The 72,089-nt window shown below is 46.0% G+C and overlaps 2 protein-coding genes across 2 annotated transcripts; both read right to left on the bottom strand.

The window, feature by feature from the left end:
• Positions 1 to 4,676: 4,676 nt before the first annotated feature.
• LOC138487559 (gastrula zinc finger protein XlCGF7.1-like) lies at positions 4,677 to 5,123 on the bottom strand. The gene has a single exon (XM_069614039.1). It carries the CDS (start codon positions 5,121 to 5,123, stop codon positions 4,677 to 4,679), a length of 447 nt encoding a protein of 148 aa, XP_069470140.1.
• Positions 5,124 to 31,262: 26,139 nt separating this feature from the next.
• On the bottom strand, positions 31,263 to 68,655 carry LOC138489433 (zinc finger protein 271-like). The gene is made up of 2 exons (XM_069617149.1): positions 68,555 to 68,655; positions 31,263 to 40,181 (listed from the first exon to the last, which is right to left on the bottom strand). The coding sequence occupies exons 1-2, from the start codon at positions 68,576 to 68,578 to the stop codon at positions 39,114 to 39,116; spliced, it is 1,092 nt and encodes a 363-aa protein (XP_069473250.1). The 5' UTR covers positions 68,579 to 68,655; the 3' UTR covers positions 31,263 to 39,113.
• Positions 68,656 to 72,089: the final 3,434 nt, after the last annotated feature.

The following is a 72,089-nucleotide window of genomic DNA, read 5'->3' as shown; positions in this document are numbered from 1 at the left end:
TGCCATAACGCTGGTGTTGCATTTAAGTTTAAAAAGTGATATATCAATGTCCACAGTGTCCTAGCAGTTGAAGTCACCTGAGGCTGTAGAAAGTGTGTGTGTGTGTGACATCCCAAAAGGGTATCTACTTACTTAACTGAACTGAACTGAAGGAGTGTATTTCTGAAGTATATTTTATTGTTGTGTATTGCCCCTTCTAAAGAAAGTTTATTTTAAAACTGACTGTTAAATTAATAAATAATGATTTAATCAAGAAACCTGAGTATATGTGTTATTACCTCTCACCGTGAATCTCTATGTTGCATCTCTTCAGCTCTCATTGACCCCTCTTGAGATAAGCCTGACTGGTCAGTCACTCTACCAGCTTGTGTAGTACATGCTTATACCAAAGGTTGGGTTACCTATTGCCAAGAGGACAAGGCTGGTGCAGTCTCCCACAGGGCACTGCATACAATCTTGCCTAACAATTGTACCCAATACACATTGGCTCCATAGATGGATCTGCTTGTATAGGGTGCATCAGTCCATGGTATGTGGTTCTACGCCGTGGTGGTGTATGGTCTGTGGAACACAGTATCTGCATCAATTTTTGTGCAGCCAGGTCGATATTCTAATTGAAAGCCATAGAGAGACAATGCAGCAACCAATCAGTGCCCTGTGTTGGTGGATTTCATTACGCAAATGAATGTCCTATTGTCTGTATGAGAAGTGAATGTGGCACCTGTGAGGTAGTAATGGTCACTTTACGGCTTGGAACTCCAAGTGAAGCACTGGACGGTTCTCTTGTGATTCAGGCTTCTGCTGGTTTAGGCGACTGGTCTTGTCCTGCTGTTACTCTACAGGTAGAGCACAGCTTCAAAGCCACCAAGACTGGCAAGAAAGAACAAGATGTAGGGCAGTCTCGGGTTGGCATAATCAAGGGTATGTGCCTCAGCGTGGGTTTCGATAGGTTTGTTAAAGTCTTTTTGGCAGGCAGATTTATGTCCATCTTTCCCCACAGAGCGCTCATCTTGCAGAGAGAGGTTCTCTATTGGTTGGAATGTTGAGGGTTTACACCCTTCTTTGCTCTTGGGTTATCATTGAGGTTGACTCGAAGAGAGTTTGGACCATTTTGGGGAAGGTTGGTACAACATCCCTGTAATTAACTCCCTGGAAGCTTTGGAGTGCTCTCGGAATCTGAGTTTTTGGCCAAGTGGATGGTTCTTTTACGACAACTGCAATGCCAGCATTGGATAAGATGTGCTCAATTTACTTGATGCTGCAGCCAAACATGCTAATGTCATCCAAGCATGCCAAGACCTCCGCCAGGTTCAGGTTCTCTCCATCATATGTTAGTAGTTTGCCAGTGCATCAGAGTTCCCTTGTGTCAGGCAGGTGAACTCATCAAAGGCTAGTGGACATCTAAAGGCTGTTTCCTCGAGATCCTAGGGTAGATGGGATGCTGGTGGTGCCCACTCTACGGAACCAGGATGGTGAATCATTGGCTACCACTCAGTCCAGGGTTTCATCCACTCAAGGGGAGGTGACTGGTCTTATAGAGTGCAGCTGGTTAGCTTGCAGTAGTTGATTCACATGCGTCCATCATTGTACGCTCCTGGTCCATGTCATTGGGCAATACTTTAGTGCTCCTGGATTAATGTACGACCCGCATCTTGGAGGAGTGGCTCACCTTGATACAGTCAAACAACTTCACAATTGGCAGAAGCTCAGTGGCGCGGCCACTCCAGGAAGGGTATCTCATTGGTTACTATGATGCATCGCTGCGCCACATGAGCTTTGGAGATATCCCATTTGCAGGGGGAAACGGCATTGGCTTTCTGCACTAGGTCGGCACTCAAGTTATCTTTGTCTCTGTCAGCTACAGGCGGAGCCCCCAAAGTTTAGTTTATTCAGGATCTGCCATTGAACCATTGATGCGTGTGCCACTGTGTCTACACCCCGGTAATACATTCCAGGCCAATAGCAATCCGGATCCCTCCCTCTTACTATTCAGAAAAGAGCTGAACACATGGCTATTTCAGTCATACCTTCACATTGCCTAGGATCTGAGGGTACACACCCGTGACGGTATACTGTGCAACTCAACACAGTGCTATCAAGTTAATTGTATGTGTACACACATTACAGTGTTACAGCCTCCCCCTCAACTCTCTTCCCTGTTAATGTTAACCCAATCCTGCTGTAGATCCCTCCTCTATGTAGAAGCTAGGTTTGTACTATATGAATCTGAAATAAATACCCTAGCTTCTGCAGCCAGTTTGGCATTGTGCTCCATAGCATTGTCGATGGGAGCCTTGGTGCACTTCAGTCCCTCAGGGTTCTTTGGCCAAGTAGACCTCATGCAAGGGAACATCTTTCAGGTGTTTCCATCACTACTTGTCTCTGCCGTGGCTCTCAGTTGGAAGTCCTCGCCCGGATAGTCATTTATCAGACATTTGAGATAATGACAATCCAGACCATCCAGCAGTGGACCTCTAACTTCCAAGCCTTTGTTGAGGTTGGCTTGATGACATAGTGGCTGCATGCTCGTCAAACTGTGACCCAGTCACCTGTCTGCAGAGATGTGCCAAAGCTCAAGCCATGAATGAATTGGTTCCCAGTGCAACTGGATCCCTAGCTTATGTCTATTGATGAAGCTCTGGTGCTGGCAAACAGCATCGCCCATGCCAAGAAGATTCACACCAGCCAGGGGCTGCAGTGTCAGGGGAGTGTGGTAGGCACAATACAAGAACGCAAGAAAATAAAGACCTGCTATCCTATATAGAGCAATGCGTTGGCTACATCTTCATCGCACTGGCACGGGCACTATTGTAGAGGTCCTCCGACCCAACAGGGAGTTTTCCTTGTAGCATCTGCTCAGCATGTCTGAGGGACAGACTGACAGTTGGGTTCTGCTGGTGTTGACAGTGCAACTTAGGGTTTGCATTGTGATGCCGATGGTGGTATTGCTGACATTCAGCCCTCCAGCAGTGTTCAGTGTTGTGGTGATGACAAAATGGATTGTTTCACTGCGGCTTGTGATTCCACAGTGGAGCGTACTTTGAAGTTGCGGCTTCTACCTGCCCTAGTCCTTGCGTGTTCTTCTTGACACCATTCATGCTGTCCGGGTGAGAGCAGGAAAATGAAGTTACTCCACTCTCATGATATGTCCTCCCACCCCCAAGTGCTGGGCAACAGAACCTGCATGGTTTGAGTACTGCAAAAGACGCCGCCACCCTCGGGGTGGGGGGGGGGGTTATGAGGCTTCTGCACCTTTTGAAATTGCTGATGTTCTCTATCCCTCTTGATAGAACGTAATCGTGTCCTCTTAAAGGTGTATGCAAGGCAGTCGTTTTCACCACTGAAGTTTGTGCAATTCCTTTGCAGACCTGCATATATAGGGCCCCCTAGCCTTCATTGAACAGTCCCTCAGGCTGTGTCGCTACAGAACCTGAGAGCCTCTCAACCGCATCTCTCTCCACTGTCCTAAGCTCTTTCATCAGTTCGTTTAGCGTTGAGCCTTATCAGTTCTAGTCTTCAATTTTAGTTGTCACAGCATCATTGGGGGTGTTTTAGCTCCACTTGGGATGTGCTTCAGGTGATATAAGTCCCCTCTACCACATTCTGGGTCTGGGTTCTCGAAATAGGGACTTACTGGGTCATTCCAACCTTGGAGGACCCGGTAAGTGCCCATTCCGAGAACCATTCCCCATTTCCTTTTCGAGCCCCCATAGGGCTCAATGGGAATGGGGATGGAGCTAATGACGGGCATGCTAATAGCGGGCCCATTATTTGCTCCCTGGTCCCTTAGCGGCTCCCGCTAAGGGCGCCTGGTAAAACCAGGCACCCATAGTGGGACCCGCTAAGGGACCTCGGAATACGGAGGTAAGGGGTTACCGGCACCCTTACCTGTGCCAGTAACCCCTTACCTCCTACCTCGTAATGAGGACCAATGTCTTTGACAGCAACTACCTTCTTCTGATGCACTCATTTCAGCAGCTGGGTGATGTGGCTAGCAACTGTAGACAGTGTCTCCTATTGAAGAAAGCAATGAAACATGTGCATTCATAGGGCTTCTTACCCATATATGTTCTCTGGTGGCAGCTCAGAGATCAGGAGTGATTGACGATTTCCTTGCACTCCGTGCATTCATAGGGGTTCTTACTGGTAGAAATCCTCTGATGGCTTGTCAGAGATCAGGAGTGGCTGAAGCTTTTCATGCACTCTGTGCATTCATAGGGGTTCTTACCAGTAGAAATCCTCTGATGGCTTGTCAGAGATCAGGAGTGGCTGAAGCTTTTCATGCACTCTGTGCATTCATAGGGGTTCTTACCAGTAGAAATCCTCTGATGGCTTGTCAAAGATCAGGAGTGGCTGAAGCTTTTCATGCACTCTGTGCATTCATAGGGGTTCTTACCAGTAGAAATCCTCTGATGGCTTGTCAGAGATCAGGAGTGGCTGAAGCTTTTCATGCGCGCTGCACACTGGTAGGGTTGTTCTCCAATGTGGGATCTCTGATGAGATGTCAGGCGGGATGCCAAACTAAAGTGCTTACCACATTCTGTGCACCCTCAGGGCTTCTGCCTAGTTGTGTCCTTCAATGCTTGCTCAGGGCTGCGTGGTCGCTGAAGATTTTCCTTCCTTCGATGCTTGCACAGGGCTGCGCGATCACTGAATATTTTCTTTCATTCGGTGCATTAATGGAGCTCCTCTCCTGCATGAATCATCTGGTGTATGTACAGATTGCAGCTCCGACTGAAGCTTTTCTCCCACTCTGTACACTGGTACGGTCGCTCCCCAGTATGAATCTTCTGATGCTGGTACAGATCTGACTTTTTAATAAAGCTTTTCTCACACTCTGTACACTGGTACAGTCGCTCCCCAGTATGAATCTTCTGATGCTGGTACAGATCTGACTTTTTAATAAAGCTTTTCTCACACTCTGTACACTGGTATGGTCGCTCCTCGGTGTGGATCTTCTGATGCTGGTACAGATTTGAGCTCCTACTGAAGCTTTTCTCCCACTCTGTACACTGGTATGGTTTCTCTCTGGTGTGGGGACTCTGCTCTGACCTCAAGTGTGATGCTTGAACAAGCGCACGGTTGAAGACCCTCAATTCTGTCCATTTAAAAGCGCATTCCATTTGTGAATTTGCAATGGGGGGGGGATATGAATGATGCTGTTTGGGAAGTGGGCTCCTCCTTTTCTTGACACAATTGAGAAGATGTGCTGGCGTATCTTATCATTTGCACCCAAAAGGCTTTGAGCATCTGCCCCTTTTATTTAACCTGTGGGCAAGGGTCCTGACATGTGGTCTAGTTGTCAATCCTCCCAGGATCCCGCTGCTAAATGGCTAAGCGCTAGACTCAGCACTATAGACTGTGCACTGAAGAAGGACGCAGATATTTGCCATCACACAAGCCACTGTGTCGTTTTCCTCTTCCTCGTTGGTTGCATATATAACATCAGGCAGGCATATTATCCCCTTTCTTGGGCACTGACCTGCTTCTGGGGTCATGGTTGACATCATCATTCAGGGAACTTTGTCTCACAATCGCCATGTAGAAGGGATAGGCCCTGGACTTAGATTTGGGTAAAACACAACCTTTGTTTCCCATTATTCTGTAGTTATTTCATTTCAGAAACTGTCTCTCTTTCTTGCTGTATTTATTACCACTATTTCTTATCTCAGCCCATAACACATCACCTGCTGCAAAGAAGAAACCAGAATCTGTCATGTGCTTCCTTTTGGCATTGCACGGGTTTGTGTAACATGGCAATATCCCTGGGTGGTGTGAAATAGCGTGCTATATTAAAATCTGAAACGTATTGCTTTGATAAAAGTATCATTTCTATGTTTGTATCCGAAGGATCAATTCCGAAAAGCAAAGAGAAAGAATAGAGCAAATGCCACGTGCAGGACTTTCAGTCTCTTGGGCCTGGTGTCCTGGGCGGAGCCGCCACTGCAGTGAAGATCTGCACTCCTCCTGTTCTGCTCGAGCAGCAGCCGGGGCGGCCCGAGGTGCCCCCCAGGTATGGTTTCCACATCATCTGTCCATCCAGCAACTTGACCATCCTCTTGGGCTCTTGGGGGTTGTCCTCTTGGCTCGGATAGTGATCTTTATTCTTTTTACAAACAAAATATTGTTAGGGTTTTCTTTTTTGTTATGATTACAGTTACAGCGGAAGTAACCAATCTACACAAGTCCCTAAAAATTACATAACTGACACCTGCACACAGCTAATTCCATTGGCCGCATGCGCTTGATATTTCTGCATTTGGTGGGTGTCCTAACATTCTACTGACTTCCAATCCATCCCCTCCCCCCCCCATTATCTCTTGCTTTGCTGGATAACATCTATTTTTATAATGTATCTGCTTTCGCCTCCGATGGAACCTCTGGCACTTCCTGTTTCTTTGCAATGTACCTCGTGGCTGTTACCAAGGCCATCGCAGTGAACACTCTGGGCCTCATCACGACTTGGGCAGTAACGCCAGCGCTAATAGCGCGGCGCTATCTGCCCTACCGCCGAACTCCCGGCGCTAATAGTGCCGGATCACGAGTTTGGCGGTAATGTTAATCCCCATTCCCCATTGAGCCCATTCGGGAATGCCCCATTCCCCATTGGGCTCAATGGGGAAATTTCGTGCTAATACCGCCGGTGGATTTCCCGCCGGCAGTATGAGCGTGAATTTTCGGCGGATTTCCCCCCAGCTCAGAGCTGGGGCGAAATCCGCCTAAGTCCTGATTTTGCGGACCCTTAAATCTGGTGGTAATAGCGCTACCGCCAGATTTAAGGGTTACCACCAAAGTCGTGATGAGGCCCTCTGTCCTAATACGAGCAAGCCAGGTCCCACCAAAGTCACAGCAGAATCAATTTGAGTTTGAAAACTAACTGCACCCCTTTATCTCCTCAAACCGTTCATGCGAGGGACACTGAATGAGTAGGCAACCCAGAGCATGTGAAGGTAGGAACCTAATGCAGTCCCATCCCAGGGCTCAGTGAACTCACCCTACACAGCATCTCAGGCATGTACTATATTCTATGGAGTATCTTAAACTGTACTAGACATTTACTTGAGCTTATGGCCACTTCCCTAAAAGGGTTCAAAATTGATCGAAGCTGTTTAGCTCTTCGTTATAGCCTAGAACAACCGGGCTAGTCAGTTGCCAACAGTTACCAGGAACTACTTTTGGCTCTCCAGGCCAACCCATGGCACATAAATATACCTACCTGACATTGTTGCTATGTTTGTGGGAATTTGTATACATGTGCTTTAGGAAAGCTCCCGAAGAGATTTAAAACATGACTGGTCATATGCACTGGTATTAAATTGAAATTAGAATTCTGCAGTCTATTGCCTCCTTCTGCAGGAGAGAGACAGTGATGTGGCAACAGGGACAGATGCTGTGGCAGTAAAGAGATAGCAACAGAGAGTGATGTAGTAACAGAAACAGAGATATAGTGACAGAGGCATGGGAGTAGTGGCAAAGATTGGCAATTACTAAATGAGAGGTTGTAGCAAGAGAAAAGTGACAGAAAATAAATGCAAAGAGGAAGTGAAATGGAAATAAATGAGCATCAGAAACACTGCAACAAAGCACAAGACAGCAACACAGCAATAAAAAGAGGGGCATAGCAATAAAAAAGAGAGCATAGAAATAGAAAGAGGGGCATAGCAATAGAAAGAGGGCATAGAAATAGAAAGAGGGGCATAGCAATAGAAAGAGGAGCATAGCAATAGAAAGGGGCTTATGATTTATCTCTCAGGCACTTACAGAGTAGCTATTCTGACATGCTCTTTTCTCAATGTTAAAACACAAAAGTTTAATTTCTTTCAATCTCTACGTTTCTTCATGTGCTGCTCTTTTTTTACTTGGCCATTAAACATGTGCTGCCCGTTCATGAGACTGAACTTTTAATAACCCCCTGGGGCTCCAAAGGTAATTCTGGGAAAGGAGAAGATCCTGACACCCAGGACCAAATTCTCCCCCTGTACCCTTCCCCTTGTCCGTCAATCTTCTAACTTCCTATGAAGTCTGGGTCTCTGGGAGTGCCTCATTGTTCCAGAATTGGGGCTGCTTAGGAGACATAATTGTTCCTTCCAAAGCATTCAGTTACTTCTCCCAATGTGTGAACCACCAGGATAATGGCTGGCGAAGAGCATGGAGACAGTGACTGCCAGAAAGACAATAGTATGGGTAATACTCCACCTTCCCATCCATTACCAGGCAAATTGCTAGGTCTTGTGATCAGCATGTATTCACTTGTCACCCACAACCAGGTATGGAGCCCGATAATATCATGTAGATCCACACCCTCATCCCAAACAGATCTACATACAGTCTCCACGTCTACTCTGGAAGTCTTACTTTGCCACAGCAGTCGACGCACCACCCTCCCCAGCCCCCATCCATTCTGGAAAAGTCCAAACTGGGGAACATGTGTGTGCAGAATATTAAGGAATTTGTGTCATCATATTTCAAAGATTCCTGGCTTCCTGATCAACGTACATGGCAGAGAATCCCAAAGTGACACTTCAACAGGGTCCATCAACGTAGCCATCTCTTTGACCCTTTGATATGATATAATATGATATGGCATTTGTAATGCACCTATACGCAAGTGTTTCAAGGCGATGAAGTAAGCAAGGGGGAACATCGGGAGGACAGAGACAGTGATTTTACTAGGCCAAGTGACATTGAGATCAGGCAACTGCAGGGGAGCGAGGAGGGGAAAAGTGCCAGGGGAAAGGGGAGGGGGCAGTGCTGTCCATGGGATCAAAACAATAATAAAAAGTGCGGCCAGCAGGTGGCAGGTGCAAGAGTAAGTGCAGACAGCAGGTGTCCAAAAGTGCAGGTATGGGGACTGTAGGGTTACAAATACAGACCCAAGTGCAAGGGTTTCCAGGAGGCAGTACATGTGTGCAACTGGGCAGGCAGGAACCTGGGCATTAAATCAGAGTGTAGCCAAGTGACCAGTTCAGTATCAGACAGAAAATCAGCAGGGGAGAGGAAGAGGGAAGGAAGAAGCAAAGAGGAAGGTCTTGAGGTGCTTCTGGAACTGGAGATGATTCTCCTCAAGTTTCAGAGAAGCAGGGGGGATGTTCCAGGGGGAGGCCCCAGCCGAAGAAAAAGATCTACCACCAACTTGTTGCTTGGAGAAGCGACTGACCCTGAGGGAGTTGGAGGTGGAGGAGTAAAGAGCCTGAGTAGGAAGGTATTTACGAAGAGAGAGTTGGAGGTATTGAGGACCTAGGCCCCAGAACACCTTGTGGACAATGCAGAGGGTGTTGAACTTAAGTCTTGCAGTCATTTTCTGGATGAGTTGCAGAGGGCAGCGAATAGAAGCAGGCAGATTTAGAAAGAGGTTGCAGTAGTCCAGCCTAGAGAGCACAAGAGCTCTAGAAACTGTGATTTTATGGAGGAAGGAGAGGAAAGGAAGAATACCTCTGAGGAGGTGCAGTTGGTAGTTTGACTTTGTATAGACGTCAGAGACGTGAGGAGAAAAGGAGACTGTGGAGTCAAAGATGACCCAATGTTTCTTAGCCTCACAGGTTGGAGCAGGAAGACAGACAAGAGAGGCCGGCCAGAGAGTGCCAGGAAAGGTGGGTGCAGGTGTGCTGATGAGGAGAATCTCCGTCTTACTGGCATTAAGGCAGACATTGTTGGCGGCACACCACTCTTGGATAGCAGACAGACAGTCAGAGATGAGAGAAGGAGAAGAGGTGGCCGAGGGGTGCCTGAAACCGAGTGGAGTGTCATCCGCATAGCACTGAAAGCTGGAGCAGAGATTGGCAATGCAGTGGGTGAGAGGTGCCAGGTATTGGTTTAACAGCCAGGGAGAGAGGTTAGACCCCTGGGGAACAGCACAGGTAGAGAGTGAGATAGAGGAAAAGTCTTAGGCAAATGAGCGATGCGGCTCCGGTCGTCGGCGGTGCGGCATCAATCGGTCCACTCTTCTGGGCAACACAGCTTCGACGGGCCTCCCGCGGTTACAGCAAACTTGCAAACCCTGGTTGACGACGGTGGACGGAATGTCTCCTCGGCGGTCCCAGTCTCTGGTTGGCAGCCGGTCAAGGGTCTGACTTCCAGGGCACTTCGGCGAAGGTTAGCAGTGCTCGATGGTCCCTCGGAGCACAGGATCAGGGTGGCTAACCAGGTCCTCTCTTAGATTAGTCTCGACGGCTTTCGGATTTCGGCTAAGGGAGACAGCAGTCAACCTTCTTCTTCAGGCTTGGCTTCGAGATTAAGCGTCAGTTTCAACTTCAGCTTCTGAACGAATTCTAGCAGTGAGAGGCCCCCAGATATACTAGTTGATCTCTCATTCATTCTGCTGGGTCACTCAGGCAACCAATCACTCAGAAAGGCATTCAGCAGTCAGTCAGCCAATCAAGCATACAGTGCATTCAGCCATATTCCTCCGCCTCAGACACTCACAACAAGGAATGTGTATTGGGACAAGTACCCAGCCATTCAACACTACACACTGCATTCATACCAGTTTTGGGCAGGGCTGTCTCAGTCATTGTGTCAGACACCAGAAACCAGACATCCACAACAAGAGGTGCATATTGGTCACACACTCCATTCACCCAGGACCCACCCACAGGCTGTATCCACAACATACAGTCACTGGAAAGGCTCCAGCCAGTCTGGCCTGGACTTCACAACAACACCATATATGGAACTTCCACCCAACAGCCAGTCAGGGGAAGGGACAGAGTCAGGGCTTCCCAGGCAGGAAAACAAGGTAACAGGCAATAGAAAGCAAGAGGCTACATGGGTCATTTTGTTTCCTATCAGGAAGCAACTGATTCAATGGCAGGGCCTGGGTATCCCAAAACGGAGGATACACAGAGCACCTGTCAAATGCAGCATGGAGTTGCCACCAGCCCATACCCTGCTCCGTGGGCAACACACAGCTGGTCAAAAACATACACTAGTGGAACATGGTAGTATCCCCACCCATGGGTTCCATAAGGGTACCCCATGGGTCTGTACACAAAAGCAAAAACAGGAAGCGCTGCACTGCCAGGAGTCCCACATGGACTCCTGGGCAGAAAACAATACAGAACACAAATGAAAAAGGACTACAGGACAAGGACAGGGAGGCCCTGTCCCTCCAATGCATTTCCAGCATCACAGTTGGGCTGTCGACCGAGTCCACATTTACATTAAAATAGTAAATTGTGGTTTCTTTTAGGTCAGTAGAAACATTGCTATGGAGAGAATCACATTGCCACACTGCCACCTGCCAGGGTGATCAGCAGTGAATAGTTATCTGATACCATATGAGGGGTGGACAGGTGTGGGTATTTGTATGTGTGTGTGTGTATTTGTGTGTGCACACAATTGTGGGAGAAATGAGTAGTTCACCCTGGACATGGTCTAGAGGATCCTAAGTTAAAAAAATAACCCTCAGCTTCTGTGAATAAGTTGCAACAGGTATCTGTCAGCCTGAGTGAGTGAGTGCATGAAGCTTAGTGGGGGTCAGAACAGTCCTTTTAGTGACACAGATTTCATTCCTAATGTCCTGGACATCTCCCCCACATCAATGTCAAATACACATCCACCCCAACAATCATATCTCTTACCTCAGTAATCAAATCATCATAATCTGGGGCCTGGGGGAGCATCGATATTTGCTATCAGCAGAATCTCATTACCCAATGACCCCGGCTCCAACCTTGACCTTGTTTTCACCCGAGGGAAGGACTATTTCATAGTTATCGCTGCTCCTCGAGTTCTCACTGTGAACCCTACATGTGCCACACTGCAGTATTGTATCCTGACCAGGAATCTGCAGAGATTGTAGATGGGTGTCCAGGAGCGACACTACTTCTAGGTTATGCTGCTTAATCTATTGAAGCCCTGCCCCTTTTGACCTGTTTCGAAGGCCATTCACATTCCAAGACAAACAAGTATGTTTGGCATCATCTATCCAAATTCGCGCTCTGAAACACTTGTGTACGAGCGCAATAGAAATAAAATATCAATATCAAAAATTGTCACTGATATATAATAGAATTTCACCGCAGGAGTCACTATCCAACCCCACACCCTCATTTGTGTGCTTGGTTTCATAAAAAAACAGCACCTTCACCAGTCCCCTGGACTCCGACTGCCCCACGCTTCCAGCCCCTATTAATATTGTCACCCTAACATCTTTGAGCTCCAGGGGAATATTCCATTTAACAGCACTGTGGTATATGACCAGCCAAATACACAAGAGCCACAAGTACAGTTCAACACCTTAATTCATAAGTAATAGGATGCACGTGGATAAACTCCCATATGGTGTAGGGTTTCCCAACTGAAACACAAGAAGGATAACTATACTAATGGTGTAACTGTACTAATGGTGTCAACGGGGGTTTGCTGAAAAGGGAATCGGGGTGCATTTTAGGGACCACCAGCTAATTCAGGAGTCCCCAACGCACAGTCCCAGGGTCATGGATAGAGAGCTCTTTTTCCTTCTCCACTCAAACAAAGACTCATGGTATGCATGTATGCATGTATGCAGGCATGTATAGGCTCTAGAAAGCTCAAGTCTACAGTGGAAGCAACGGGGTGCTCTGCATAGGGGATACACCGTGAGGGTCACACGTAGGAGTGCATGGATATCAGAAGAGCTGGGATAAATAGTGGAGCAGGGAAGAGAGTTAACTCTCCCAGGGGGAGGATTAGGGTTGTGTGGAGTGATCAATAATTTACAATATGTTCTTTGAAGAGCAGGGTCTTCAGCCCCTATTATTATTGGTAATATTGGTTTCAGGAAGCAATGGAGTGCTGCACAGGTCCTTCCTGAAGTGTAGGATGGGTGGCCGGTTTTATCTGCATTTGCAACTTGTCTCAGAGGCAGGATGCATAGCAGAACAATAGCTATTTCCTGATTTTTCCTCTTGCAATTCTTTGTTTCCAACCTGGAGGTGTTGTGGCTTCTGGTGGTGTGCTGGCGTGGTGTGCTGGTGCTCAGAGATTATGCATTTCTTTGCCAGGTGGAGCCTTGTTTTGGTTGCTTTCTATGCAATTCAAGCTTTCATGAGCTTGATGCATGCTTGAAGGGTAGCCAGTGAAACTCTTTGTGGGCTTCGGGTGCGGGGGCGGTGATGTGTTCACGTTTTGTTAGCCCTGTGATGAGGCATGCTCCTGCTGCTTCTGCTGGATCTGTTTACTGCCAGTGTCTGAGATATAGGCCTGAACAGTCTCTTCCCTTTCTCAGAGTCTGGTCTCTGACAGTGATTGAGATATAGCCCTGAGCAGGCTTTCAGATTATTCTCACCTTCTGGATCTGTTCTCAACCAGTGTCTCATATATTGCCCTCAGCAGGCTTTCGGCTCCTTTCGGCTCCTTCACCTTCACTGGGTCTGGTCTCAACCAGGATCTGGAATATTTATTTATGTGTACTGTATTTGGTTGATATTCGTCAACTTTTACAATCAACAGAGCAATAAAACATGTTCCTAGCTAATTAAAACATTTCTAAAATGTTAAAATAATATTTCACACATAATTTCATAAAATCAAAAATTCAATTTTACTAAAATCATATCCAATAGATACAAAATGAGTGATTTCATACAACATTACACAAGTGTAATCAATGCTGAACATTCAACAATGACATTTCTCAATGTTTCGACAAAGCTGGAATCCTTGCAAAACCTACAGTAAGTGTAAAATCAGCTTCCAACACAAAAGAGTAGACCTCGTTTTAACAATGTCCAACCTGAAATGCATACAATGATAACGTGAGTCAGTGTCTGGGAAGATAAAAAAGATACAGGGCAATGGTACCCAATCACTTATGCTCCCTATTTAAATGTTTCAGCACGGGTACCTATACATACTCTCCAGGTTTATAATCCGATCTTGTTTGTATAGTGTAGTTTTGACCCCAGTTGGATTGTCAACTAAATATTTTGACTTTTGACTTTGACTTACAACCCATCTCTAATAACCATAGTTCATGCATTTCAACAAACTTAGTTGTCCAATGATCACCACCACCTTCAAATGCATCCCGCATCATCTCAGAGTAAATTCGGCGGTGGTTGCAATATTTTCAAGTATGTAGAAAAGCACAACCAACCATTCCAAACTGTCAGTGACTTGAGGGCAAGTTCATACCTTACGGCCATGGTACACATAGTGGTACACATAGTGGCAAGCTGAGCACTTCATGCCATGTTAGGGATTCACAATCATTTAAGATATAAGTCACATCAACCTGCATGACATCAGTCCCATACAAAACCTTAGGTACTACTTTCCCTCATAACACTTAATTAGAGGACGCATAGAGAAATTACCATACTTGGCTTTCAGTTTAGTCATGTGATCGGCTAAAAGGACAGCTTTTTGTATTAAATATTTTTTAGCTACTTCTTTTAGTAGGTCTGGCCCAATGGGGAATCCCAAGTAGGTCAGTCAGCTGCCACCCTCCTTACCGGAGAATCCATAAGAACTGATATGACTATTGATATGACAAATGAAGAAGCGATTAACAAAATCTGGAGAAGCATGCCGTTACGATTGCTACACATTTGGAAGACAATGACATAGACGCATGTGCCATTTCAGAAACATGGGCCCTCTCTCAACTTGGCTATCCCCCCAGGATATGGGATGATTAGATGTGATAGGAAGGAGGGCAGGGGTGGGGGGGGTTGCTTTTCTTTTAATATATGTGAGACTAAGGGACATATCATGGAAGGCGTTGATTCCCTCTGTGTTAAAATTGGCTTAAATACCAAAAGTACACTGAATGTACTTCTGTTATACAAACCCCCTACCCTAACCAGAAACGTTTTCGCAAATATTTCCAGCTTCCTCCTCTCTTGTCCTAAAACTAATTTGAGTTATCTGATTATGGGAGATTTTAATCTATGTCCTAATCATAAGGAAGATCCTGAAGCAAGTGAGCTACAAAGTGTTTTGGAGGAACATGGATTTGTGCAATTTATTCACGAACCTACCCACATTTTAGGACACACATTGGACTGGGTAGTGGGGCACAACACTAGATCAAGAGAAGTATCGGTCCTACATTGCCCCTGGTCTGACCACTTCTTTGTACAGTTTGCAATTGTAGCAGACTTTCCAATATAACTAAAACGCATAAAAAGGTACAGAAATTTTAACACGCAATCTGCAAAACATTAGTGTGGATAAAATTGAACCTTTATTACTAACTTTATTGAATCCCTCTAAAGCAGAAACTCCCAAGGAGCTATCAAGAGTTATTTCAGCCAACCTGGAAATAACTGCCAACGTATTAGCCCTGTTAAAGAAGAAAATACCTAAGGCAGAGACTAAGCGTAATGCATGGTTCACCCCTGAATTGCAATGTTTGAAATCACTGACCCTCAAAACTTTTTATGCCTGGTAAAATAATAAGACACAAGAGCATCTCGGCACATACAAGTCTGCCGCTAGTAATTCTAAAGAGTACGGAAACTATGAGTTCAGAATGGGTTTTTGAGAGATCTTCGCTCATACTAATCTTTAACTTCATGCCAATCTCGGTTGAAGAATTGGAAACATTAATCAAACAACTCAAGACTACCAAGTGTAAAAATGATGTTCATACAACAATGAACATCAAAACCTGCTCCCCTACTTTACTAATATCTATTTGTAAATGTATTAATGCCTCCCTAAAGATGGGAACGGTTCCTCAAGATCTTAAGAAGGCCTGGGTTATGCTCACTTTGAAGAAGCGTGGTCTGTCAGTTGATCTTCCCAAAAACTACAGGCCAATCATAAATACTGCCTTCCTATTAAAATTCTTAGACCGTGTGGCTTACCAACAAATTACGGAACACTTAAAAATGTACCTTGTACTAAGTGACCATCAGTCTGGGTTTCGTGTTGGCTTTGGAACTGAGATGGCCCTCCTGGAGCTTAAATCTAAGCTACTGGCTCACATGGATCAGAACAAAGCTTCCCTACTCATGTTGCTTGACCTATCTGCAGCATTTGACCTGGTGGACCACTCCATCATGTCCACCATGCTCAATGAGGTCGCTATTATTTCCCCACTGGCTAACCAATGGGTCTCTTTGTTCCTTCGCAATCGCGATAGTCTGGTCTTTTGTGGAGAAGCTGAATCCCTGCCTATCACTATCACGTGTGGCATCCCTCAAGGGACTTGCACCTCTCTGTGCTTTTAGAATATCCTCACTGCCCCCCTGTTTGCCATGCTGGATCATGAGGATGTGATATTTACCAACTACGCAGATGACATGCAATGTGTCATCTCGCCGTCTGCTTCGCATGACATGGATGAGGCAGCCATTAATAAAGTCTTTGCTATCACTGAAACCAGAATGGTTTATAATAAACTAGAGCTCAATAAATCTAATACTGAGCTTCTAGTGATTGGATCACTCCATATGTTGCAAAAACTTGGCCCAATCTATGAAAGCTTCCATTTAGGGGGTGAACAAATTACTCCCCTGAAGAAAGTGAAAACGCTAGGCGTGATACTCGATCAGCAACTCTCCATGAAGCAACATGTAAGCAGCTTAGTCTTATCCTGTGCTTATTATATAAATCTGTCAGCACACTGAAGACCCTTTATTTCACAAAACAATGGCGAAACTATTGCAAGAGCAATCATAGGGGCAAAAATCGATTATTGCTCCAGCCTGTTAATTGGTGTGGACCAAGTTGATCGAAACAAACTCCAAGTTTGTCAAAATGGAGCCAAAAGAGTGGTTACGAGGTCGGAGTGCAGAGAGCACATTACGGCAGCTAGACACACTCTTCATTGGATTCATGTGGAATCCAGAATCTTATTCCGAACCCTGACCATAATACAGAAATGAGAAATGCAGAGAAGGCCATATGCCCACATACCTACAGCATCTAGTATCTGTAAGAACTTGTAGCAGAGTCTTGAGATCAAACTACCAACACCTCTTACTCGTTCCAAAATGTAGAACTGTGAAGGTTTCCAATACAGCTTTTTTTCATTGGACCCAAAGGGCCTCATTACGACCCTGGCGGTAAGGGGTTAACGCCAGCGTTAGCTGCGCCGACCCCTTACCGCCAACTACGAGGTCCCTTAGCGCCATGGCGCTTTTAACACCTGCTTTTAGCAGGTGTTAAAATCCATGGCGCTAAGGGACCATGGAGTTAATTACGCCACCGTAATTTACGGTGGCGTAATTAACGCCTTCCCCACTCCCATTATGCCCTATGGGGCAAAAATGGGAATGCGGAAGGGTAAATGGGGATTGGGGACTTACCGCCCCACCAAGGTCGGAATGGGGCGGTAAGTCCGCCAACCACCATGGCGTAAACGTAGTTTACGCCATGGTGGTAAAGTCACGGCCCAGGCGGTAACTTACCGCCTGGGTCGTAATGAGGCCCAAAGTCTGGAATTCTCTCCCCCCAGAGCTGAGAGGGATTGAATCCCTTGAGATTTTTAAAAAGAAACTGAAGATCAATCTTTTTAATTAGATTACCGCTTCTCCTTATCGTTCGGGAATTCTCTAACTGGATTGTGAGCTCAGCATTTAATTCTTGATTGTTTATGTCTCAAGCCTCAGGGTCCATGGCCACGCTTATATAAATAATGTAAAGTAAAGTAAAGTAAAAGCTCTCTCCAAAGTGTTCCCCTTAAGGGTAAGTTGCATTCTCTGATTCCCACCCAGCTTGCCCGCTTGAAAGTGCAAAGTATTTGATTTAGCTGGATTCATCTGCAGACCCTTTTCTTCGCGAGGTTTGAAAAGGAATGCGACAATCTTTGCAGACCGACTTCTGTAGCATCTATCAATAAGAAGTCATCCACATAAGCCACATATATTAATTCTAAATCTGCTAGCTTACGGGCAATAAAAGAAGATTTAACCAAATATTCCTCCAAGTCAGACGCAGATAAATTAAAAAGACAGGGGGCCCAAACTACATCCCCGTCTTAGCCCAGAAACGGTCTTAATAATTTTTGGCAATGTACCATGAGCATCTTGTCTGACTTGGATTTTTGTGTTCACATATATTTTAATAATAAGAGAGAGCAACTCACCCAGGAATTGCCCATTTTGCCAGTTTAGACCATAACCTGCAACTGTCCTCCATGGAAAAGGCCATAGACAAATCAATCGAAGCTATATTTATGGACTTATATTTTATTCCCTGTGTCATTTCAAATAGGCACTTCAAAACAAACCATTGAGAGTCGTTCCCAGACATTTCCGAAAGCCAATCTGAAAGATGGTTTGTCGACCTATACTTTTCGCCCATGTAGTTAGATGGCTCAAAATGGTAACTGCAAATATCTTACTATCCCCGTCCATCACCGCAATGGGGCAGTAGTTATTAGGTTCAGAACGTAACCCCTTTTTAAAGATCGGGACTATGTAAGAAGTCTCCCATGATTTTGGAAAGACCCCTGATTTTAAGATGTCATTGAAAAACAGGGTAAAAATGGTGGCCCAAGTCTCAGGTGATGATTTGCAAACACTATTCACCAACCTGTTGGGACCTGTTGCGCGAGAGTTGCTTGTTTTCTGTTTTCATAATGATTTCTCTAATTTGTTCCCATGCAGTAACATATGGGTGGAAATTGTTGATAAACTCCTTGTCTATATCCCAACCTGACATTACACTCACTTCTTTTGTGAATATAATTTACAAAAGTGAGTGTGCCACCTATTTTCTGATCTGGGAATTGCTTGAATTGAGCCTTCACCCTACCCTGAAAACCGGGCCACATAGCATACTATCAGACCTAGGTGAGTTTTCCTCCGTTGTTTAATTTGCATTGAGAGAATATTTAAAATTGCATTGTGAAACCTAGGCCTTTTTCCCCACTATACAGGACTCTCAGACTTAGGTGTGTTTTCCTCTGTTGTTTAATTTGCATGGGTGAGAGTATTTAAAATTACTTTCTGAAACCTAGGCCTTTTTTTCCCCACTATACTGGACAATCAGATTTAGGTGTATTTTCCTCTGTTATTTAAATTGCATTGTGAAGTAGTGCCGATCTGTGGTTTGGCCGCCTAGCAAAGCATTCATGTAGCAGCCTTTTCTACCATTATCTAAGCTTCCGTTGTCCAATTTCTACTATTGTCTTGTCTCTCTCTGTTCTCGTCTGCCTGCGCCCCTCCCTGTGTCCTTCCCTAGTTTTCTCCCCTCCCCCTCTGCTACCCTCTCCCATACCCGTCCTGTTCTCTCATCTCCCTACCTACTCTATGGTGCTCTCTGTCTCGCCTATCTTTTCTAACTGCTTCTCTATCGACTATCCTGCTCTCCTCAGTAAATATGGTAGGAAGAAGTTTAAAAAGGACATCCTGGTCTCCAACCCAGGCCTCCCTATCGCCGATACCTATATCAGTGCTTCCTCACCATACCCTCACCGACATCCTCTTTGTTGTTCCCTCACTAGACTTATGGCCTCTGCATATGGTCTTTGTGCTCTCTCCTTTCTCTTCTTCTCCCATTAATGGTGGCACCCGGTGGGAGGCCCTCCTGTCCTCCTTCCACTTCTCTAAGGACATCATTAATGTGTACTTGAATGGTACCGTCTTGGTCCAGGGCCCTCAAGCCAACCTTCACCTCTTTGATAGATGCTTCCCGCACCTCAGCAATTTCCTTTCTTCTCTTGCTGTCCCGTGTCTCCCCTCCATGGCTTCCTTGCCTCCCCCTGCTGACTCTTCCTTGGCTACCTTGCCCTCTCCTCCATCCTCTTCTGCACCCCCTCAGGCTTTTTATATACCTCCGCAGGGCATACCTCTGATTTGTACCCCTCCCCGGAAGTCTTTCAAGGACAGCAACATTCTCCATATTGCCACTCTAAACACTCGCTCTGTTGTCAAACACTCCCTGACATCTGCCGCCTCCTGGAGGAACTTGACCTCGATGTCCTCGGTCTCACGGAAACATGGTCCACAGCCAACTCTGTCATGAGCTTAGACAGTCTCCTCCCCAATGGCTATAAGATCCTCTCCATGCCCAGATCCAACCGTTCCGGAGGGGGTGTAGCGCTGTTCTTCCCTGAGTGGATTCCTCCCTCTGTCATTCCTACGCAGGCCTACTCATCTTTCAAATGCCTTATCTGCAGGCTCTCACTCTCTTCTGGCGATTCCTCTCTTTGGCTACCATCTATCGGCCACCTGGTCAGATCTCCTCCTTCCTCTCTGAGTGGGCAGCCTCTCCTCTTCCCTCCTGGTCTCAACCACTCAACTCCTCCTTCTTGGAGACTTTAACATCCACCTGGATGCTTCCTGTCCTTCCTCTGGACTCTTTTGCAACTTCTCTCACTCTCTATTCTCCCCTCTGGCCCGACTCACTCTGCAGGGCACACTCTGGACATACTGATCTCCCCAGACCTTCCCCTTATGATCCTTGTGTATCAGCGTGTTATAAATGCCATCTCATATTGTATCGTATCATATCATATGGTCCTTATAAAAAGCCTATTGGCTGTATTATAATAAAAACCAAAATCACAGCATTTGATTACCCCAAAGGGACTAAAATCTACATAAAACGACATTCCTACACCCTAATGTATTCTCCCTACTTACTGAAGAGGGACTAAGATGGTTGTTACAGGCCTAGTGAAACAACATTTCTTTAAAGTCTTTAAAGAATACTCTAGTGAAGAAAACGGGTATCTTTATTACGCAATCTTAAGCAGTTAGTTAAGAATTACTAGAATGGCTAACCCACATGTTGATGTTCCTATACTTGCACATGGCTGCCAAGCAGTAACTAGATGGTTTCATGATCGAGATGCTAGAGATGTCAGTGGTTGTGCCTGGAGGATTGCAAGGGGGAGGTATCACTACATATTATCCCCACCGAAAATATCGCTGTATATATGGTCATCTGGAACGGGCATAGGCGATATTTTTTGGGGTGATAGTTTTTGGGGGTTTTGGGAGCAGCGGTTGCAGGGGAGTCCCCCGCTCCTTTAAAAATAATGCATGGGTTGTGGGGGTGTCCCCCGCAAGTTCCAAGCCTTAATATTGCAATATATTTTTGGAGCAATATTTTTGGATGGCAATATTTTTGCAGAGATATTAACACATGGAACCAAGGGGAGACCCTTTCTACATACGTGAAGACACCTGGTGCTAAGCCAGGGGTTAGGTTCAATATCCCACATAATAGAAGGGACATAGACCAGATACAATATGCACCTTATAGGTATCCCAAGTTAGCTTTGCAGTAGGTAGACCACCATAATTAGTTTCAAGGGGGGTTGGCATATCCGACTGTCAGGGCTAGGTACAGTCCTTTTGCTAGGAAAGGGTTAACCTTAGAACACATCCTTAGGTACCACCAAAATAGGAAGGCAAATTATCGCTACACCAGGGAACACTATGACATTATCAGGAGGCCATTTGACACTATTAATGCCAAGACTAGTTTAAATCTCTAATGCTGCACTAGCAGCGCCTATACCTGTGTTAGCAGGGGAGGAAGTGGCACTTCCATTCCAGACCCTCAAGGCTTTGTTTGGCACCTGTCCCAATAAGCATGAGGAGATCCCTAAATGGTATTCCACTACGGCCTCATTACACGGAAGGCGGTAAGGGTTAACGGTCACCGGTAATGGTACCAGTGACCGTTAACCCTTACCGCCTTTCTACGAGGTCCCTTTGCGAGTAGGTACTTTAACGCCTGTTGTTTAGCAGGCGTTAAAAACCAACCCGCAAAGGGACCAGGGTGCTAATTACGGTACCGCAATTTGCGGTACCGTAATCAGCACCTTCCCATTCCCATTATGCCCTATGGGGAAAAAATGGGAATGGGGAAGGGCAATGGGGGAAGGGGGAATTACTGCCCCGCCAACCTTGGAATAGGGCGGTAATTCCCCTTTCCACCAAGGCGGTGCTGGTATTTTACCGGCATGGACCAATGTGCTAATAGCACCTTGGTCCTCCGCCTACCGTGTAATGAGGCCAATTGAGTCAGTTTGAGAATGCATACCCCCAGGTTACTCCTCGGCAGAGGCAGAGGGCTATAGCCACCATAATGCCCGCAGTTTATATTCCACCCATAGAACTGCGACAGCTGGGATTCAGTGTATATTTGGCCATAGCTTCATCTGATAGAGACCCTTAACTACAGCATTAACTTCTCTTCTGGGAGAGCTATTGGCTACACAGGGAGCAGAAGCAGCAATGAGTTTAGGATTAGCCATAGCTGGGGGCAATTATACCACTTATTAAAGAGGAAACAGAGAGACTAGAAGACTTTCAATGCCTTGCCATGTTGCCCAGTGAACAAGAAAAGAAAATCCAATTTGGTCAAATTATGAGAGCTACCAATAGGTCCCTAGATAACGATCACCTGGGTAGAAGCCCGGGGAGGGGGCAACATAGCTGGCAAGAGTAAGCATACTAGAAAGGCGCCACCTGCTGGTAGGTCTGGCACAGGTAAACCAGGTAAACCAGACACAAGCACCTTCTCAGGTAGACGTAGAAAGGGAAGGGTTGGTGCTTCCAGCCTGCCCCACATAGGGGATGAAGTGAGACCTTTCTTTTTTTTAAATGTTTTAATTATTTATCTTTGGTTTGTAAACAAACCTTTACAAAATTTTAAACTCAAATGTCATTTCCATTTTCATAACATTAAAATTACATGATTTAAAACTGTGTAAGAAATATTATCTTTTATAGATATGAAGTAAGTGTACAAAGAAGAAAAGGAATTAAAGTGTGCAGGCCCATAAGATTACTTTTACATTGTACCATCAACAATTCAATTCTTACTCCACCCTCTCTACTTCATAAACCCATTCCATTTTTACCCAAATTAATTTTTTTGTTACAAAAATGTAGCCATGGCTACTCTTGAGGGTTTATCCTCAATCAAACTGTCCTCATCAGTATTTACTTTTGCCAGATCCATTTTTAAGACACCACATACTGAAGACAGAAAATGAACCACAGCCATTTTAAGAGGCACAGATGTTCAGTGAATCATGTCCCTCCACACGCGATCAATATCAACCCATTCTAGAATGCTGACAAAAAGCTTAAAGGTATTAATACATTCTGACAATAATGCCTCACATACTAGAAGAAGCTGTCTTAGCGTCTCCTTTTCTGTTGGTTGGTAACAAATTCTGCGTGGGAAAGCGTGGAGCGATATCTTTTGTGATGTTCTAATTGCTCTTATGTCCAGAATCTCTGCCGTAGGACACACATTGAAGCGGAATCTCATAAAGTGATTCCGCCATCTCCTGCTTGGAAATCTAATTAAGTATGTTTCTTTTTATCCCAGATGCTTCTGATGTGTAACCATTTGAGCGAATAGCTAATTGGAAACCACTCTGTTCATAGTAGCTGCCCAGTCTGCAAATTGGAGATTTTTTTTTTTAGCCAGAGTGGGTTGTCAATAAGTACAGTGACAGATAAGCCCACATTTTCCAATGTTATCAGGCATGTTCCCTCTATTTGTAACAGAATTTCAATCTTTGAGATACCCTGTTTAAGGCCAGTGCCCAATATTCTATACAGGATATCCCCCGTATCATACATCAGTCTTCTGTACTTGGATAATTTTCGCCAAAGAACCCAACAACCCCCCCGAAAGCAAACCCAACTCATAACGGATCGCCTTAATTGGAACTGATTTTGGAAGATTTCCAAACCTTTGCCTCAAGTTTAGAGAGTACCGTAATTAGTGCACCTGGAAAGATTTCTAAGCCATATATCATTTTGGGCAAAACTTTCAAAGTACAACATCGCAGTAGGGGAGTCATTGAACATTTTACAAACTTGTTTTCTACCTTTCTCTTTTGGAGAATTTGCAGACCTGTTTTTTGTTTTAGATAATCCCAATATTGATATTTCTTAAATTTTTCAAAAATAGAAAAGCCCAAGTATCTCATAGAGTTTTTTAGTTGTCGTTTTTCCCAGTCAATAAACAAAGTGTGCCCCTTTCGTGTTGCACAACTGGCAAACTTCATAATAGATGTCTTGTTGGTGTTAATGCACAGTTATGATATGATATGATAGGTTATTTATAACGCGCTTAATACCCAGAGGTTTCTAAGCGCAGACCCAGGGTTCGAACCTGTGTTGCTCCGGGTCCTTTTTCTTTTAAGGCGAGCACGTTGCCGCTGAGCTATCCTCCCGAAGATGGTTTACTACTGTATAGACCGAAAAGGCCGAGATCATATGCTGTAGGCCCTTCGGTGACTGATCAATCAACAAAAAACATCAGCGTACGTGCACCAAGCAACAGGCCTCCCTTCTATTTTTAGAGGTATAAACAATGCCTCATCCAAACAAACCCCAGCGTCTGAAACATAAAGATTAAAGACAGTGGGGGAAAATATGCACCCTTGCCTCAGACCATTTGCTATTTTAATCGGGAGTGAAAGTCGGCCGTCCATATTTAAGCAGACCTGGACATGTGAATCCTCATGAAGATGTATGAGGATCGCAAGAATGTTACCCGGCATTCCAAGTGCTTTTAGTTTACCCCATAATATATCCCTATCCACTAGTTCAAATGCCATGGATAGGTCGATGGCTGCAAGATAAATTGGGGTTGCACCTACCTTCCACGCTCTTTGTTGTATTATTGTTAATAGGAGCCCATGTACGTCTGTCCCCGTTGCCTTCCTAAAATCATACTGCTGTGGTGAAAGAATAGAGTACTGTTGTATCCAGTCAGTTATTTGGTTTAGTATAAGGCCTGCAAACATTTTGGAGTCTGCAATTAGAATGGCTATTGGGCGACAATTTTTGGGAAGTTTTCTGTCCCCTTTTTTCTAGACAGGAATTATATATGAGAAATGCCAGGATGTTGTTATAGTTTTAGCTCTAGTGTACTCAAATATAAAAAACAAGGCCTTTGCCCATAACCCCGGGTCACCTTTAAGAAGAGCGTTTGATAGATTGTTCGGGCCTGCAGCTCGGGATAAACTAGCCCGTTTAATTTGAGTGTCTATGGGCCTCATTACACGGAAGGTGGTAAGGGTTAACGGTCACCGGTAATGGTACCGGTGACCGTTAACCCTTACCACCTTACTACGAGGTCCCTTTGCGGGTTGGTACTTTAACGCCTGCTTTTTAGCAGGCGTTAAAAACCAACCCGCAAAGGGACCAGGGTGCTAATTACGGTACCGCAATTTGCGGTACCGTAATTAGCACCTTCTCCATTCCCATTATGCCCTATGGGGCAAAAATGGGGAAGGGTAATGGTGGAAGGGGGAATTACCGCCCAGCCAACCTTGGAATAGGGCGGTAATTCCCCTTTCCACCAAGGCGGTGCCTGTAATTTACCGGCATGGACCAAGGTCCACCGTCTACCGTGTAATGAGGCACTATGTCTTCGACAGAAACATTCAGATCCCAAGAAATATTTTGAATGTTGTTCCAGCTTTTTGCATCCACTTTTGCCACATATATTACTCCAAAGTGGCCAGGTCTGTTCTTTAATTGGGTTCAGTTGGACCGAGCTTTGACTCGATTCAAGCCTATTTATAAGCAGCCAGAAGTTTCTGCTGGAGCCATCTTTTATTGTCTCCAGCATAGCTTCGTTTTCTGATTGATTGAGGAATTTTTTCGATTTTTAGTTTCTTTATGCCTACCTTAATGGCTTCCTGATCTAGATCGGAATTCTTTAGGCGCCTTATCTCTTTATTAACTCATTTTTCTTTAGCCTCACCCAATTGTCGTACACATGTTTGTGTGGAAACCCCTTTGAGACCCTTGTTTCCCTTTTATCTACCATCGATTTAAACATTTTTCATAAGTGGTGCACAAAAGAGCCATGGCTATACAGGGTACGTTTTTCTTGTACAGTTCTTTCTTTATTTTCCTTAAAAAACAATGGGCCTCAACACGACTTGGGTGTTACCGCCGGCGGTATTAGCCCTATCACCGAACTCCCCGGCGTTAATAGCGCCGGATCACGAGTTCGGCGGTAATGTTAATCCTCATTCCCCATTGAGCCCATTCGGGAATGCCCCATTCCCCATTGGGCTCAATGGGGAATTGTCACGCTCTTACCGCCGGCGGATTTCCCGCCGGTGGTAATAACGCACATTTTCGGCGGATTTCTCAGAGCTGGGGTGAAATCCGCTGAAGCCCTGATTTGGCAGACCCTTGAATCCGGCGGTAATAGCGTGACCGCCAGATTTAAGGGTTACCGCCAAAGTCGTGATGAAGCCCTATAATGTATTTGCCTTCAGTACATTGCCTGCATGCCATTTATTGATCTACCAACAAAGTATCTGTGTACCGAGTTCGAGTTTGTATTTTGTTCCCTAAAGCCCAGATTACTTCCAACATGCTATGATCACTGAATTTTGTTTGAATTATTTTGAAAGAGACGGCTACCTCGAATAGATATTGTGACATATAGATATAATCAATTGCAGACGTTTTGGTGCCATCCGTCCAAGTCGGTGCAACCCGGTTTCCGTCATCAAGCTCTTTCCCAGAGGACAGGCCCCAGTTTCCCAAAGAAAGTGGACCACTGTCTACCTTGCACCGATGTTCTGCCTCCTTTGTTGTCACCCTCTAAATGTAAACCTTGCCGCCTGCCCAACACACCAGGATTACAATAATTTACCTTATAGTACAGGTTCACTGAATGCAAATCTTGTGCAATGTTAACATTTAGATCGCCCATAACAACAACCTGCGAGCCTACATATTTAATGATCAGGGCTGAAATGAACTTGTTCGTTTTCTCTAATGTGTCTTGCCGCATTTGATTTCCAATAAAAGTGACAGAACTCCTAAAGCAACCACAGTACAGCGACTAAAAGATCTCCCGTCGGGCATACCAAAACACCCTCTGTAGCAAATTCATTATAACACTCATATCCAGCCAAAGCACACGGGCAGGTCATCCAGGTCCCTTGTAGGCATATAATGGAGTGCTGTGTAAATTGTGCACAAACGTTCACAGGGTTCACAAAATGGGCATGTCCCCTAGTGTTCCAAGAAATAATCGAGATATTCTCATTATAAAAAATTGGCCTTCAGCTCTTTCAGATGGTGTATTGAGTCTCTTAAGGTCATTGCTAACCACCGCCAGCTTGTTTCATCATCCCCAACGTTGTTAACATTACTCTGAACCTGATTCATCCCACAAACTGGTTTAGCCAGAGTTCTTTCTTGGGCACTGTTATCTTTCTCTGAAAAGCCTGGAGAAAAGGAGGGGACATCATAGCCCATTTTGTTAAAGGAATCTACTTGTAGCAAAATATCGTTCGTAGACAGACCTGGAGTGCAATACCAAGCGGACGTGATCGAGCGCTCAGTGTGGATAAAGTCGACAAGTTTAATGGCTGCAGAGGACAGCACTCTCAAAGCTGGAATTTCATTCATAAGGGCCAAGATTCACCCTCTCGTTAGCGATTCCGGGCCCCCATCGTCAAACAAGTAGCAGAATAATATACTCGGATGAATCGGGTGACAAGGGTTTCTCCATTGCACCCAATTTAGATCACTTTGTTGTTCTGTTTTGGGAGAAACGGGCCGCGGTACCGCTACATGGCTCATAGGTTTTTTGGGAGAATGATTTTTATCATTTGGATATTGCGAGTCATAATAGTAAGCATTTCCCATGTTTTCCTTCCGACAGGGATTTATGACTTTGTTGTCGGATTTTGAACCAATAGGATCCCTCTCCCTTTCTCTTTGTGCACTTGATGGCGGTATGTCGGCACGGTTTACCACATTACAGATTTTTGTCCTTATAGGATCTGGGGATCACACATTTTCCCCGGGACGCAGGTAATTTTGTACGTTTGAGTGACCATCCATCATTTGTTTCACTACTCACCTGACGATCCGTTCAAGGACTAAGTCCTTACCCCTTTCTTCCTCTGAGTGTTTTACGGCTGAAGGCTGCTCGTTCTCATCCTCTAACTGGGCTCTGCCTCCAGACATCACAGTTCCACCCTGGATATTAGGGCATAGTGCCAACCTCCCAGGTTTCTGAACCCCTATTTCTCCAAAGTGTGGTTTAGCTCTGTCCCCAAAAATCCAGGCATAAGAGACAAGCAATAGACTTCTGAAGTCTACTTGTTTTGTGGGAGGAATAATCGTAATAGCTCCCGTTTCAGGAATCATTGTCTTCTCCATCACGGTAACCGTAGGTGCTTTTTCTAATAACTTGTGTACGAGCGTGATAGAAATAAAATATCAATATCAATAATACAGTGCTTAATATCTAATTTCATACTTTTGTATTTTCGGCGACCGGAGCTGCCGCAGAGCTAGTAGAGTTGCTTGTTAGTTCAATCACACAATTAAACAAACTACCTTTAGACTGGTTTTAACTTTGTTCTGGTATCCCCCCACTCTGGTTTTCCCCTTTTGATTTTTAGTTTTTCCCTTTTTCTTCTTGGTTTCAGTAATCGTGCCTGTAGCAAGTGTGCCCCCATCCCGCTTACACAAAACCTCTTTATGCCCTGAAGTAGCCAAATTGGTTATTTCAGTCCCCACCTTATCTTCTTTAATGAGATTGCGCCAGTTTTTCCTAGATGCTTTGTTTTGGCCCTTTCCTTGCCTCTGTTTTTTATTTTTGTTATTCTTTAATTGCCTATTCTTAGATTCTGGTGAAGAAAAACGTTTTGGTTCCGCATTATTAATGTCCTGTTGTGTTTTAGTGTCAAAGCCATTTTTTGTTTTTGCGTTACTTTTTAGGTTATGTTGCAGTGGAAGAGGTGGAAAGTCACCAAAATCAGCAGGATAGGTCTCCCCAGACCATTAGTGTGCTCTGTATTGGTCTCTCTTGAATCACATCTTATTTTCTCTATAATCTTGTGATTGCTTATTTTCGTATCTACAGCCATATTTAGAGTTTTAATTAATGAGGAATGTAGCTGAGGTTCAGCCAGAATCTGTGCGTTTTTCAACCTAGGTGGACCGCCCCCCATCCCCTTTCCAACTACCCCCTGGTTCTCGTCTATCCTTCTGGGCAGAAGTTATTTGCCACTCAGACTCTTGACTCAGAGGGTATTAAGATAAAGCCAAAAGGGAGTTTTCCCGTGTACCTAGTTGAGGACAGGTATTTAGAAAGGATTCACTCCTCCTACCTTCCATGTCAATACCCCTTTGAGGAGTACATGGAAGAACATTTTCTAATGGCTATGGGCTATCTATGCTCTCATCGGATTCGATCAGCAGCATCGAAGCCTCACCCTCCGAGAGATTCAGCATCACCAAATCCATAGAAGTCAGGGGAGAGGGAGGAGCAGTCATTCTAAGGCTAGCTTCATTGTCCCTCTGACCGGAGTGAAGACGAGGGGCGCGGAGTGTATATCATCATACATCTGCGCCCCCGTCCTGGTTTCTTTCCTTGTTTTAGGTCCCATATGATTGTAAGTGTATTTTGCATTTTTCATATCTGCCCTCACAAAACTAAACACACATATGTAGCCAAATCAATCCTTACCAAAGTACACAAGTAGAGAATGAAAAGAAATTGTGAGCCACTGCCCGTTCGCCCGCAAAGCCAGAGAACAGGAAAACAGGCTCCTTGCTGGCACTTATGTAGGCACTTCGGGGGCGCGCACGCAGGGGCGCGTGTCCGTGCCTTTTATTGTAAGTGTGTCATGAAATAGGGGCAGGCCACAACAAATTGTTGTGATAAACAGTCAAGCACACGGCAACAAACAATCCACACAGTCCGTAACAGCAGTAACGCTCCTTGCTGGCACTTGCGTAGGCGCTTCCAGAGACCTTTCATGACAGATCAATTTCTGTAGAGGGGGAACAGTACCAGCCACGCTAGTTCCTACGAGCACAGGAGTGGTGTGAGAAGCACCTATCACTTCAGGGAGAGAGCACATATTACGGAACCACATAAGTACAGCGATGAAGACTATCCTTCTTCTCCCTCACAGAAAGAGAAGAAACTGGGCTCAGCACCCAAGAGCAGAAGCATGTGAAAAGATGGACGATGGCAAAGGCACTACCACCAGTCTCAAGGATAATACCAGTGACTAAAAATCCAGTAGATTGGCACACAGGTCTCTATATTCAGAGAAAAACACAAGGAGCTTTTAAGTTACATTAAACATCATCATCAATTAGAAGTTACTACTCCCAATGGGAAGGGGTTTAGAACAACAAAGTGTTCTTGCTGCCAATACAGCTTGAGGGAGAACATCCAAAAGAAATAGAGGCACTATTTTGGTCTGAGTTGCACGAAACACAAGATGGTCTTTTAGCAGGAAATGACTGGCCCGGCGTTATGTTAAGGAAGCCCTAGGAGAAGAGGACATTAAGCCAGCCTTTTCAGAAGAGGTTGAGAAACACTTGGTGAACACCTATACAGCAACATGGGCTGTTGTAGGTGCAGTGTAAGTATTGAAAATTCATCTAGGTCATAACATTAATTTCCCACCATATAAAATGCCAGTGCTGGCAACACCAATACCTAATAAACAGTATCCAATTAAAGCAAAGGCTATCCCACATTTATAATAGTGGATCAATTATTAGACCAAGGGGCTCTAGTAAAAGCAAGTGTGCACAATGCAGCATTTCTTCCTGTGTCCACGCCAGACGGGTCACACCGGCTGGTAAGGGACTTTAGATAACTCAATGCCAACACACGCACAGAGGCTGTCCAGGACATGCACAGTTCAGGCCTTTTGAGTAACATATACAGATGTAAGCATAAGACAGTGTTGGATCTGGGTAATGGATCTTTTGCACAGCCTCTAGACCCAGAGAGCTATAAGTACACAGCTACTACATTGAGAGGGAAACGGCTTTGACGGCTTTGTTTCACAAGACACCCACAAGGGTACAGAAATAGCCCAGGGATTTGGTCAAGCAGAATACAAACCCTCTTGGAAGGCGTCCAGAATTTCAGGACATATGTAGTTGACATATACTGTACAGATGATTTAAGTGAAAACTTCGAAAAGGTGAATTTAATCTTAAGGACGCTAGCATCTAAAGGTTACATGTTCTACTTTAAAAAGTCTAAGATAACCCATAGAGAAGTCATATTTCTGGGGTTCTCATTATTTGATGAGGGGACTTGCCCCTCAATTCTTTGAGAAATGTGTACACTTGCAAAGTCCACGCACACTGCAAAAGTAACAGGCCTTGCTTGGTATTTTTAATTCATAGTACAGGCAATGCGCTTGCTGATCAGCCTGCAAGATAGCAGATGACAAAAATGGCAGTGACAGCATTGACACACTATGCTACACCCATAGATGAGGAGGACATAACACCATGCTTAGAAGCAGATAGTCATAACCCACAAAGGTTCCACACCCTATCCCAAGGTACTACCAAATAAGCTGGACAGGTTGACGAAACTAGTTTCTGCAGCACATTAATTTATTTTATCACACTTCAGGCAAATGGCCTTTGGTGCAGACAAGTTAAAAATCAAGTATACAAAAATCAATATTCATAACAATTCAATAAAAAAACACACAGAATAAAAAAGTCAGAAGGAAACAAGAACAACAGAAAATCAGTCAAAAGGGCCAATGAGTCAGTGACATTTCAGAGAACTTCGTTGCAGCCCTGAAGGTGGTAGGATCTCAAATTATTTTAAAAAACAAAACCTTTCCCCTCTGTTCATTGGTCCTCTGTAGATACTGTGGCAAAATGGTTTGCCCACACAGATAATAATGCAATCTGGTGATGGATTCCATTCCGGGATGACTCGTTTGAACTGCTCCAGGATTAGTTTATGGATTCAACCATGCCAGAACGTTGTTACGAAGGGCTTCCCATGGCTCATACTTTATTAATCTGTGAACATTACTGATAATGATACTTCTTTCATCCTTTATTTGTGGCAGGAGTTTCTCACCCCTGATTTCTGGCATGTTCTGCTTCCATATTATAATGATATCCACATTTGGGACCGGGCTACTATCCGAGTTGAACACCTGGGGCTCTCTTTTTCAGTTTAGGACATCTTTGGGATGGTTGCGGATAATCGTTAACCCTTTTACTGTATGTTTTTTGGGAATAGTGATGTTTGGATACAGCAGACTGGTATAGGCCTGTGGCCTGTGATTATACCAGTTTGAATTCCCTTCACAGAACTCTCTCATTTCATCGTTGCAGTATTAACATTGATCAATTCACTGACTATCCTGGGTAGACAGAGATTAGGGGAGGTGTTGCGCTGACCAAAATTACATTGACCTTCCCCTTGAGCTCTATGTTAACTTTATTTGATATGGCTACTAATTCACTTATAGGCTGCCCAATTGCATCTTTTTGTTCTGCCACCAGAGACCCTAAATCAGAACATGTAGGATAGAGTGGCACAGCCACGTGTGAGAGGGTAATACATTTATTTTTGTCACTAGGGATATCTTGTGTTAGAGACCAGTCATTTGCATGAAAACTATAATGTTGGATTTTTGCTTCCTTATTATAAGGATTTGTCGGACTGGAACTCTGATACTCACAATAGGCATTTCAAGTATGCCAAATTATCCCCAAGCAGGGCTTGCAAAATCTACTAGCCCACTAGCATTGGCAAGTCATTTTTTTATGAAGGGCGAGCACCATTTGCAAGATACTCGACCTTGCTGACGAGTATGAGGATGTAAGAAACATATTTTACATTTACTGCAAACACACTTTGCTTGCAGAAACTGGCAAATGCAAGTTGCACTGTGCATGCTTGGCAGCATTGCACAAAATATGAAGTGTGCTTATGGTGACATGCACCATTTTACAAAAAGCACTGGTAAATATTTTGTCACCATTCACCCTGGGGTGAGTGCATTTCTCTTAGCTCGAATATGTAAACTAAGGAACTTGACCTGCAGGTCTAGTGGGAATTTTCTTTTTTTTTTTGTTTTTAATAGTTAATTACAAACTTTTAAAAGACAAACAAAAAATAAAAAGTACGCCCCTTCGGCATCATTAGTCTAGAAGTTGTTCACCCACCCTTACACAAGATTTCACATTTTGTCCATATATCCTTATTTAGTTTCAATTTTTCCCCAACTTATCAACAATAGTAGTGATGTCTAAGGCAAAGGATGTTTCCCCAGTACCATCTTTTGGCACTACTCAGTCCATTTGCTGTGTAAAGGCTCCCGTTCGGACTGCATCCTGTAGTATTTCCACCAATTTTTCCAGGAAGTGGATCAGGGCGAAAGTCAGTTTGTTATTCGAACCCTTGAAAATGACAGACCACCAATCTTCACTTCACCAAGTAGGTTTTTTCTCTATCTCTGAGCCAAGTGAGGACGTCCGCAAATCTTGTAGGGCTGGACAAAATAACACCAAGTGCTTTAGGTTTTCTTCATAGTTTTTGCAGCGTCTGCATATGGTATTGTTTTAGTCAATTTTGTTTCTTAGTTTTAAGATTTCTTTTGTTTCAAGTTGGTTAAACCTGAATCTCAAGAAAATGTCACAGAATCTTTTGTTAGGAAATTTGATCAAATATTTTGCAAGATTATTTTACGCTTTTGTTTCAGGAGGTACCAACTGCATACATTTGTGCCGACTTCTCTGCTGTAATGTTTCCAGCCAATCCCATTGCCAGAGTTTTTTCTTTACCTCGTTTGGGTTGGCCCATAACATTTCTTTTGTTGTATTCAGTGTACGGATTACATCTAGGCACTTCGTCTCCCACATGCCTTGTGTTGTTCGCTCCTCGTTGACATGGCCTATTTTGAGTATTTGGAATTGCGGTGTATTATCCATGCCATATACTTTTCTGTACAAGGCAAGCGAGTTCCACATGATTTTAGCTGTTATTGACGTCAATCTCAGCTCGAACCTGATACATGCACTCGGCTTTCCATTTGGTAGGTGTAGAATCTTCTTCCAGAACATGTATTCACATCCCTCCCACACTTTGTATGAGCAAGCGAATGAGACCTCAGCACCATGAATCAGCCCCGGAACAACTTTGGCCTTGTAGAAGTCAAGGACTGATTTTAAGCTGAATTTCCCGCACTTATTATTTATCTTCAAACCTTGAGAAGTAAGTTGTTTACTTTTTGATTTGATGGCTCTTGTCATGGGTTCGTCGTTTATGCTTGAGCTTATCACGGTGCCAAGATATATTGTATGACTTACTCTTCTTAGTTTCTCCCTGCCAATTTTCCATTGAATTAACTTTTTTGACCCTGCAGGTTCTTCAATACCAGTATTTCTGTTTTTTCAGTCTTTATTTCAAGGCCATTTTTATCAATGTAGTCTTGTAGGGCAATCAGTTTTCTTTGTGGGCCTAGTTGGGTTAAATCTAAGATAACTATATCATCGGCGTATAGCATCCACTCAATCAGATGTCCATTCATTTTTTCGGAGGGAATGAAATCACCTCTTTCCACACGTTACGTCTGATATAAAGAAGTTAAACAAGATCGCACCAAGGGGGCAACCTTGTTTTACGCCTCGTTCTGTGATTAAAGATTCGGACAAGGTGCCATTGCAATCAAGGCAGATTTTGATGCTGGTGTTCGAGTATATTTCTCTTATTGCACAGATGAGGCCTTCAGGGCAGTTTCGCTCCTTTAACTTCTTCCACAGCAGGTTCCGATCGACTGCGTCAAAGGTGTGGGCTAAGTCGACGAATCCTAAGTAGATGGATTTGTTTGCTTCCATTTTAAGTATGTTAATCACCATTAAGTTCAGACTTCATCCTCCGCCTCTTATAAACCCTGTTTGTCTGACGTCGAGGGTGCCTGTTTCCTTGATCCACGCTGTCAGTTGAATTTGCAGCTGGGTAGCAAAGATCTTACCAACAACATCCAATAGCGCGATTGGCCTGTAGTTCATAGGGTCACAACGTGTTCCTTTTTTAAAAATTGGAACTATTACTGCGCTTTGCCAGGATGTCGGTATTCTCTTTTCACCAATCACGATGGTAAACAACGCCTCACAAAAGGCAATTCACTCGTCAGGGTTCTGTTTTAGTATACAATTCGTCAGGCTGTCAGGGCCCGGGGCTCTCGACAAATTTAGTCTTTTGATGTTCTCCACAATGTCGTGTCTGGTTATGATGATGTTCCAAGGGAGATCATCGTCAAAGTTTACTTGAGCATGTACACCTTGTTTGTTGAATAATTCGCTGTACTGCTGAATCCACTGATCTTCATTGACCATAACGCTAGTTAAGGCCTGTTGTTGTGCCTCAGTATTATTAAGTGGGATTTTAGTCGGATTTTTAATATTTGCAAGGCCTGCTAAATAAGCATCCTTAATCCAACAAATGGGATAAATTAGGTGAATGGTTAGCAATCCTAGAAAAGTTAGGGCACCGAGGAAAGGTAGGACAAAAGAGTTGAAACCTGCCAATTCCTCATACACCTGAAAGGAAGCAGTATTAGAAATCCAACGCATGGCAGATCATTCAATAGACTACAACTTTATTGTACTGCAACAAGGAGTCTTCAGTCTAAGAGATGTGGTAGTTGACATGGTGCACATAATTCAAAAGGACTTGAAAACCCACAAGCTGCTGTCACACTTCTGAAAGTCACAGATTTCTTTGGCACTCTGTCTACAGGAGCTCCAGATCTGACTACCTTAACATGGCCAGTGCAGCTGATGGAAATGAACTTGTCCAAAAAAGGTTTGGCGATGCCATTTCAGGGTCAACATATACTCGGTTGGGGGTCTTCAAAAAGACCTATGTATTATCAGCATGGAGGAAAAGACTTCATGTCATGGACCACACAAGGTCCTTTAAACATTCCAGTGACAACAAGACCAGCATTAATGTGTGAAATGTTCCAGTCTTGGGGTACTCTGCATTAAGTGGAAGATTACTGGAAAATCATCTAGAAGGTACCTACACCCATGCTTGCGTAATGCATGTAGACCCTACTGTTTACTAGTATGCCTTGAAAGACTGTGTTGGAACATTCCATGTAAGATGCCAGCAAATCTCAAGAGTCCAACCACGGGAGCAGTATTCAAATCCTGCAATTTGCAAATTGAGTGCCATGCAAATGGAAACCTTCAACAGTAAAGACTTGCTACTACCTAATGGTGCCCACATTGTGCAGCTTAATTCTTCCTGCTGTGTCACGGTTGGCAGCCTGATCACTGCCCCCGAGATGGTAATATGCTGTGAAATCATCCTTCATCCACCAGTGACATTTGAACCTGTGCTATTGAACTGGTCAGCAGTTAAGCAAGGCCTATTAGTTCCTGCAGTTGTCATTGAAGCAGGAATACCTGCTGTACATGTGGATCACCATCACATGCACCAGAGAAACGTTTGCAGAAGCATTAAATAGAGCAATGCACTTGGCCAAAGCCCTGCTGGAGAAAGCATCCGATTAGTCAAAAGGACTAAAAATCCTACTGGAAAGTTTCTCCCCATCAAATGGGATTTCTATCCTAGGAACTATTACAGACTGCATAATGGAATTTATTGGGAAAATAGGCACAGGAATAGCGCCAATCTTCTATATCATCACAGCTGGATGCATCCTGATCATTTTTCAGTTTTGTTGCAAATAGCAAAAGAAGATCTAGGCACCAGCGCTCTGAACCTGAATAACAAAAGAGAACGGCTGAGGCAATACGTCTACCCATCTCGGTCAACATTTAAGAAATCAATGATCATATTCATTTGTTTTGCAGTGACTCCGTCAGTGAATAGACTTGCATCATCAACTAGAAGCAGTATACATCCTAGCGTCAGTCTACAATCTTACATTTGCCAGAGCCAGCTCTTCTCATTAGTAAAGGTGTTTGATTTGATTATGTTTTAGGTACCAGTGCAGAATGTCAGCAACTGGTCAATGTTGAATATGTTTATTGTTTTGCCACTTCACTTTTATTTTCATAATTTCTTAGGCATCCTTTGTGGCTTGTTCTGCTGCTCATGGGGGTGTCATGTGGCTGAGCTGAGCAGAAAGACGACACATTCATGAGATATGAACATTACTCGCAAACCGTGTAATCCAGTTATATATTGGTTCTGTTATATAGTTAGGGCACACACGGGTTCCTACATAGGTAGGCATATATATTGCAAACAACATGTCAGTAAATAGTTGCCTTTGAATCGCATTTGTGTACTGTGCACAAATTAAGGATTACAAATGACTCTTCTGCTGTCTTCCGTGCAAGTCCGGGCTTCGTGCCAGGTTATCACTTGTTTACAGCACAGGAGAGAACACTGTAAACATAGGTTCTGGTGTGGGATCAAGTGGCTCTTTTGTTTATGTAAATAGTCCCCAATGCTCTAATAAACAATGTTCTGATTTACTGCAAGCCACCGGATGCACTCTGAATATGACACCTAAGGTATGCTAGGTGAATGTTCTATACTAAATGTTGGAACAAATCAGCTTCTGTTATGTGGTTATTTTCAAATGCGTTGGTTCGCGCTAAGGGGTGGACATCTTGGTGTTGAAATTCCAGACTCAAAATGATCCTCAAGATCAAAGTTCCATCCTATCGAACTCAAATGTTTGATAGAAAAAGATGTCTCTGAAGAGAGCAACTAAAAGTAAGGCAGTCATCAATTAGGCATAAGTGAACAAGTAAGGAGTTCCATGTATAAAATGCCTACATGCAACGGGTCTACCTCCCCAGCGGGCCAGACACAATTCTGGGACCCATAGCAAGGCTCTGAGAGAAGACCTATGTGACCTGGCCAGTAGATAGAGGGTGGGTATGTTAGTTAGGAGCCCTGGGGACCAGGATTTAAGTGCTTTGTGTGTGAAGCAAAGGGACTTGACCAGGACTCTCTACTTGACCCGGAGGCAATGTAAACTATAAAGAACTATTGGCACATGATCTGTGCAGACGCCTGCAGGAAAGGAAGGCTTGCACTAACTGAACCTTGTGGGAGAAAAATAATTCCAAAATCTTTGTAAAGATCAAAGATGAAAAATGATTTTGTAGACACCTGCTTGATGTGCTGTGAGAAAGACAGTAAGGATTTAAAAAGAGTGCCTAAACTCTGAGCCTGAGTTGTGGGGGCAGAACATTGACCCAATAATGTCGGCCACAAATTGGTGACCCAGGTATTCAAGCTCAGTCTGAGGGGGACAGGGTGCAAAGGTTTACAACGCAATATGTTTATTTGTGAGAGATTGCATTTTAGGAAGATTCGTATTCATCCAAATTCCTACATTCTACATACATATTGAAAACCTCTCAGGGAACGCCTAGAATCATCATCAAAATGAACAAATAATCGAGGTTGCCATCTGCATACAAACAGGCTAGGCCATGCGATTGAATTAGTTCAGCTAGCAGTGGGAGCAGATCTGTAGGGTGTAAGGGCTATATTATGTGTGCGTATCGAGAGGTTTGTAGCTAAAGTCATCTCCCTGATGCCATATCAGTAGCGACAGAAAAGAAGAGTAGGGTGGTCTACAGTGATGAAGGCTGCTGGCAGATCTAACAGAGTCGGCCCTCCACCATCTACTACTCCCCTGGGTAGCCACAGGCAGGCTCTTACCACTGATTCCGTATTTCTGCCCTGTCGAAAATCTGCTTGTCCAACATCCAACATCAAGGAGATCAGTATTTTCCACTAAGGAAGACAAATGAGATGGGGCAAGAAAGTGGTGGAATCAGACTACTCAAGAGACAGCTTTTTCAGCAAAGGTCCCTCTGATCTTTTTGTAGGTTTATTGTGTTACTTATTTTAGTTTTGCTGTTTGTTTCCCAATATTTTGTATTTTTCTCCTGGGATTAGTATCTGAAGTCTGGTGCACGTTCCCATATATTTGACAATGAGAAGGAATCTAAAACCAGGATCTGGTAGTTCAATGTTCTGCACTGGAAGCTGGAAGACATCCATCTCTTGTAACCTTCCTGCAGTCTATGCAGTATCCAAGCCTGCACCTTTTTTGTAAAGTTTGTATTTGCGAGCTGCTGTGCGACATTGACCACTGTTTACAGAAGAATAACACCAGAGCAGGAAAACTGTTGATCAATTATGAGTCATCACTGCTGCAACCACCATGGTTGAAACACATTCATTGTGAGATCTGATGTTGCCTCAGTGATATCAGATTGAAGTTCATACCACATTCCGTGCAGCTGTAGAGTGCCTCCCTGGATGGTCCTCCCATGGTTATAATGTGTAGAGCTGTAAATCAAGATTGAGACACTCCAAACAATTGGACTGTCTTTACTGAATGTGTGCTCAATGGTGTGCTCTCAGCTAAATTAAAGTGCACACAGACGACATCTCCCCAGCATGGCTGCTCAATATGGTTCCTGATATGGTTCCAATCTGGTGTGGATTCTCTGATGCACCCTCAGGCTTGATGCCCGAGTAAAGTGCTTACCACATTCTGAGCACTCATAGGGCTTCTCCCCAATATGTATTCTTTCATGAGTCCTCAGGGCTGATGCTTGACTGAAACTTCTCTTACATTCTGTACACTCATAAGGCTTCTCCCCAGTATGGGCCCTTTGATGGGTCCTCAGAAATGTGGAACGACTGAAGCCTTTCTTACATTCCGTGCACTCATAGAACTTCTCCCCTGTATGGATCATTTGATGGGTTCTCAGATTTGATGCCTGACTGAAGCTTTTCTTGCACTCTGTGCACACATAGGGCTTCTCCCCAGTATGGACCCTTTGGTGGGTCCTCAGATCTGATGCTTGGCTGAATCCTTTCTTGCACTCTGTGCACTCATAGGGCTTCTCCCCTGTGTGGATTTTTTGATGAGTCCTCAAAGATGATGTGTGACTGAAGCTTTTCGTACACTCTGTGCATTCATAGGGCTTCTCCCCAGTATGGATTCTTTGATGGGCACTTAGAGCTGAGGTGCGAATGAATCTTTTATTACACTCTGTGCACCCATAGGGTTTTTCCCCAGTGTGGATTCTTTGATGGGTCCTTAGAGCTGAGGTGCGAATGAAGCTTTTCCAGCACTCTGTGCATTGATGGGGCTTCTCACCTGTATGGACCCTCTGATGGATATAAAGAGCTGATCTTTTAGGGTAGCTTTTTTCACACTCCGTACACTGATATGGTTTCTCCCTAATATGGATCGTCTGATGATCATACAGGCTTACCCTTTCGGTGTAGCTTTTTTCAGACTCCAAACACATGTACGGTCGCGCCACTGTATGGCTCTTTTGATGCTTATACAAATTTGAGCTCTGAGTGAATCTTTTGCTGCACAACAAGCACTTGAATGGTCTTTCCTCTGTGTGGGATATCTGATGTCTTCTCAGGTGTGATGCCCACTTAAAGTGCTTAGGGCATTCAGTGCACTCGTAGGACTTCACCCCAGCATGGGCCTTTTGATTGCTGTTCACATTCTGTTGAAAGAAGCAGAGGTTCCATGTATTATTTTCGGTCATTGTACAACTAAATCTCAGTAGACTTAGTGCAGAGCTGGTCATTCTGGTTTTGCTCTGCACTCAAACTCACTGCTTATCTTTCAGAGATGGCGTTTCTGTCTTGCCTCAGATCAATTTTAGGAATGAAAAGCAGGAGCTTGAAACCTCAGTGCAGTCAAATCCGTAAATAAATATAAAAAATATAAACCCTTTTGAGCATTAACCAATCAGGAGTGGCAAATGGACAAAATACACTTGCTTGAGGAATACTACACGGATTTGCACCTACAGCAGTGAGCACAAATCCAGCAGAATGTTCCCACCCCCACCAATAAGACATATAGAATTATAGATGGGCAGCTAGCAACTGCAGGGGTATATCCCACCCAGAATTCCAAGTGAACCTGCTACATCCTGCGATGATGATGCGAGGGAGTCACGTGGCTGGGTGATGCGGAGGGGGATGTTCCATAAGAGCCAACTGCTTCCCAGGAACCGGATGTCATGGTGTGACCTCTGGGTGTTCTTCCTAGTACCTTATTCAGGACCTGCAACTGAACCTGTGCCCTCACAACTGGAATACAGAGACTTAGAACAAGTGCTTAAGGCTCCTGAGTTATTTATGCACAATCAGGCTGCTAGAGAATTCTTAGGTAGAATATACCCCGAGATGAAATACACCATGAGTTGGAACATACCATGAAGGTGAAGGCTGCCCATCTAGAATTGTATGTCGATTATGTCCCCCCCCATCCCTGAGAAGGCATGAGGAAACTATATATAACATGAACAATAAAGTTAACCCCCCCCTTCTTCCCCATGAAGAAACGTGCATCTTCCTTCCTGCCACATAACCCACCTCTCCGTCACCACTGTCACGACCTCTCTCCTGGCATGACTGCCTGACAGTGCAGGAGACGCGAGCGTGACAACATGTAAGAGCTCCGGCTCCTGAGCTGAGTGGCAGTCACCCAATCATGCAGGAAGACGGGTCCCTGGTGACTCTGGAGTTTTGGGGTCACCACCTGCTGTAGGATGTTGGAACCAGAGCTGTTATGCAGGGGGTACTCCAGGGCCGCCCTTCACCGCCAACATTATGGCCACTATCACCAGCAGAGGATCTCAAATGAATTATGGAGCAACATTTTCCCCTTTTCAACACCCTCTCCCTTGGAGAGCGCAGTTGGAGACCAGAAACGGACTTCAATATTGGATCACAGATACAACAGCAATGTCTGTGACTGAGGTTATGAGGGGGCACCTCATTCGGAGCATGGACTCATTTTATGCACCAAGATCCGCAGAGGTGCTGTCCATGAAGTGCCTTCACTGAACTCACCCGCAATGACTGTGGGAAACATGCGGTCAGAGCAAGCGCACCGGGGGCAGGGGGGCTGGCAACAACAGAGCGGCTCATCAGGAAAGACATGTTTCACCATGTTGGAGTCGAGTGGTCAGGGCAGCCCGACTTCAAAATGGCAGGAGACCTTTTATGGTCTCGGGACAGACAGCCATTGCCCTGCATGGATTCCGAGTAACCACACCGATGGAATTTGTAGCTGATAAAATAGGCCATAAAAAGATAGGGAGTGAGAGTCAGGCGTCTTAACAGTGGATGTGAGGAAGTGAGTGCAGATTAGAGTGCTGTAGAGCAACAACGAAGACATGTTGTGGCATAGGGAAGCAGTGATAAAGAGGAGAGAACACCTGGAGGAGAGGGATAGAGAGGTGGAAAAAGAGCAAAGAGGAGGAGAAAGAATGTGTGGAGGACAAAGGAAAACAATAGAAGAGCTATCCAAGGAAAGAGCTGCAAAAGGTGGCAGCAAGCAGAGAGGGTTAGGAAGCTTACGGCAGACCGTGCCCACTTAAATGCAGCATTTAGGGACAGTTGATTGACTCAGACTACTGGGTAAACAATAAAGAGGGGGCCCAGATAGTGCCCTGAGGTTCACCTACAGTTGAAGAGTCTGATGCTGACCCTGATACATTGACCCACGACACCAGGTGTGGCGGTATGAAGTAGTGGCAACTCCGAGAGGCTAAACCACAGCATCCATACAGAGCCAAGAAGACATGTTGATGACAGCTGCCAAGAAAGAAGTGTTAGGGAAACACTTTAGACATGCACAGAACAGAGAAGGACTGTTTGCCACCCTGTGGTCATTGTATGAGATTATGCTTTTTTGGTGTTCTGACATCATGATGATGTCATGGCCCGCGGCACAATCTCTCATTGACCAATGCTTTCAAACCTTTGAATCACACCCATTTAAAATGATAATTCTGCATCGCATCCATGCATAGATGCATGCACCTTGGTGCATATTTCCTGCATATATTTAAATCCTGCAGAGGATAAACTACACCTCACCATGCAGCGAATCCGGCTCAATGCGTCAGATGGCAAAAGCAAAGCGCACTTCAATTGGTCATGGTGAAATGTTTGTGTAAATCAGAGTAAAGATGTACAGAGTGTGTGCACATCTCACACAGTACATGCCCTGTGGGGTAACAGCATTCTATCTGAGGTCCTTGGACTCTTAGCTCAGTAGATTCAATGTTTGGCTTCAGTGCGCTAAGGGAAATCGAAACGTCAATCTTTCAGTTTCCAATGTAGGTGAAAGGTTAGAAAGCAAGCCCAAGCAACTCTAGAAGAAGCATTCCACCCAGTGTGTACCACTGCATTTTGCTGCATTTAGAGAAGGGGTTACATACATTTCTCTGTCTATACATTTATACTTTGAGTGTGTTTTTTCCACTAACAAATTTACTTTTAAAGACAGCATTAGCGTTTATAAAACATGTTTAAATTAGGAACTCTGAAATCATAATTCATTCCCTGTCATTCAAGACAAGTTTTCTTGATAGACCAAAAAATAGGAAGAATGAAATGTGCATTCATGATTCCTGGTGCATCCCCAGATGTGGAGATCGCAGGCCCAAATCGCAGTCCTATTGGTTCGCATTCATATGAACTATGGGGTGGATAGGAAGCGCTTCAGAAGTGTGACGAATCCAAGGAGATCGTCACCTCTCGCCAAGTGGGAGCCGCCTCCGCCCCCTTTGTGACTAGGGCGGTGAGCCTGCTATTCTCAACACCCTATAGGGGAAAGGGTAAGTGGGCTACATCTGGAGGGGACGCCCCCCCGTCCCATAAGAGATGCGTATAAATCACCATCCCCCCACAGCCACTAACACCTTTATGGGGTATGCAGACGCTATGGAGTATGAAACTACTATAAACCCTTGAATATTGACTGACTTGGCTTCCGACCCATGCTCTGCCCAGGAGACTAGGAGAAAGGTGTGGTCGGACAAACCAACATTACCACCTTACAAAAGAGGAAGGAAAGGATCCAGAAAATGACCCAACCAATGAGAGAGCCACAGCAGATGGGGTTGCACCTCACTGGCAAATTGCTTACAGAGGTAAGAGAACTTGGGGCAGTCACATGTTGGACAGCCCAATTATGATTTTAGAGGCAGAAACAAATGAGAAGTCCAAATAAATATGCAATAGATCAAGTGCAGTGGCACCGGCAAAGTCAAGTATGAGGAGCTGCAACTCTACCTCTCTGCCCTGAACTCTCCCAAGTCCACTCCTAATAGAGCAAAAGGGGAATTCTACCTAACCCTCATTGACTCTCACTCCAACATACTCGTCCGCTACCGGGGGGCACCCTAAACTCACTCCTCCTAAGTCTATGACTATCAACTCCACTCTCACAGCTAATGACATGGCTGACTACTTCGCTGCAAGCATTTCCAAAATTAAAGACTCTCACCTGACCTTCCTCGCACTCCCGCCTCCTGCATTTTACACTCCGCCTACTCTACCCTCATCCTCTTCCTTCATTTCCCATTTTAGTTACACTAGTCACACTAATACTGACAAAGTGCTATCTCTACTGATGAAGGCTAACCCCTCATATGCCACATCAGACCATCTTGTACCTCAGCTTGTTAAGCCTATTGCCCCTTAAGTGTCCTCTCCCTTCGCTGAACTCTTGAACCTGTCCTTCGACTCCACTTGCTTTCCCTCTGTTTCCAAAACAACCATGGTAATCCCTCTGCAAATAAAAACAAGCGGCTGACCTGAACCTACCAGCTAACATTCGCCCTGTGTCTCTCCTTCCACACTACTCTAACATGCTCAAAAGGGTTGTGTTCAAGCATCTTACCGATTTCTTAGACATCCACCAACTTTGAGTTCTCCTACAAGCAGGTTTCTGCTCCTGTCACTCCATGTAAAATGCTCTCATGAAGGCGCCCAACTTCATCGCCAACCTATTCTCTATCCCAATTCTCCTTGACCGGTTTGCTGCCCTTGACACTGTTGATCACTCTGGACTCTGTAATACTCTCTTCTTGTGATCAAGCCCTTGCCTGGATTGAATCCTACCTTATTCCTCGCCAATTCTCTATCTCCTGCAGTCACAACACCTCTCAAATCACTCCTCTAACTGTTGGTGTTCCACAACGACCTGTTTTGGGTCCACTCCTCTTTACACTCTACACCTCTGCTCTTGGGGTACTAATCTCCTTTGGGTTCTCGAGCCAACTCTTTCCGGACGACACCCAAATCATCATCTTTTTTTCCTCAACTCTCATCTGATCTCTATCAAAATTCCAACTGTCTCTCTGACATTAAATATAGGATGGCTTAGCACTCTCTGATGTTAAACTCTAAAAAGCACTCATCTCTTCTTCTCCCTATCCAGTTCCCACCTGACACTCTCATTTATGACCCTTCTCTATTTTCATCTCCAAAACCAGAACAGCAGCCCGTCTCAACCACATAAATATTTGGAAAATCAGGCACCGCCTTCCTTTCAACACCGCCAAGCATCTTTTAACCACTCTGGTCTTATCTAAACTGGTCTACTGTGCCAGCATCCTCTTTGGCTTTGCCATCTAAGCTTTCTGTCCTCTTGACAAGATCATTAACTTCACTACATGGACTTTCTTAGAACTCCCTCCTTTCACATCTACTCCCTCGTACCATCACCAGGCTGGATGGCTGTCGATGCAAAACAGGGACAGATTTCTTCTCCAGGTTCACAAATCTATCCACGGTAAGGCACAACTGCATCTATCCTCCTCTATCAAACTCTGCAAGTCTTCTCGTAATCTCTGCTCTGCCTCCTCAACTACCTTTGTGGCTCCTCGCCCTGCTTGTGCTTCTGCTCTTTCTCTCGTCATGCTCCACTTGCATGGAATTCTTTTCCACCGGACATCCGAGAAACAGTCCACACAGATTTGTTCAATACCAAACAAAAAACTACTTCCTCACCTCTGAGTTACCCTCTTGATCTACTTCTCATCTCCCTGCTTGCTAGAATTTTTCCCGTCGGCTCCAACATCCCTCTGCCCCTTACTTCCTCTGCCTTAACTCTAGCACTTCACCCATCATGGTCACAAACTGAGCACAGCTGGCTGCACTTAAAAATGTTCATGTTCATTCTCCTTAATCTATGTATGTCCACCTATGTATTGTCCCCGATGACTGTTCCATGTACTCACCGCTTCCCATCAAGTCTGATTTCTTATCTGTTGTACGTTCTGTTGTGATCAAAAGAGCATTGTTCATCTTGTAAATAAATTAAGTAGATTAAGAGCAGGAGCACTGGCAAAGTCAAGTTGTTCAAGCGCCAAAGGCACTTGCAACGTCAAGTAGATCAAGTCCAGCGTTACTGGCAAAATCAAGTAGATCAAGTGCAGAAGCGCCAGAAAAGTAAAGTAGATCACGTACACAGGTGCAGGAAAAGTCAAGTAGATCAAGTGCAGCTGCGTCAGAAAAGTCAAGTAGATCAATTGCCGAGGTGTCGGCAAAGTCCAGAAGATCAAGTGCAGCAGTGCCGGCAAAGTCAAGTCGATCAACCACTGGAAAAGTTATGTGAATCTGTCTGATAAAGCCAAGTGACCCAACCACAGAGACGCTGGCAGAGCTGAGTTTGCCAAGCACAGAGGTGCTCGAGTGAACAGAGAAGAATGGCTTTGTGGGAATTGCAGTTCAGAGACACCAACAGCATCATTATAAGTTTGTCACTATTAGTAAAAACAGACGGTTACACTGTTATCACAGGTTTTACCACTCTGCCAGATTATGGGTTTTAGAACTCCTAACCAAAGAAATTGACTTGTGAGTGGAGGCAGGAAACAGTGCTGGTGGTATTTACCCGTTCAGAAATACTCCCACTCCCCCAATGATATCCTGTGGGAGCACTAACACATGTAACCTGAGTGTGAATTACCATCGCCAATGGCAGTAACATTTGTTCATTTTGGTAGGATTAGTGCTGCTAATAATATTGCCAAACTTGAAATGAGGTCCCCAGATTGAGCACTGAGTCACTGATGAAGAGAGGTGGATCAGAACAGAACATTTCTGCAAAGATACTCATATTTTTCTAGCTCAGTGCATGAGCACTGATAAAGAAAGAGTGGAAGAACTGCATCTTGGGAGTTGTGGTTTGAGAAGTCCAATAACCCAAGTGCTTATTGAGACAGTGGTGCAGACGCACAGTTGATGAAGCCAAGAGGCTCTGATACGAAACATGTTGCATTCAGAAGAGACACACATAGAGACTGTGCGATCTTCCATTGCATCTCTGATCTCCAGGAATGTCGCAGGCCGCCCTTCAGCCACGATACAGTTAAACACGGATAGAAGCATATCTCACACCACACTAGTAATTGTAGGCCCAGTGTAGTGGGGCCTGGACCCCAAAGGAAGATAACTGCTACCCTATGCTCTCTTGGCACTTTACAGTGATGGACGTATCCATTGATTTTCAATGTGATGCCGAAGCTGTCAACACTATGAGAATATATAATTAATTAATATATCACATTTTGTTTCTGGTTTGGGTTTATTTCAGGGCTTTCCAATGTAACTGCATATTTCCTGTGTTCAATCGAGGACACACTTTTGTAAAGATCATTTAAACAACTCTCCCTTGTAGTTAAATTGTCCGGGCTGGGAATGGGTGCCCTGGTCACCAGCCATCACTGTTGGATGCTATCCCACACCCAGGACAAGAAAGACAGCATGTGGCTTCTTCACAGCCAGGGAGGAACTATCCAGAGCTTCGACTGGGAACCGCTCAGTCAACTCATGGTCCACGATGGTGATAATATGTCTTATATTCAGGGGGTGGGGCTTCCTTGGAAGAGCCAGATTGGCTGGGACAGGTTCAGTCCATAAAGAGATCCAGCCCTACAGGCCCTTCAGAAGCAGCAGAGGGTCACCTATAGCAATGAGTCTGCATTGCCTAGAAAACGTGAACTGGAAAGATGTATTATACGGTTGACCAAGAGACAGCAAACAACTAGAATGTTGCATCCTGTCTCCATGCAAGAAGAGGCAACGCCAAGCAGTTCTACCCAATGCATGCGACATGTATTGTATGTATGTATGTATGTATACAGCGGTTAACAATAACTTGTCTTCAATATATAGAAGAGGTTACTATTGACCAATGGGACTGAATGGCTTTGAAACCATAGACATGTGTGGATGTGGGTAGTTTAGCACTTTGTACAGAATTAGAAATTAAGCCCACATCCAAAATCATTTTAAAATTGTTCGTTGGGTGTGGGGGGGTCAGTGGGGGGTGTTGTGGGACACTTGCATTTAGATGAACAGCTGAAAGAAACATGAATTACAAATGATCACTCTGAAAATGACTGCCACAAAAGACAAAGGGCCTCATTACACGGTAGGCGGTAAGGGTTTACCGGTACCGGTAAGGGCACCGGTACCGGTTAACCCTTACTGCCTTACTACGAGTTCCCTTTGCGGCACCCTACTTTAACAGCTGGTTTTACCAGCCGTTAAAGTAGGGTGCCGCAAAGGGACCTTGGTGCTAACTACGGTACCGCAATTAGCGGTACCGTAATTAGCGCCTTCCCCATTCCCATTATGCCCAATGGGGGCAAAAATGGGAATGGGGAAGGGCTTTGGTGAATGGGGAATTACCGGCCCCGCTCACCTTGGAGTAGGCCGGTAATTCCGCCATCCACCAAGGCGGACACCTTAAAATACCGGCGGCAACCATGGCGCTAATAGCGCCATGGTTACCGCACAACGTGTAATGAGGCCCAAAGAATGTTGATGACTGCTTTAAAATATGGCTTTAGAAAATGCATCATATGTCTGCTTTATTGAAAAATAGTAATGATTTGAACACTTTTAGCGATTACTTTACAATGGGCCTCATTACAAGGTTGCCGGTCCGGAAACCACGGTACCAGTAAGCTTGCCGGTACCGTTGTTTCTGGACCGGCAAACTACAGGTTCTGCTTGCGGGTGCCTTTCAGCCCGCCAGGCTATAATGTCCCGGTAATTGGCCATTACCGGGCGCCGGAAAATTCATGACTCTAATGGCAGCCGTGCCAGTATTTACCAGCACGGCTACCGCCAAAGTCGTAATGAGGCCCAATGTATCTACAAACTAAGAGCAGAACTGGAGGCCACTGAGCAGCTGGAGAGGGGTGTAAACTTTGCTTGAACCTAAGATCTGCGCTGCACTCCCTGTGCCATGCCCCATGTGACCTCCTCATTTTTTAAGGCTTTGATATGTACTTGTATTAATTCATTTTGTCATTAGTATAGCGCCCTTCACAATAATTATGCTCCTAACGGGCTGTTGGTTGAATGTAGAGGGACCAAAGTCCAAAATATGGGACAATTGGGAGGTGCTACTATGCGTGTGTGCATTTCAGCCATTAAAGTTATGAGAGGGTGGCCAAGACCCTGCTAGTCACCCATGTCTGAATGGCATGTGAATGGGGGAAGGAAGGAAGATATACTATGAACTAAGCAAGAGGGTTTGTGTTTAAGTGGATAGAAAATGATGTGAGTAGCTACAGTTCACATTTTCTGTCGTGAAATGTAGCTTCACTCTTATGGCAGAGGTATTGTACAATAGTGTCTGTGTTATATGCGAGTGCCGAGCTGTGTGGGAGTGGGGCTGTGGCTTCGGCTAAGTTTTATAGGTGCGCAGTGCAAGAGGAAAAAATTGATTAGCCGCACAAACAACAAGGTCTATCCCCTGGATTCAATCCATGTGCAAAGAGCAGAGCTTAGTCTCACATTAATAAATAGTCCCTCTCCGAGAGGATCTTAGAGTGATGCGTTTCCATCCCCAGGTCCATCAAGTGCAAATAACTCCCACCGTTCATGGCTAGCTGCGGTGGCAATGCTTACCCTCATATGCATTGGAGTTACATTCAGTGCCGACTACAAATGAAGATTCAAATGTAACAAATTATCCTCCTCCATATTGATCCAATTGCTTCACCCAAGGTGTGTTTAAGTGCGATGCATTGCCTACCCCTAGCCCCCATCTGAGTGCTATACCCGGTCCACTTTCAGAATTCTTATCACGTACAAGTTACTGGATACCTTCAGGAGTCCTCCGTACACGGTTGCCGTGATGGGGTATTGCGGCACAGGGATGGGCGGGTTCAGGAAGCGGGAGGGAACAGCCAAGTTTTGAGGACTTTTCTAACAGCCAGGTGATCCTCTATGAGATGGAGAGCAAGTGGGAGGGAGTTCCAGAAGGTGGGTGCCAGGACAGAGAAGCAACCTCCTCCTAGTCTGGAGAACTTGAAAGGCGGGCTACCAGGAGGTGTGCAGAACCTGATCTGAGGATGTGGGTGGGGTGGTAGTGTGTGAGGTTGTTTTGGAGGAACAAAAGGCCTTTCTTATGAAAGGCACAGTGGGTAATGCACATGGAGAGAAATGCTGGCAACTTGGATCTGTATCAGGCCGTCTTTAAGAAAGGAGTCGGAGCAGGACTAAACAACTTCTCTGTCTCCCTTCTAGACACTCCAGTAAGGGATCTGAAGTGTGCTTTGTATCTTGCTTTTCTGGACATAAGTAAAGCTGTTGACTGCGTCAATCGTGCAGTTGTATGGAAGGAATTGTTTAATTGTTGATGCCCAGCCCCTTTAATTGGTGTTCTTGTGGCCCTTCATAGGGACATAGGCTTATGTGGAAGGTTGGATTCTTTGGGGAATTGGTCACAGTGGATTGAGAAATCAGGGACTACTTCAAGGATGTGTCCTGGCTCCTCTTTTGTTTAATTTTTAAATTCAAAAAGATGGGGTTTTGCTGGGACAAAGTACACACTAATTCCCCACACCTGGGTAACATCAAGGTCCAACACTTGAACTATGCAGACATTATTATATTTGATACAACCCGGAGTGGCTTGCAGCACGCCTTGCAAGGAATAAACCAATTTTTGATGATACTTGAATTGAACTTAAATATCCCCAAGTCAAAGATTTGAATTTAAAATGTGGCTCAATCGAAATGAAAACATTTGAAATTGCACATTGCAGACCAGTGGAGGTTGTCTCACGTTTTAAGTACCTGGGTAGCTTTATCTACTCTGGTATTGTAAAATCCACATTATATAACGAAACAAGTGTAATTTTTGTCGTCCGCTTCACAGTTAATTCAATTAGACCACAGATATGGCCGATTTTCGGACATTCCAATGATTAGGTTCTATAAGTTCAGGATTTTTGGTGCTGAGCATGCCACAGTGGAGACACCATGGTCTAAATCGGAGAGCGGGGGTGGGCACCTCATGCAGCCCTTTCGTAGGAGCCGCAGGGAGGCCTGCATGATGTGCCCCCTCCACCCATTTGGGGTCAGGGGGGAGAGGGCCACCACAAAATGTCGGACAGGCCCCACAATGGGTGGGGCAGTAGGTTTTGGGCACCCTGGGGGCAGATTGGCACACCAATGTGCCCATCTGCACCAAGGGCAGTTGGGTAAACAAAGGAAAAAAGTGAACATGGTAGACAGCATTTTAGGGGGGCTCTGGGGCACCCCAAACATGCCGGGGAATTTTCTAATGGGAAGGGGGTGGTGGCCCCCTCCCTCCCACCCACAATGGAGTGGGGGCCATGTCATGCATCCCTCCCTGGGGGAAGATATCTGGTCCTAGGAAGGGACACCTGACCCCAGGGAGGAGTGCATGACAGCCCCCCCATTTATCTGCCCCCAGGGAGGGCCACATGAGAAGGCCCGCCCCTCCATTTCGGTGGGGGGTGGAGAGGTGCACCCCCCTTCACATTACAAAATTCCCCAGCGGTTTAGGATGTCCCTCAGCCCCCCCTAAAGTGCATCCTGCCATTTTCAATTTCTTTCTTTGTTTACCAAACTTCCCGTGGCGCAGATGGGCACATTGGTGTGCCAATCTGTCCCCAGGGTGCCCAAACCCTGCTGCCCCATCCACTGGGGGGCTGGTCGACGTTTTGGGGTGGGCCTCTCCCTCCCCCACCCCAAATGGAGTGTGGGGGGCACCTCAGCAGCCCTTCCTGGGGCAAATGTTTTTTACTGGGGGGGGGGGTGAGGTTCAGTAGACCACAATGGATGGCTTGCAAGGGGGGGAATGATTGGAAAGTAGGAGTGTAGATTTGTTTTTGCTGGGGTGACCGTAGGTAACAAATGTTTTTTGTTTTGTTTACACCTTTTTCTACGCAAGCAGTTGCAACGTTATGTGAGTACTGTTTTTTATTATTCTATGGTTAGGGCCCACTCTCAGTGGGGTGGGTGAGACTGGGGCTGGATTGTTGGTGGTGTGGGTGGGAATGGGCTGTCTCGGCAGATATTTTGATGGGCTGGTACACAATTGCAGGGGCAGGCCAAAAATTGCCCCCCATGCCAGCAGAACACTGGTGTTTCCCTGGGAGCGGATGTCTCTCATGTGGGTTGTCTGTCTGCAAGCCCAGGCTGCACTTCTGGCTGTGCTACGTTACAGATGTCACCTCAGGGGAGGAATGGGGATCCTGCCGGGGCACCCTGGAGCTGCCGATGTGTTTAGGGAACGGTACACCCACATGGTACATGGATGTCCAAGGTCGGGGACATCACCTCCAACCGTCCTGGAGTTGTGGCTGGGCTGCATTACAGCTTTTCCCTTTCGGGGAGGTATTGGCCCACTACCAGGACTCCCTGGTGGGGAGAAGCTGTAACGCAGGCCAGCCAGAGCTCCAGCAAAGTCTGTGATAATGTCACTGGCCTGGTCTAGACACCCTTCTCCCATGTGGGTCTTTGGCAGGGCTTGTGGGTAATACATTCTGGGGAGATTGGCGCAGGTCAGACATCTTTGGATTACCACGGGTGCCTTCTTTTCAGAAATGCATGGGGTTCCCTGTTGTCCTTGGTGGCTTCGACACCCTAGGCCCATATCTGTATGGTGTGCGCTTCAGAAAGATTCCTTAAATTCAGCTGTACGAAAAGACGTGGGGTTAGCCGTGTTTTAGGCTTTCCCCTTTGCACCCATGTAGGTACACCAACACATGTGAGGTACCGTTTTCATCAGGACAGCTGTGGGAACGTGGGAAGGTAGGCCATGTGTTGTTGGCGGTGGGTGAACCGAGTGAAATGTGCAGAAACTGTGTTTCTTTCGCCACATTTCAGACTTTGCCGGGGTTTCTGTCTAATACATTCTGGGCCGATTTGCGCAAGTCGGACCTCTGCCGATTCCCACGGGTGTCTTCTTTTCGGAAATGCATGGGGTTCGCTGTTTTTCTTGGTGGCTTGGACACCCTAGGCCCATATCTGTATGGTGTGCGCTTGAACAGAATTCCACAAATTCTGTTGTCCGGAAAGACTTGGGATTGGCCGCGTTTTCAGCTTTCCCCTTGGCGCCCAAGTAGCTGCACCCACGCATGTGAGGTACCGTTTTCGTCGGGACACCTGTGGGAACGTGGGAAGGTATGACATTTGTTGTGTTTGCGTGGTTTTCATAACGTTTCGACCCATTTGCTGGTGCCCTTTGCCACCTTAAAATCCAATCAGACCTGAAAAAGAAGAAAGAAAATTCCTAAACAACACCGCATTGGATAATGCCAAGGAGAAACTTAAGGAAATTAACAAAATTATGGACCAATTCCTGTCAGATACACTGTAGAAAAAATATAGAAAATTAGCAAAAGATATGGGCATGTTCAAAATTGAAATGTTCTATCCATACCTAGTACCTGAATTCAAGGAGAACAAGGAAAAAGAGAGAGCACTGCAGAAGCAGCAAGACAGAAAAAAAGATGGGTAACTTTTTCTGATACTTCAAGCTCTGACTCTGGGTCAGGAGACCAGAACCAACAATTTGGACCATACTCACAGCAGAGGCCATTTTCTCAACATCAACCACCTTTTTTAGGCTGAGGGGGTCCCAGATACAAGTTCTGGGGCCCCCCGCCGATGCAAATTTACCCAGAATGGCACCCACCAGCAGGACGCCGCCGCAATCAATGATGATAACAAATACAGGAGAACAGCCCATCTTTAATCTCTCAGACCACAACCTTACTGATGAAGAAACGGCAGTTTTAGGAAAAGGCCTTTCCTACGTCCCTACCAATCCCACTAACTGGTTCACATTAGAAAATGAACTCCAGAGTTTCTTCCAAAAAATTCCGATTAAAAACATTCTTTCAAGACATCGAGCCACCCCCCGCCCAATTGAAGAAAATACAGGTTTCAAACCCAAGTCCATCTTCTGCCCAAATGACAACAATACCAAACCAGCGCTTATCACATTTGAAAAATGTGTAAAACAGGAAATCAGGAATCTGCAGAAAAAACAAAAGCCCCTTAGGCACAACCTTACCAACGGAGAACGACAGGGACTCAGACAATTATCATCCAATAACAATATTGTGATCAAGACAGCAGACAAAGGTGGGGGCATAGTGATACAAAGTACCACCCAATACAAGATGATGGTTATGACATTACTGGATGATGGTAACAACTATAGAAAATGAAGTCAAGATCCCACCCAGACCATCAAACGGGAAATTGCAGAAAGTACCAGATATGCTCTGGAACAAGAGTGGATTACGGATGATGAAGAAACATTTTTGGACACTCCTGAGGGAAGAACACCAGCATTCTATGCACTCCCTAAGGTACACAAGGATGCCAGAAATCCACAGGGCAGACCTATTATCTCAGGATGTGGATCCATCCTGGAGCCCTCATGTAAATGTATTGATTTCTTCCTTAAACCACTTTGTCAACGCACCCCAACATACTTGAATGATACCATGTCGACTATCAATATCTATGAAAACCTTCCCTTTGACAACACTCAGGATACTTTAGCCACAACGGACATCAAGGCACTGTATACCAGTATTCCCCAGACAGCAGCCCTGGAGTGTATACGCAACCACCTTACTCACCACATGGAACAAAGAAGAGTGCCCATCAACTTCATCATCGAGCTCTTAGAAATTGCACTGACCAAGAATTTCTTCACCTTCAATGAGACGTTCTACCTGCAAACTAGTGGTACCACCATGGGGGCAGCCTTTGCCCCAGTTTAGCAATTATATACATGGCGGAGTATGAAGCCTCCTTTGTTCTCAACACACACAACCCTTTTCTGACCAAAATAAACCACTGGTACAGATACATAGACGACATCCTGTTTATGTGGAAAGGAACACTACCTGGACTGTCTATCTTCCATACCTGGCTCAACACACAATCAGCTGAAATTCAATTCACCTTATGCAGCAGTCAACTATCCACCAACTTTCTGGACTTGACGATCACCGCAGAGGGGAACAGGCTCCAATGCACTCTATATGGTAAAGTAACCGACAGAAACACACTACTTCATTTCAAAAGTAGTCATCCACAGAGCTTAAGAATCAATGTACTGTTCGTCCAATTTTTAAGAGTACACAGAAATTGCTTGGAAACATAGCAATATCGACCTCATGCTGAACATCTAGAATCCAAACTCACTGCCCAAGTTTATCCAAGAAAATTACTCAAAAATACACAGAAAAGAGTACTATGTATACCAAGAGAAACCCTACTGCAGCCCAGGATCAGAGACACAACTAACAACCGCATTACTTCCATCACCGCCTTCGGGCCAGACACAAACAGAATCAAGAAAATTATCAAACAATTCTGGCACCTTGTGCACCAAAATCTACCTGACGAACCGATACCGAGGATGGTACTCAAAAGATCAAAAAATCTCAGTGAATGGCTAACACATGCCCGACTCCCCAAGAAAACCATCAGAACGGGGCTTTGGAACTTGAGAACAATGACAGGCCATCACCCATGTGGAAATTGCTCAGTCTGCAAATACACCAGCAAAATAAAAACATTCAAAATTGCAGGCAAAGATTGGACTCTACGGCAATTCACGAATTGCAAGACTCCCAATGTGATTTATGCCATTGAGTGCCCTGTGGCCTTCGATATGTAGGACAGACTGCAAGACCCGTGCACAAACGCATTGGTGAACATCGCTCAAAAATAAGATGCCGCTCTGCCACAGCACCCTTGGTTGCCCACTACCTCGAATTCCAACATACACAAGACCAGATGCAATGGTGGGTCTTGGACAAAATTCAAAACACCTCTAACATCAAAAATGCTCTGAACTATAAAGAGGCGTGGTGGATTTTTAAATTACGCACAATTGAATGTGGCCTTAATGAAGTCTCTCCCTCTGAAAATTACCTTCATAATTGATTCAGCTCATTTTCCACCTCCTGGGCCACTGTAATGACACAGTTAGCTTGTCCTGTTAGGGATACCCAAGCATTGCATTGCAGAAGTTAACACACTTGGGTACTGCCCACCCAAGTCCTTTGCCTGCCTTAGAGGCACATGCTTATATCCCTCTCTAGCTACATCCCTTGGCGGCCTTATTTTTCATGCACAATAACTTAGAAAGGCCTCTCCAAGTTACACCAACCTCACTTTTGACATGGATGCATCACATTAATACTTGCGCCTGCATGACTACTGAGGCTGGCATTACCAAGTTTCAGCCACCTCACTTTCAGACACGGTTTCACCACACCCAAGTGCATGACATGACTATTCCAGCACGCCAGGCTTACTTCCCTCTCCTCAGCCCTGTCCCATGTAGTGCCTCTCGCCACAGCTCGGAGAGCCAGGACACTCCTATGGATCATGTAAACTACATTGTTTCCACTAAACCTGTTCCCGAAAGCCAGGAACTTGGGGAATTCAGAACAGCAAACCATTTGTTCCTAGCTCTTACAAGGAAAAAACCACAGGCTTCTTTGTACATCATTTTTGCGCCCTTTTTTGTTATTTTCTCTCACCCCCCTACAGCAACCTAGGATTCCTGGGTAGCGTTACGACCGCCTACATGTGGGAAAAAAAGGGGCAAAATTTGGCCAAGATATCTGATGTAACAAAAAAGTTACAAGGCATTGAATGGCGGCATACCGAAATCAACAAAAAAGGCCTTGGCGCTGGGGGGCGGGGGAGGAACCCATGGCAGTTAGAGGGTTAAAACCATGGATCGAGGCCCGCCTGGCCTTCCACGTTAAAGTCTCTTTCACTGACTTCCAAAATACTGTTTCAACCAAAACGTTCACAAAGATCCCCCTCTACCGGGCTCAGACCTTTCACCACACAGTTCTTGTAGGTTCCCCTCTGTCGGGCTCTGACCTCTCATGATAAAGTTCAACACAAAGTTGCGAGGGGGCTCCCTTCCACATGCTTATACTGCAGATCTCCCTCAGTTGGGCTCGGACCACTTTCAGATGTCGAAGTCTTGTGCATGGATTTCTTTATAGACCACCGCAGGACCACTTAGACTCAACGTTCACCATTTCAGTTCCACTCTGCCCTTCCCTTCCGTAGGAATTGATCTTCTTTATTTCACTTTTGCGGTTTGTTCGCCTTTTAGCTTCAAAAAATGTACCTTTCACAGAGACTTTCAAATGGGCTACTTCCTTTCACCGGACCACTCCGTTACTTAGTATCGCTGATCTCACAGCTACATTTTGTTTTAAAGTTCATTCACAGGTCTGCCGTTCATCCACACTCGTGCAGCCTATAATGTTGCTACTTCATTCGCTTTAACACATACCGGTCTGTCAGGTCACTTGTCAACTCACCGGCTTTGTGCGCTTCTTTTCTTGGTTTGCGATTTCCAAATTACTAGTCAAGGTTAATACCACTGGCTTGGCCATGCCTCCCCAACTCTGCCATTCACCCCGGAGGATCGCTTGCGTCCTTGAAACACAATGCAATCTTCGCTTGTGGGATCTGGCCTTCTCCATGTGTCTTTCGCGGTCTGCCTGAGGCAACGACCTTCAGTAGGGAATCCTTGAGGTTTTCGGCTTGCTGCTCTTGTCGCTTGGTCCGTTGCTCTGCTCCAGTAGTTGTGCCTTTGTCCTAGAAGTTGTGCTCATACTCTTGTTCCGCCTTGCTCGGAGTGTGTCTTTAGGTGTTGCCTAACTTGTAATATGTGTTTGCACTTAGTGCCTGACTTTGCCTGACCCGTTTAACGGGACATGTCCAGTACAAAGTGAAAGAGTTATTCTGGTTACGCTCAGTCACCCTCCTCTTCTGCCCAGTGTTTGTGTAAAAAGAGGGGGGGGGGGTGCGAGGTGGGACTTCGGAAAATCCTTAAAAAAATAGGATGGGGTAAATGAACAAAAAAGGAGGAGAATACCGCATCTCACCATCGGATATCCAAAGGCGATGGCTGTGCCCTGGCCACCTGAGAGAGCGATCCCCGGGAATTAGCGGGTGAGACACCATCTGGTTTCTCACATTCCAGAGAGCGAGACCCGTATAAAGGCACAGGCGCAGATCAGGCTCTGCAGCGGCGGCGGGATGGAAGGAAGGTGCGCCAGTCACTGAGGAGGTATGTGTGTGAGGGCACCAGTGGGCAGCACGCAGTGAGGGCTGGAGCATGCAAGGACCCCCTGGCCGGGCACCCTCCATGGGCAGAGATGCCCCTTCTCCTCCCCTCCCTCCAGTGCATAAAGTAAATTAGGAAAGGCTGGCACAGTACTGAAAGCAGCACTCTCCACCTGCTTCCTCTATCCACCACCCACAGCGCCCATAATGTCTGCTTTAGTGCCCACCCTGCAGAATAAAAGGAGAGAACAACATGCTCTGAGCACACTAGGCGGGGAACACCATTTCGCTAAGGGGGCTTCAACTTTTACTTGACGGAGCAGGGATTGATTTGGAAAGACTGGGAAATACTTTTAAAAAATGTTTCTTTGTTATTAGCAATGTCTATTATAATATGTAAATGTTTAAGTAATTGGAGTTCTGATGGAACATTTTCGACTGAAACTCGTGCACAGCTACAGTTAGCTTCCAAATGTATTATTAGGTAATAAAAGCAAGCAATCATAAAACTCCTCTTCTAAAGCTTAGTTACAGCTTGAAACCCTTGTGTATAGGCACGTTATAAATGCCATATCATATCCTATGATCTATTTGTAAGCACTATGCATGTCCTTCAATGAAGTCCTGTTAAAACAAGCATTGGCAAAGCCAACAGTTTGGCTTTTTATGCAAATATTGACACATTTTTAGTAGTAAATTACTATTCGTCTCAGGCCAAAAACTTAGGCCAACTATTTGGTATTCCACCGAATAGTAAACCCCTACCTCTCAGTTACTCTAGGGAGCTCTATTTATTAGATGCACAGGCACCCCCTTGCAAACTGCACAGTTTTCTCTGAACAACTCAGCAGGATTTTCAGCACTTAGCTTATTTGGAAACACTTTTCCTCAATAAAGCACCAGGCCTTTTAGCATGAAGATTTAGAAAATTTCAGTTCAGTATCATCTGACTGGCTAGTTCCGTTTTTGGAAACAAGCTGATCAATTTCTTGACAGACCCATATAGGCCACTGGGCGGACAGATGGTATAAAGGCCCAAAAGAATTAAGCAGAAAAGATACAACATCTCTCCAGCATGGCAATCATTGAGACATAGATAGCCCATGACCCTGCCGCCCTAACAGCTCTGCACACAGACCCTACCACCCTAGCAGCTCTCCACACATACCCTGCCACACTAGCAGCTCTCCAAACATACCCTGCCACACTAGCAGCTCTCCGCACAGACCCTGCCACACTAGCAGCTCTGCACACAGACCCTGCCACACCTGCAGCTCTGCACACAGACCCTGCCGCACTAGCAGCTCTAAACATTGACCCTGCTGCACTAGCAGCTCTCCACACAGACCCTGCCACACTGGCAGCTCTCCAAACAGACCCTGCCACACTGGCAGCTCTCCAAACAGACCCTGCCACACTAGCAGCACTTCACACAGACCCTGTTACACTGGCAGCTCTCCAAACAGACCCTGCCACGCTAGCAGCTCTCCGCACAGACCCTGCCGCACTAGCAGCTCTCCGCACAGACCCTGCCGCACTAGCAGCTCTGCACACAGACCCTGCCACACCTGCAGCTCTGCACACAGACCCTGCCGCACTAGCAGCTCTAAACATTGACCCTGCTGCACTAGCAACTCTCCACACAGACCCTGCCACACTAGCAGCTCACCACACTGACCCTGCCACACTAGCAGCTCTACACATTGACCCGCTCATGCTAGCAGATCTACATATTGATGTTGCCAAACTAGCGATTCTACACATTGACCACCCGACACCATCCACACAGACCCTGCCGCATTAGCAGCTCTCCACACAGAACCTGCCGCAATAGCAGCTCGCCACAGACCCTGCCACACTAGCAGATTGTATGTTGGCACCGGACAGCGAAGGTAGGGCTCCTCAAGTTTGGAGGGTGACGACCACGGTGCGGTAGCAGAGAATTATAGATAGAGGGACGGTTTGAATATTCCCTGTGAGGAACAGCGATGGTAGCAAAGTGAATCTAGAAGAGTACCTGAAAAAATGTACTGAGCATTAAGCTGGTTATGTCCAAGAAGACTGTCCCAGGATGCGGAGGTGGAACATGTTCAGAGACTGAGACTGGTTTTCAGCTCTTTATACATGTCAGTGTTCCTGTTGAGTGTTCAGAGGCACGGTGCAATATCGGGGGAACCCAGACTTCTTCTTGATGACCTGCGTTCATTTTTATGTGCAAGCGTCCACGCTGCCACTTCAGTGAATTCACAGCGGGGCTAAAAATCATCCCATCTTCGGGCTTCTGCCCCCCAAAAGATCCGCCCAGCACAGCATTTTGCCCTGAACCCACGCAGCGGATCAGCCAAGGGCGCCAAGTACAGAATCGCCTTCCAGTTACTTAATTTGCTGCCAGGCTTCTCCACCTCTGCGCCATTGGAAGACGCCCTTTACCCCATTCTACCCAGGGAGACCCAGTCCAGGCCCTTGAAGAAGGCTTTTTATGCCGAAACGTCGCGGGACACTTCATCGTCTGGGCAATCTATCCCCTTCCCAATACACCATCTGATCTACATCTAGACGTAGACCAAAGACTTGGTTACCTCCCAATATCCAGCACACCTTGGAAACAACAACTAGGATGTACCTGTGAAGATTAGCTTCAGTTCACTGTTTATAAATTCACTCTTCAAGTGCTAATTAGGATGTACTTGTGAAGACTAGTCTCAGCTCTATGTTTATAAATTCACTTTGATTTAGATGTGATTTGTATAGAGGCTACCCCCATCAGCATTCATTGCGGAATGACCGCCCTGCATCTATGTCTATGCATTGGCATCTCTATGTTCACTTATGAGCAATTTGGATTGATTTTTATGTTTGTTTTTCTGTTTTCCAATATGTCTGCCAAATATTAGGCAGGTGTTGTCCCCCAAAAAAACAAAAAATTGCAAAAGATTATGGGACACCAAACCCATGTTCATTTTACATCAGCTAAATAAATAGGCTAATGGTCAATATGTATTTTTTTTGCTTACATCTTCATTTAGCATAAGTATATAGTTTCCTCGATACTTGGCATGTTAAATGGTACAATCTTTGCAGCAAATGTGAATGCAGAGTAATATTTATATGAATTTGTGTGGCAGGACACCACCCTTATGTTTCAACGGTTTGTAGCTCTGAAGTCCTTCCACACTCCTTGAGCAGTCCCTTTTGTTATTCAACAGTAGCAGCTCGCCACACAGACCCTGCCACACTAGCAGCTCGCCACACGGACCCTGCCACACAAGCAGCTCTACACACAGACCATGTCCCACTAGCAGCTCTTCACATAGACCCTGCCGCACTAGCAGCTCTCTACACTGACTCTGTCGCACTTGCAGCTCTCTACACTGACCCTGTCACACTAGCAGCTCTCTACACTGACGCTGTCGCACTAGCAGCTGTACACACAGACCCAGCCACATTATCTGCTCTCCGCACAGACCCTGTCACACTAGGAGCTCGCCACACAGACCATGCCCCACTAGCAGCTCGCCACAAAGACCCTGCCATGCAAGCAGCTCTGCACACTGGCCCTACCACACTAGCAGCTCTAACCACAGTCTATGCCCCACTAGCAGCTCTCCACACAGACTCTGCCACCCTAGCACACACCACACAGCCACCCTAGCACGCACCACACAGGTCCCTGCCACCCTATCAGGCACCACACAGTTCCCTGCCACCCTAGCACACGCCACACAGATCCTGCCACGCTAGTAAATCTACACACAGACCCTGCCACCCTAGCACACCCCACACAGACCCTGCCACCCTAGCACACGCCACACAGATCCGTCAAACTGGGAAATCTACACACTGACCCTGCCACACTAGCAGTTCTACACATTGACCCCCTCATGCTAGCAGATCTACATATTGACCCTGCCACACTACACACTGACCACCCGACACTATCAGCTATGCACACTAGCAACTCTGCACATTCTCCCTGCCACACCAGCAGCTCTCCACACTGACCCTGCCACCCCAGCAGCTCTCCACACAGACCCTGCCACCCCAGCAGCTCTCCACACTGACGCTGCCACCCCAGCAGCTCTCCACACTGACACTGCTCACACTATCAGCTTCCCACATGGACCATACCATACCCTTAGCTCTTCACACAGACCCTGCCACACTGGCAGCTCTCCTTGTAGACCCTGCCACACTAGCAGCTCTCCACGCTGACCCTCCCACACTAGCAGCTGTCATCACTCACCCTGACACATTAGTACCTCTCCACACATACCCTGTCACACTAGCACCTCTCCACACAGACCCCGACACACTAGCACCTCTCCACACAGACCCTGACACACTAGCACCTCTCCACACAGACCCTGCCACCCCAGCAGCTCTCCACACTGACGCTGCCACCCCAGCAGCTCTCCACACTGACACTGCTCACACTATCAGCTTCCCACATGGACAATACCATACCCTTAGCTCTTCACACAGACCCTGCCACACTGGCAGCTCTCCTTGTAGACCCTGCCACACTAGCAGCTCTCCACGCTGACCCTCCCACACTAGCAGCTGTCATCACTCACCCTGACACATTAGTACCTCTCCACACATACCCTGTCACACTAGCACCTCTCCACACAGACCCTGACACACTAGCACCTCTCCACACAGACCCTGACACACTAGCACCTCTCCATACAGACCCTGACACACTAGCACCTCTCCACACAGACCCTGACACACTAGCACCTCTGCACAGACCCTGACACACTAGCACCTCTCCACACAGACCCTGACACACTAGCACCTCTGCACAGACTCTGACACACTAGCAGCTCTCCACGCTGACCCTCCCACACTAGCAGCTCTCCACACAGACCCTGACACACTAGCACCTCTCCACACAGACCCTGACACACTAGCACCTCTGCACAGACCCTGACACACTAGCAGCTCTCCACGCTGACCCTCCCACACTAGCACCTCTCCACACAGACCCTGACACACTAGCACCTCTCCACACAGACCCTGACACACTAGCACCTCTGCACAGACCCTGACACACTCGCAGCTACCTACACATACCCAGCCACTTTCTCCCACTCTTCTTCATTAGTGAATAAAGGTGGGAGGGTGGTGTTCATGATCACCAAGGCTTGCCCATCCACCCCTCTTACCCCAGATGTCCTCCCCTCTTCCTTTGACCATGTTACCTTCCACCTCCTCATAGCTACCTCGCAAACTATCCTCTTCTGCCAGAGCACAAGGCGCTCTAACTTCCTTCTTCCCTGAACTCACTCTTAAGCCCCTTCCCGCTGAAGACCCTAATGTGTCTTGAGTGACTTCTACCATCCAAACATCTGCAACAACAATCCTCTTGCCTTCATCATAGACCACTCTCAAGTCGCCCTTCAAAACCAACCCATGAAACGTCATGGCGACGTTCTTGAACGTGCCCGTCACTCCTTATCCCTCAGCTTTGCTCCTGCTCCATCCATTGTGCCCTCTTCTTTGGTCCACTCCCACCTGCAATTCACTGTCTCTGCCCCTTGTTAAGGTATTTCCCTGCTCACAGTACTTTATTTACAGTGTGAGAGCGTCCACGTTTCCCCAATTTCATGCACAAGAAAGGCACCATGTCCTTTCTGGGAGATGCAGTTTTATCCTTTCCATTTTAGATTTAGTAATACAATTCTCAGAATTTGAAGGGAAAGAAATAGGACTGGATTGTTTTTTCATGCATGAGAAGGAGCACCTTGGGAGCTCTGCAATGTATCCGATAGAAGCAGCCCGCTTTGATACACACAAACCAGAAAAGCAAGTTCTGCACAGTTTGCAGCTAGCCCCATGTGATAACGGTCACTGGGCCTCATTACGACTCAGGCGGTAAGGGGTTTACGCCGGCGTAAACAGCGCCGACCCTTACCGCCTGAGTACGAGGTCCCTTAGCGCCATGGCGGATTTAACACCTGCTTTTAGCAGGTGTTAAAATCCATGGCGCTAAGGGACCATGGAGTTAATTACGCCACCGTAATTTACGGTGGCGTAATTAACGCCTTCCCCACTCCCATTATGCCCTATGGGGCAAAAATGGGAATGGGGAAGGGTAAATGGGGATTGGGGACTTACCGCCCCGCCAAGGTCGGAATGGGGCGGTAAGTCCACGTAACTTACCGCCTGGGTCGTAATGAGGCCCACTGTCAGAAAGTACGGTTTATTAAGACAACAGTGCTGTGCATTGTGGGAATGATAAACCGTCTGCACACATTAAATGGGTCAAGAGAAACTACAACTCCCAGAATCCTAAGTGTTGCTGAATAGACGGTGAGAGATGGCACAGGGTGAGGCTTTTGCCACGTGTGTCCAGCTGGATAATGGTGAGAGATGGGTGAGGCTTTTGCCACGTGTGTACCACTAGATAATGGTGAGAGATGGCTTGGGGTGAGGCTTTTGCCACGTGTGTGTCCGGTTCGATAATGGTGAGAGATGGAAGAGAGTGAGGCTTTTGCCATGTGTGTGCCACTGGATAATGGTGGTAAAGGGCAGAGAGTGAGGCTTCTGCTGCGTGTGTGTCCTGGATAATGGTGAGAGATGGCAGAGGGTGAGGCTTTTGCCGCATTTGTCCACTTGGGTAATGGTGAGAGATGGCAGAGAGTGAGGCTTCTGCTGCTTGTGTGTCCTGGATAATGGCGAGAGATGGCAGAGGGAGAGGCTTCTCCTGCGTGTGTGTCCTGGATAATGCTGAGAGATGGCAGAGGGTTAGGCTTTTGCCACGTGTCCACTTGGGTAATGGTGAGAGATGGCAGAGAGTGAGGCTTCTGCTGCGTGTGTGTCCTGGATAATGGTGAGAGATGGTAGGGGGTGAGGCTTTTGCCACGTGTGTGTACTGGATAATGGTGAGAGATGGGAGAGGGTGAGGCATTTGCCACATTAGACCAGCTGGATAATGGTGAGGGATGGCAGAGGGTGAGGCTTTTGCCACATTTGACCAGATGGATAATGGTGAGAGATGGCAGACGGTGAGGCTTTTGCCACATTTGTCCACTTGGGTAATGGTGAGAGATGGCAGAGAGTGAGGCTTCTCCTGCGTGTGTGTCCTGGATAATGGTGAGAGATTGCAGAGGGTGAGGCTTTTGGCACGTGTGTGTCCAGTTGGATAATGGTGAGAGGTGGTAATGGGTGAGGCTTTTGCCACTTGTGTGTCCAGTTGGGTAATGGTGAGCGATGGTAGGGGGTGAGGCTTTTGCCACGTGTGTGTACTGGATAATGGTAAGCGATGAGGCTTTTGCTATGTGTGTCCAGCTGGATAATGGTGAGAGATGGCAGAGGATGAGGCTTTTGCCACATTTGTCCAGCTGTATAATGGTGAGAGATGGCAGAGGGTGAGGCTTTTGCCACGTTTGTCCAGCTGGATAATGGTGAGAGATAGCAGAGGGTGAGGCTTTTGCCGATTGCGTCCAACTGGATAATGGTGAGAGATAACAGCGCCTCGATGCCCCCAGGCTGTGTGAGCACTTAAAAATGCAAAAATGAAAATAAATAAAGATTGCAGAGGGTGAGGCTTTTGCCACGTTTGTCCAGTTAGATAATGGTGAGAGATGGCAGAGGGCGAGGCTTTTGCCACTTGTGTGTCCAGTTGGATAATGGCGAGAGATGGCAGAGGGTGAGGCTTTTGCCATGTGTGTGTCCAGTTGAATAATGGTGAGATATGGCAGAGGGTGAGGCTTTTGCCACGTGTGTGTCCTGGATAATGGTGAGAGATGGCAGAGGGTGAGGCTTTTGCCACATTTGTCCAGCTGGATAATGGTGGTGAGGGATGGCAGAGGGTGAGGCTTTTGCAACACATTTGACCAGCTGGATAATGGTGAGAGATGGCAGAGGGTGAGGCTTTTGCCACATTTGACCAGCTGGATAATGGTGAGAGATGGCAGAGAGTGAGGCTTTTGCCACATGTGTCCACTTGGGTAATGGTGAGAGATGGCAGAGAGTGAGGCTTCTGCTGCGTGTGTGTCCTGGATAATGGTGAGAGATTGCAGAGGATGAGGCTTTTGGCACGTGTGTGTCCAGTTGGGCAATGGTGAGAGATGGCAAAGGGTGTGGCTTTTGCCACTTGTGTATCCAACTGGATAATGGTGAGAGATAGCAGAGGGTGAGGCTTTTGCCAATTGCGTCCAGCTGGATAATGGTGAGAGATAACAGCGCCTCAATGCCACCAGGCTGTGTGAGCACTTAAAAATGCAAAAATGCAAATAAATAAAGATTGCAGAGGGTGAGGCTTTTGCCACGTTTGTCCAGTTAGATAACGGTGAGAGATGGCAGAGGGCGAGGCTTTTGCCACTTGTGTGTCCAGTTGGATAATGGCGAGAGATGGCAGAGGGTGAGGCTTTTGCCATGTGTGTGTCCAGTTGGATAATGGTGAGATATGGCAGAGGGTGAGGATTTTGTCACGCGTGTGTCCTGGATAACGGTGAGAGATGGCAGAGGGTGAGGCTTTTGCCACATTTGTCAAGCTGGATAATGGTGAGGGATGGCAGAGGGTGAGGCTTTTGCCACATTTGACCAGCTGGATAATGGTGAGAGATGGCGGAGGTGAGGCTTTTGCCACATTTGACCAGCTGGATAATGGTGAGAGATGGCAGAGGGTGAGGCTTTTGCCACATTTGTCCAGCTGGATAATGGCGAGAGATGGCAGGGGGTGAGGCTTTTGCCACGTGTGTGTCCTGGATAATGGTGGGAGATGGCAGAAGGTGAGGCTTTTGCCACATTTGACCAGCTGGATAATGGTGAGAGATGGCAGAGGGTGAAGCTTTTGCCACATGTGTCCACTTGGGTAATGGTGAGAGATGGCAGAGGGTGAGGCTTTTGGCACGTGTGTGTCCAGTTGGATAATGGTGAGAGGTGGCAGTGGGTGAGGCTTTTGCCACGTGTGTGTACTGGATAATGGTAAGCGATGAGGCTTTTGCCACGTGTGTCCAGCTGGATAATGGTGAGAGATGGCAGAGGGCGAGGCTTTTGCCACTTGTGTGTCCAGTTGGATAATGGTAAGAGATGGCGAGGGTGAGGCTTTGGCCACGTTTATCCAGCTAGATAATGGTGAGAGATGGCAGAGAGTGAGGCTTTTGCCACGTTTGTCCAGCTAGATAATGGTGAGAGATGGGAGAGGGTGAGGCATTTGGCACGTATGTCCAGTTGGGTAATGGTGAGAGATGGCAAAGGGTGTGGCTTTTGCCACTTGTGTATCCAACTGAATAATGGTGAGAGATAGCAGAGGGTGAGGCTTTTGCCATTTGTGTCCAGTTGGATAATGGTGCGAGGTGGCAAAGGGTGAGGCTTTTGCCACGTGTGTCCAGTTGGATAATGGTGAGAGGTGGCAAAGGGTGAGGCTTTTGCCACGCGTGTCTAGCTGGATAATGGTGAAAGATGGCAGAGGGCGAGGCTTTTGCCACTTGTGTGTCCAGTTGGATAATGGTGAGAGATGGCAGAGGGTGAGGCTTTTGCCACGTTTGTCCAGCTGGATAATGGTGAGAGATGGCAGAGGGTGAGGCTTTTGCCACATTTGTCCAGCTGGATAATGGTGAGAGATGGCAGAGGGTGAGGCTTTTGCCACATTTGTCCAGCTGGATAATGGTGAGAGATGGCAGAGGGTGAGGCTTTTGCCACGTGTGTGTCCTGGATAATGGTGAGAGGTGGCAAAGGGTGAGGCTTTTGCCACGTGTGTGTCCTAGATAATAGTGAGAGGTGGCAGAGGGTGAGGCGTTTGCCAATTGCGTCCAGCTGGATAATGGTGAGATAACAGCGCCTCGATGCCCCGGGGCTGTGTGAGTGCTTCAAAAATGCAAATAAATAAAGATGGTAGTGGGCGAGGCTTTTGCCACTTGTGTGTCCAGCTGGATAATGGTGAGAGATGGCAGAGGGTGAGGCTTTTGCCACGTGTGTGTCCAGTTGGATAATGGTGAGATATGGCAGAGGGTGAGGCTTTTGCCACGTCTGTTTCCTGGATAATGGTGAGAGATGGCAGAGGGTGAGGCTTTTGCCACGTGTGTGTCCAGTTGGATAATGAGTGAGGCTTTTGCCTCGTGTGTGCCTCTGGATAATGGCGAGAGATGGCTGAGGGTGAGGCTTTGCCACATTTGTCCAGTTGGATAATGGCGAGGGATGGCAGAGGGTGAGGCTTTTGCCACGTGTGTGTCAAGTTGGATAATGGTGAGATATGGCAGAGGGTGAGGCTTTTGCCACGTGTGTGTCCTGGATAATGGTGAGAGATGGCAGAGGGTGAGGCTTTTGCCACATTTGTCCAGCTGGATAATGGTGAGAGATGGCAGAGCGTGAGGCTTTTGCCACATTTGTCCAGAGATGGCAGAGGGTGAGGCTTTTGCCACTTGTGTGCCCTGGATAATGGTGATCGATGGCAGAGGGTGAGGCTTTTGCCACGTGTGTGTCCTGGATAATGGTGAGAGATGGCAGAGGGTGAGGCTTTTGCCACATTTGTCCAGCTGGATAATGGTGAGATATGGCAGAGGGTGAGGCTTTTGCCACTTGTGTGCCCTGGATAATGGTGATCGATGGCAGAGGGTGAGGCTTTTGCCACATTTGTCCAGCTGGATAATGGTGAGCAATGGCAGAAGGTGAGGCTTTTGCCACGTTTCGATTTGGAAAAACAGTAGAAACTCACCTCATCGGACCCCTGTGAAGGCATTTCTCACCAGTGATCTTGGGTGGGTTTTTCCACAGTGCTCTTGTCTTGTCGAGATTGCCTTCCAATGCAACTCAGGAGACCTGAAGAGCTCGAAAGACTGCAACACAAATGTCTGTACTGAGGCTGCGCAGACCAGGAGCGACTAATCACCTGGGGCATGCGCAACACAAGAGATACCAAGCTTTACGACATGCGTAGAAAAGGAAACACTAACCACCACGGACATGCGCATTATAAGAGATACCAAGCTTTACTCCATGCAGAGAGCAGGAGACGCACCACCACGGACATGCGCATTATAAGAGATACCAAGCTTTACTCCATGCAGAGAGCAGGAGACGCACCACCACGGACATGCGCATTATAAGAGATACCAAGCTTTACTCCATGCGTAGAAAAGGAAACACTAACCACCACGGACATGCGCATTATAAGAGATACCAAGCTTTACTCCATGCAGAGAGCAGGAGACGCACCACCACGGACATGCGCATTATAAGAGATACCAAGCTTTACTCCATGCAGAGAGCAGGAGACGCACCACCACGGACATGCGCATTATAAGAGATACCAAGCTTTACTCCATGCAGAGAGCAGGAGACGCACCACCACGGACATGCGCATTATAAGAGATACCAAGCTTTACTCCATGCAGAGAGCAGGAGACGCACCACCACGGACATGCGCATTATAAGAGATACCAAGCTTTACTCCATGCAGAGAGCAGGAGACGCACCACCACGGACATGCGCATTATAAGAGATACCAAGCTTTACTCCATGCAGAGAGCAGGAGACGCACCACCACGGATATGCGCATTATAAGAGATACCAAGCTTTACTCCATGCAGAGAGCAGGAGACGCACCACCACGGACATGCGCATTATAAGAGATACCAAGCTTTACTCCATGCAGAGAGCAGGAGACGCACCACCACGGACATGCGCATTATAAGAGATACCAAGCTTTACTCCATGCAGAGAGCAGGAGACGCACCACCACGGACATGCGCATTATAAGAGATACCAAGCTTTACTCCATGCAGAGAGCAGGAGACGCACCACCACGGACATGCGCATTATAAGAGATACCAAGCTTTACTCCATGCAGAGAGCAGGAGACGCACCACCACGGACATGCGCATTATAAGAGATACCAAGCTTTACTCCATGCAGAGAGCAGGAGACGCACCACCACGGACATGCGCATAACAAGAGATAGGAGCACAGCGACATGCAGAGAGCTGGAGACAGGTCCCCACGGACATGCGCAAACAGAATCAGTATGGACATAGTAAATATGTACCAGGACTGAAGTTACGTGGATTAATTACTTACCGGTAATCCTCATTGCTCGTAGTCTTACTCTTCCTCTTCACCTTATTTGTGAGGCACCAGCCTACATGACAGTAATTTTTGCTATTCACTCAAGTGCACACCTTCTAATCTTTTGAGTCGCCGAGGTGGATGAAACAAAAGCATTTTCTTTCGCATTAAGTAAACGAAATGAGGATTGGAAACTATGGAAATGTCCCCGCCCCTGTCTCCAGGAGGTATAATACTTCTTCTCAACCACATTCCTTAGTTGCATTTTCCCAGAGAGGATCTGGGGCCCTACCATCCCCTAATGGTAAGATGGGGGAGGGGGATAGAGAACGCCTAGATTCCCAGAGCCAACCAGGACCATGCAGGAAGGAGCGCAGTGCAGGGTCGGACTGGGACAAGAAATGGGCCCGGGCACCCAAAAAAAAGTGGCACACCCCTCGCCTCAAAAAAGTGGGTCACCCCTCACCTCACGACCTTTGACCTCTGATGACATCACTGCAAGTGATGTCATTTGACCCCACCCCAAAGTGACATCCTGGGAAGCGATGAAACACAACATTTCACCCCTTGACAAAACAGGAAGTGGCATCAAATAGCATTGTTCCTAGGTACACTACGAAAAATATGGTTATGATTTCACTAATGTAATATACATTTCATACAAGAATGGATCACCATATGTATCATTAATATCTGTGTGTATAGATCCATATTGTCAAATTACTGTGAATGCAAGCAGACGTGCAAGGCCAAATGATAATATGCTATTGTATAGCACTTACACTTAAGCTCTTTTTTATAGAACAAATATGCATGCAATATCACCCAACCTGTGTTCGTACTCATTTATCGACCTAAGAAGGATGAAAGGCTGAGATGGCCTTGCTGGGATTCGAACCTGCAGATCACACACACACCGCAGTAGCGAGCATTCAACCCACTGAGCTATCATATCGGCGATAGTAAAATGAGCAATTATTCTGTAGTGGATACCATAAAACTGGTAACTGAGATTTAACAGCAGACCAGTTAAGTTCATCTGCAGGTCTGGTGCAAAGTTTGCTGCATGTCAAGCCTGCATGCATCTACTTTCAGGCTTCAGAGGTCGGCAAAATAGGGAAAGCAGCGCACTCACAGGACATCCCAATCGTTACCTCATACATGCAAACAAACATCCTGAGCAGCATGGCAGGGAAATGGGAAAGATAGACACATTACAACAAAGCATTCATTTTGGCACAATGAAATCAATGGCCACTTGATGTGCTATGGTCAAATATTTCTATACCGTACAGAAGCTTTTAGGTACAAGGATTTTGTCAAGCGACCGAGGACACCGAGATGGAATGTCTTGTGATGAATGTAACAGAGACAACGGCAGAAGAAAGAACATGCTATTACTTGAACTTGCGAAAGGCAAAATACATAGGGCCTCATCACGAGATGGGCGCTAACCCCGGCGGTATTACAGCCGTGGCTATTAGCCCTACAGCCAAACCCCTCGGTGCTATTAGCGCCGAATCACGTGTTTGGCGGAACGGTAAGTCCCCATTCCCCATTGGTCCCAATGGGGAATGTTCAGCGCTATTACCGCCGAAAATTGGCAACTTTGAGGCAGATTTGTCCCCAGCTCAGAGCTCGGGTTAAATCCGCCAAGACTGTGATTTGGGGGACCCTTAAATGCAGCAGTAATAGCGTTACCGCCGCTTTTAAGGGTTACTGCCAAACTCGTGATGAGGCAGATAGTCTGAAATGGATGCTTATTCTACTCTTTTTTTAAATTGATTGATTTTTATTGACAGCTAAGAATAATTAAGTAGACATTACAGCAAGTTGTATGAAAAGTGAATGACATCATAGTTATTATGATAATTGATGATGCTGTATTTAACTACATAACATATTAAATATAATAAACCTTATACAAATATTAAGTAAAACCATAGCATGGTTTGGGACAAACAGGGGAGGACAGACATGACACAGTAAGGGAAGAGTAGGGAGAGGGAAGAGCAATAAATGCAATGAAAGGGGCATTTTCTGTTATGTAATCATTAAAGGCATTCCATTTGTTATGAAACTTAGGCAGAGCTTTTGTTGATAAGGCATACATTTTTTCAGGTCTGTGAAAAGAGCAAACAGTTTCACCATAAATCATAAATTAATTTCTGAGCATTTTTCCAATT

This window comes from Ambystoma mexicanum, chromosome 9 (assembly GCF_040938575.1).
Source record: "Ambystoma mexicanum isolate Mex_15411 chromosome 9, UKY_AmexF1_1, whole genome shotgun sequence".
Classification (NCBI taxonomy): domain Eukaryota; kingdom Metazoa; phylum Chordata; class Amphibia; order Caudata; family Ambystomatidae; genus Ambystoma; species Ambystoma mexicanum.
Note: the sequence above shows the minus strand (reverse complement) of the source record. Positions and strands in the feature narration are given on the sequence as shown.

Excerpts from the sequence above, each read along its gene's own strand:
- LOC138487559 (XM_069614039.1), bottom strand. The coding sequence starts at position 5,123 with ATGGAATGCGCTTTTAAATGGACAGAATTGAGGGTCTTCAACCGTGCG.
- LOC138489433 (XM_069617149.1), bottom strand. The coding sequence starts at position 68,578 with ATGCCTTCACAGGGGTCCGATGAG. Across the intron at positions 40,182-68,554 it reads CTTCACAGGGGTCCGATGAG|AATGTGAACAGCAATCAAAA; the intron begins GTGAGTTTCTAC and ends TTCTTTCAACAG.